This window comes from Sarcophilus harrisii, chromosome 1 (genome assembly GCF_902635505.1).
Source record: "Sarcophilus harrisii chromosome 1, mSarHar1.11, whole genome shotgun sequence".
Taxonomy (NCBI): domain Eukaryota; kingdom Metazoa; phylum Chordata; class Mammalia; order Dasyuromorphia; family Dasyuridae; genus Sarcophilus; species Sarcophilus harrisii.
This window is the reverse complement of record NC_045426.1, coordinates 418,472,999-418,545,087: the sequence shown is the minus strand read 5'-3', so window position 1 is coordinate 418,545,087 and position 72,089 is coordinate 418,472,999. Positions and strand designations below refer to the sequence as shown.

General features: G+C 32.4%; 1 non-coding gene across 1 annotated transcript; it reads left to right on the top strand.

Moving 5' to 3' along the window:
- The first annotated feature begins 70,994 nt into the window (after positions 1–70,994).
- LOC111719533 lies at positions 70,995–71,101 on the top strand. Its single transcript, XR_002769646.1, has one exon. It is a non-coding gene; the product is annotated as a U6 spliceosomal RNA (small nuclear RNA).
- The last annotated feature ends 988 nt before the right edge of the window (positions 71,102–72,089 follow it).

Genomic DNA, 72,089 nt, shown 5'->3' with positions numbered 1-72,089 from the left:
GCACTGGAAATTAGAATGTAGTCAAGAATAAATTACCCTGCTAAAATGAGCATTTTCTTTCAGGGAAGAAGATGGACATTCAATGAAACTGGTGAATTCCATTTGTTTTTGATGAAAAGAGCAGAGCTAAACAACAATTTTGACTTCCAAATATGATCTAGACATAAGAATGATACTAATAACAAATTAGAAGAACATAGGGTAATTTAGCTCTCAGATTTGTGGAGGAGGAAAGAAATTCATGGCCAAAGAAGAAGAGGGAATTAATGATAATAAGATAGATAATTTTGATTATATTTAGTTGAAAAGGTTTTGTACAAACAAAAGTAATGCAGATAAGATTAGAAGGGATTGAGAAATTGGGAAAACATTTTTACATTCAAAGGTTCTGATAAAGGTTTTATTTCTAAAATATACAGAGAATTGATCAAATTTATAAGAGTCCAAACCACTATCCAATTGATAAATGGTCTAAGGATATGAACAGGCAATTTTCAGATCAAGTAATTGAAACTATTTGTAGCCACATGAAAAGGTGCTCCCATTCACTATTGATCAGAAAAAGACAAATTAAGACAACTCTGAAATACCACTACACACCTATCAGATTATCTAAGTTCACAAGAAGAGATAATGACAAATGTTGGAAGGGATGTAGGAAAACTGGGACACTAGCACATTGTTGTTGTAACTGTGAACAGATCCAACCATTCTGGAGAGCAGTTTGGAACTATGCACCCAAAATTATCAAACTGCATATCGTTTGTTCCAGTAGAAACACTGGACTTATATCCCAAAGAGATGTTAAAAAAGGGAAAGGGACTTACATGTGCAAAAAGGTTTATGGCAGCCTTTTTGTAGTGGCAAGAAACTGGAAATGAGTGGATGCTAATCAATTGGAAAATGGCTGAATAAATTATTGCATATGAATGTTATGGGATACCATTGCTCTGTAAGAAACAAACAGCAGGATGATTTGAGAAGCTTTGAGAGACCTACATGAACTAATGCACAGTGAAATAAGCAGGACCAAGAGATCATTATACATGGCAACAATTACATGATAATCAATTCTATTTTTTTTTTAGTTTTTTTTCTTAATAGCTTTTTATTTACAAGTTATATGCATGGGTAATTTTACAGCATTGACAATTGCCAAACCTTTTGTTCCAATTTGTCCCCTCCTTCCTCCCCACCCCTCCCCTAGATGGCAAGAAAACCAATACATGTTAAATATATTAAAGTATAAATTAAATACAAAATAAGTATACATTACCAAACCATTATTTTGCTGAACAAAAAGAATCAGACTCTGAAATATTGTGCAATTAGCCTGTGAAGGAAATCCAAAATGCAGGCAGACAAAAATATAGGGATTGGGAATTCAATGTAATGGTTCTTAGTCATCTCCTAGAGTTCTTTCACTGGGTGTAGCTGGTTCAGTTCATTACTGCTCCATTGGAACTGATTTGGTTCATCTCATTGCTGAAGATGGCCAGGTCCATCAGAATTGATGTAATTATCAATTCTGGCATTCTTCAACATTGAGATGATTCAAATCAGTTCCACCTGTGAAGTAATGAAGAGAGTCATTCACACCCAGAGAAAGAAACATGGGAACAGAGGGTGGAATACAATATCGCATTCTCACTCTATTGTTATTTGCTTGAGTTTTGTTTTTCTCAGTTTTTCTTTTTCTTCCTTCTTCATCTTATTTTACTTGGGCAACATTATAACTGTATAAATTTGTATACACATATAGGACCTAACGTATTTCAACATTAAAAAAAATGAGAAGAACATAGTATAGTTTGCCTCAGATTTGTGGAGAAGGAAGGAATTTGAGACCAAAGAAGAACTAGAGATCATTACTAATGATAAAATAGATAGTTTTATATTAAGTTAATTTTTTGTACAAACAAAATTAATGTAGACAAGATGAGAAGGCAAGCAATAAACCTGGAAAACATTTTTACATCCAAAAGAGCTGACAAAGGTTTCATTTCTAAAATATATAGAGAATTGACACAAACTTATTAAAGTTCAAACCTTGTCCAACTGATATATGATCAAAGGATATGAACAGACAATTTTCAGATGAAGAAATTGAAACTATTTGTAGTTACATGAAAAGGTATCCCAAATCACTATTGATCATATTCACATATTGTATACATATGTATGCATATATTGGATCTAACATATATTTCAACATATTTATCATGTATTGGAATACCAGTCAGATAGTTGGGGAGGTGGGGAGGAGAAGAGGGAAAAATTTGCAACAGAGGGTTATACAAGGATAAATATTGGAAAAATCACCAATGCATATGCTTTGTAAATTAAAAAAAAAAACTTTAATGATTAAAAAAGGGGGAAAAAAGAAAATAGACTCATAAGCGACAGATTAAGGCTGCCCAGAATAACAAAATTGCCACAAAAGGTTCCTCAGAAGTATAATATTCCAGTTGAACTTTAATAGTGAATTAGTAAATAATAAAAATTCAGAAAACAAGTCATAAAATATTTTTTCTCTTGTCAGTCTCATTGGGGTGGAAAAGAGTGTTCAGCCCAGTTAAGATAGATATTGGGAAAATTGATTCCCAAGATTCTCATTGAGAGAATCCTAACCACAGCAAATATCTACAGTTCTGGCTCAGTAAAGAAGCAAAAAGGTGATGCAATATTCACTCCCACCTCAGGAGGCAAACTCTGGGATACCAGGCTGTTTCCCCAAAAAAGCTAACTTTTGCAAATACATGGGGAACCTGTGCTCTAAGCTAAGACTCAGAACCACACAGGATGTTTGGAACAGCGCCACCTTTAAAGCAGGAAGAGAGATTAACCATAAAATTAAAACAAAACAACAACAACAACAACAAAACCAAAACCAAAACCAACCAAACAAACAAACAAAAAACTTAGGTGAAATACCAAAAACGGGAAAGAAGATGAGCAGGAAACAAAAAGGAAACTTGACCACAGAAAACTACCATGGAGACAGGCCAGACCAAAACACAAACTCAGATGAAGATTGAATATCACCAGGAGAAATTTCAAAGAGTGCTAGGGATTAGTCTCAAGTCCTAAGAGATTCTTGGAAATGATCATAAATGACTTCAAAAGCAAATAAGAGAGTAGAAAAAAAAAATGAGAAAGGAAATGATAGGTAAGCATGTGAGAGTCAACTGTATAGAAAAGGAGGGGAAAATGTCTGAAGAAAACAATATCTTAAAAAGTAAAATTGGAGAAATGGAAAAAGACATAAAAAACTAAATGTAGAAAAATACATTAGATACTATAAAGGGTAATTGGAAGCTAATGACTCTATGAAAAAGTAAGAAGCAGTCAAAAAAAAAAACTAAAAAGAATTTAAAAAATTGGAAGAGAATGTGAAATACCTTTTTGGAAAAGCAACAAATCTGGAAAACAGATCCAGAAGAGACAATTTAAAAATTATTGGCCTACCAGAAGACCATGACCAAAAAAAGAGCCTGGATGGCATGCTTCAAGAGAACATTAAGGAAAACTACCCTAATATTCTAAAAACAAAACAGGAAATACTGATTAAAAGAATACACCAATCACCTTAGAAAAGAGATTCCACAAGGAAAATGCCATGGAACAATGTTGCTGAACTTCAGAATTACAATCTCAAGGAAAATATGCTGCTAGCTGCCAGAAAAAAAAAATAATGCATATAACAAGGATCAACAGTCAAGATTACCTAGGATCTGGTAGCTCATATAATAAAGGATCAGAGGGCCTGGAATACCATATTTTGCAAGCCAAAGGACCTCGAGTTACACCCAAGAGAGATTCAGCATCATCTTTCTCAGAGGAAATGCAGATTCAGTGAAGTAAGAGGCTTTGTCTCTTCAATTGAAAAAAAAAAAAAAAAAAGAACTAAACAGAAATTGTAATTTATAAACACAAGACTCAAGATAAATAAAAAGGTAAAGGGGGGAAAATATATATTATGTAAAGATTAAACTCCTTGCAACCCTAGATAGGAAAACCATATCTGTTAACTATTGAGAACTGGATCTGTCACTGGGACAGACAGAGGGGGGTCATCACATGTACTTAGGATGTGGTTCTGAATGAAATTTGTTGTGATGACATCAAAGAAAATGACATTAGGGGGTGGAAGAAATGTCTATGCTTGAAAAAAAAGAGGAAAAGAAGGGTATAAAGGGAAAAGCAGATCTCATGGGGAAGCACCAAAAAAAACAAAACAAAACAAAACAAAAAAAAACCTGTTACAACTGAATGAAAAAAGTAAGGGGATGAGTATTGTCTGAAGCTTGATCTTACCAGTTTCAATCTAAGAGGGAATAATGTAATCACTCATTTGGGAATAGAAAATTATTTAACCCTATAAAGAAGTAGGAGAAGAAAGAAATAAGAAAAGGGAGGGACAGGATGCAAGGGAGGAAAGAAACACTAGGGGGAGAGAAAAGGGGTAAAGGGTGAATGAAGATAAGGTAGTAGAGGGTCATTAAAACACTACTAAGAGAAGAGGGGAGGAGTAATAGGGGTCAGGTGGTGACTAGGACGAGTAAAAAAAAAAAATCTGTTAAGAGAAAGGGTGGAGTAATAAGAAATGAGCTAAGGGGTAGAGTGTGTTAAAAAAACAAAAACAGGGGGCAGAGCCAAGATGGTGGAGAAAGCACACCGACTTTCTAAGCTCCTCTCATTCGCCTCATAACCAACTATTTTATCAAGCCTCAGAAATAGCTCTTCACTACTTAAATTCATGGAGATCAGAAGCATACAATTTACCAGCTGAAGTCAATCTGGAAGATCTCCAGGAAAGGTTTGTCCTGAGGGGATAGGAACAGACTAGCACAGGCAGTGAGAGACTAGCATCCTGAGCAGAGCAGAGGCAGGGGTGATCTCTTTGGCTAGAGAAGTTATAGAGACCATTCTGCTATAGGCTAATTGCTCTGCCTTGATTACAAAGCAGTAAACTGGCAGAGAAATTAAAGCCTAAAGTAGAGGGTACTCTAAAAAGCACCAGAACCTAACAAAATCTGGCTCAAACCTGGAAGTGATGCAGGCAGATTAAAATGCAGTCCTGCAGTCAAATCCTGCAGTTCAGGGCTTTTCCCGGGCCAGTTACAAACTTGCAGGGCAGGGGGGCACAGCCTGGGCAGCCTCTAATCAGCACAGAGAGGGGTTCAGCCTGGGACAATAGAACTTCCCCAACAGGACTGTTCTTCCTGGGGCAGAGACACTTTGGGTACCTGCGAATCCATTCACTGCTCAACTGCTAATACCTATAGCCCCAGGGAGGGATTTGGCTTGGGATAGTGAAACTCTCACTGCTCAGCATCTAGCCCCAGGGCAGAAATTATCTCACACAGCAGGGGATTCTTTGCAGGGCACTTTCCTGGCTCTGCCCTGCAGGCCTGAGTTACTTCCCAGTGGGGAACTCTTTCCCAGAGCACTCCAGTACCTCACTGCTTTTTGTAGCCTGCTAGAAGGACAGCTACCTGTACATACACCTTTCACTGCTCTGCAGAGGAAGCTGGTAACCTCCTGGCCTTGAAGGCAGACCCTACAGGCTTTAACAAAATGAGTAAGAAAATCAAAAGGACAAGTGACAGTTTTTAATTCAGAAAGAGAACAGCTTTTCAACCCTGAAGAGACTAATAGCAGACAGTCTCCAGACAATTGTTGGTCCCCAATACAAAAGGCTCTCTTAGAGAGACTACTAAAAACTTTAAAAGAGAACTAGAAGAAAAATGGGGAAAGGAAAGAGAAGCTTTGAAGGAGAGTACAGAAAACACATATAACTCACTAAAAGAAAAATTTGATAAAATGGAAAAAGAAAACAACTTCCTGAAATGTGAATTGGAAAAGGTAAAAAACTCCCAAGAAGTGCAGGGAAACAGAATTTGTGAATTGGAGAAAGAAAATAACTCACTAAAAAAAATAGTGAAATGGGAAAAAATTCCATAGAGCAAAACGTCTCATTTAAAAACTCAATTGGACATATATAAAAAGAAGTAAAAAAAGCTAATGAAGAAAATAACTCACTAAAAATCAGAACTGAACAAATAGAAATGACTGATTCATTGAGACAGGAAGAATCAGTCAAGCAAAACCAAAAAAATGAAAGATTGGGAAAAAATGTCAAATATTTACTTGGAAAAACAACAGATCTAGAAAATAGATCTAGGAGAGATAACCTAACGATCATCGGACTACCTGAAAATTATAATGAAAAAAAAGAGCCTAGATACTATTTTACAAGAAATCATTAAAGAGAACTGCTCAGAAGTAATAGAAACGGAAGGTGAAATAGGCATTGAAAGAATCCAATGAACACCTTCTGAAAATGACCCTAAAATAAAGACTCCAAGGAATATTGTGACCAAACTTCAGAATTTTCAGACTAAAGAAAAAATTCTACAAGCAGCCAGAAAAAAAACAGTTCAAATACCAACATGCCACAATAAGGGTCTCACAAGATCTGGCTGCCTCAACATTAAAGGATCAAAGGGCCTGGAATTTGATATTCCAAAAGGCAAAAAAAAAAAAAAAAAAAAAAAAAAAAAAAAAAAAAAAAAAAAAAAAAAAAAAAAAAAACCTTGGAATACAGCCAAGAATAAACTACCCAGCTAAGCTGAGCATTTTTTTCCATGGAAGAAGATGAACATTTAATGAAATAATGGAATTCCATCTGTTTCTAAAGAAAAAAACCACACTTAAACAAAAAATTTGATCTCCAACAACAGGACTCAAGACAAGTAGAAAAAGGTAAAAGGAACTCTTGAAAACTGTATTTCTGTTGTGGATATACATAAAAACCAAATGTATAATTTGATTTTATTGATATAGCATAAAAAAGGGAAGTAGAAATGGAAAGGGGATAGTGTCAGAAAAAGGGAAAATGGAAGATAAAAAGAGGGAAACTACATGTGATGATGAGGCAAAGGAAACCTATCATATCTGAGGGAACTTAGAGAGGGGGAGGAACATTGTGCGAATCTTACTCTCATCAGAGTTGGCTCAAAGAGGAAATAATTGACACATTTGTTTTACAGAGAATCTTCTCTCACCTCATTAAAAAGCGGGAGAGGAAAAGGGAAAAGGAAAAAGAGTAATAAGGGAAAGGTACAAGAAAGGGGAAGGGATTCAAAGGGAGGAGGGAAGGATACTAAAGAGGGAGGGCTGGGTGACATAAGTGGGACCAATAAGTTTAATAGGAAGGAAGGGGGGAAGGAGGGCAAGAAAAAGAAAAGCATAATCTGAGGATATTAGGATGGCAGGAAATACAGAATTAGTAATTTTAACCATAAATGTGAATGGGATGAACTCCCCCATAAAGAAGAGGCAGATAGCAGACTGGATCAAAAGTCAGAACCCTACAATATGTTGTTTACAGGAAACACATTTAAAACAGGGAGATACATACAAAATAAAGATAAAAGGCTGGAGCAGAATCTATTATGTTTCAGGTGAAGTCAAAAAAGCAAGGGTAGCCATCCTTATCTCAGATCAAGCAAAAGCAAAAATTGATCTAATTAAAAGAGATAAGGAAGGAAATTATATCTTGCTAAAAGGTACTATAGACAATGAAGCAATATCAGTATTAAACATATATGCACCAAGTGATATAGCATCTAACTTCCTAAAGGAGAAGTTAAGAGAGTAAGAGAAGAAATAGACAGCAAAACTATAATAGCAGGAGATCTCATTCTTGCACTCTCAGATTTAGATAAATCAAAACACAACACAAATAAGAAAGATATTAAAGAGGTAAATAGAATATTAGAAAAATTAGGTATGACAAATCTCTGGAGAAAACTGATTGGTGACAGAAAGGAGTATAATTTCTTCTCAGCAGTTCATGGAACCTACACAAAAATTGACCATATATTAGGACATAAAGACCTCAAAATTAAATGCAGGAAGTCAGAAATAGTAAATGCTTTTTTTTCAGATCACAATGCAATAAAAACTGCATTCAACAAAAAGTTAGGTGAAAATATATCAAAAAGTTATTGGAAACTAAATAATCTCATCTTAAAGAATGATTGGGTGAAACAGCAAATTATAAACACAATTAATAACTTCACTCAAGATAATGACAACGGTGAGACATCATAACAAAATGTATGGGATGCAGCCAAAGTGGTAATAAGGGGAAACTTTATATCCTTAGAGGCTTACTTGAACAAAATAGAGAAAGAGAAGGTCAATGAATTGGGCTTGCAACTTAAAAAGCTAGAAAAAGACTAAATTAAAACCCCCCAATCAATTACTAAACTTGAAATTCTAAAATTAAAAGGACAAATTAATAATATTGAAAGTAAAAAAACTATTGAACTAATAAATAAAACTAAGAGTTAGTTTTATGAAAAAACAATAAAATTGATAAACCTTGGTAAATCTGATTAGAAAAAGGAGAGAGAAAAATCAAATTAGTAGTCTTAAAAATGAAAAGGGAGAATTTTCCACCAATGAAGAGGAAATTAAAGAAATAATAAGGTGTTTATGCCAATAACTTTACGCCAATAAATTTGATAACCTAAGAGAAATGAATGACTACCCCCAAAAATATAGGCTTCCCATGTTATGAGAGGAGGAAGTAAATTGCTTAAATACTCCCATTTCAGAAAAAGAAATAGAACAAGTTATTAATCAACTCCCTAAAAAAAATCCCCAGGACCAGATAAATTTACATGTGAATTGTACCAAACATTCAAAGAAAAATTAGTCCCAATGCTTTATAAAATATTTGAAAAAAATAGGGAATGAAGGAGTCCTACCAAATTCCTTTTATGACACATACATGGTACTGATACCTAAACAAGGTAGGTTGAAAACAGAGAAAGAAAATTATAGACCAATCTTCCTAATGAATATTGATGCTAAAATCTTAAAAAAATATATTGGCAAAAAGACTACAGAAAATCATCCCCAGGATAATATACCACGATCAAGTAGGATTTATACTAGGAATACAGGGCTGGTTTAATATTAGGAAAACTATCAGTATAATTGGCCATATTAATAACCAAATTAACAAAAACCATATGATCATCTCAATAGATGCAGAAAAAGCATTTGATAAACTCCAACATCCATTCCTATCAAAAAAACATTTGAGAGTATAGGAATAAAGGGACTTTTCCTTAAAATATTCAGTAGCATCTATTTAAAACCAGCAGTAAGCATCATATATAATGGGGACAAACTACAACCATTCCCAATAAGATCAGGAGTGAAACAAGGTTTTCCACTATCACCATTACTATTTAATATTGTATTAGAAATGCTAGCTTTGGCAATAAGACCTAAGAAAGAGATTAAAGTAATAAGAATAGGCAATGAGGAAACCAAATTATCACTCTTTGCTGATAATATGATGGTATACTTAGAGAACCCAGAGATTCTACTAAAAAAGTTATTAGAAATAATCCACAACTTTAGCAAAGTTGCAGGTTATAAAATAAACCCACATAAGTCATCAGCATTCTTATATATCACCAACAAAATCCAACAGTCAGAGTTACAAAGAGAAATTCCATTTAAAATAACTACTGATAGTATAAAATATTTAGGAATCTATCTGCCAAAGGAAAATCAGAAACTTTATGAGCAAAACTACAAAACACTTTCCACACAAATTAAGTCTGATCTAACCAATTGGAAAAATATTAAATGCTCTTGGAATGGGCGAGCAAATATAATAAAGATGACAATATTACCTAAACTAATCTATTTATTTAGCGCTATGTCAATTAGACTTTCCCAAAACTATTTTGATGACCTAGAAAAAATAACAACAAAGTTCATATGGAAAAACAAAAGGTCAAGAATTTCAAGGGAATTAATGAAAAAAAAAAATCAAATGAAGGTGGCCTAGCTGTACCAGATCTAAAATTATATTATAAAGCCGCGGTTACTAAAACCATCTGGTATTGGCTAAGAAATAGACTAGTTGATCAATGGAATAGGTTAGGTTCAAAGGACAAAATAGCCAATAACTTTAATTATCTAGTGTTTGACAAACCCAAAGACCCCGGTTTTGGGGATAAGAATGCATTATTTCTCAAAAATTTCTGGGAAAATTGGAAATTAGTATGGCAGAAACTAGGCATTGACCCACACTTAACAGCATACACCAAGATAAGGTCAAAATGGGTTCATTATCTAGGCATAAAGAATGAGATTATAAATAAATTGGAAGAGCATAGGATAGTTTACCTCTCAGACCTGTGGAAGAGGAAGGAATTTATGACCAAAGAAGAACTAGAGATCACTATTGACTACAAAATAGAAATTTTTGATTATATCAAATTGAAAAGTTTTTGTACAAACAAAACTAATGCAGGCAAGATTAGAAGGGAAACAATAAACTGGGAAAACATTTTTACAATGAAAGGTTGTGATAAAGGACTCATTTCCAAAATATATAGAGAATTGACTCTAATTTATAAGAAATCAAGCCATTCTCCAATTGAGAAATGGTCAAAGGATAGAAACAGACAATTTTCAGATGATGAAACTGAAACTATTACCACTCTTATGAAAGAGTGTTCCAAATCACTATTGATCAGAGAAATGCAAATTAAGACAACTCTGTGATACCACTACACACCTATCAGAATGACGAGAATGACAGGTAAAGATAACACAGAATGTTGGAGGGGATGTGGGAAAACAGGGACAATGATACATTGTTGGTGGAATTGTGAACACATCCAAACATTCTGGAGAGCAATTTGGAACTATGCTCAAAAAGTTATCAAACTTGCCTATCCTTTGATCCAGCAGAATTTCTACTGGGCTTATACCCCATAGAGATACTAAAGAAGGGAAAGGAACCTCTATGTTCCAAAACGTTTGTGGCAGCCCTGTTTGTAGTGGCTAGAAGCTGGAAAATGAATGTATGCCCATCAATTGGAGAATTGTTGAGTAAATTGTGGTATATGAATGTTATGGAATATTATTGTTCTGTAAGAAACGACCAGCAGGATGAATACAGAGAGGATTGGTGAGACTTACATGAACTGATGCTGAGTGAAATGAGCAGAATTAGGAGATCATTATACAACAACGATACTGTATGAGAATGTATTCTGATGTAAGTGGATTTCTTCAACAAAAGAGAAGATCTAACTTGGTTTCAATTGATCAATGATGGACAGAAGCAGCTACACGCAAAGAAAGAACATTGGGAAATGAATGTAAACTGCTTGCATTTTTGTTCTTCTTCCCGGGTTATTTATACCTTCTAAATACAATTCTCCCTGAGCAACAAGAGAACTGTTTGGTTCTGCACACATATATTGTATCCAAGATCTACTGTAACCTATTTAACATGTATAGGACTGCTTGCCATCTTGGGGAGGGGGTGGAGGGAGGGAGGGGAAAAATCGGAACAGAAATGAGTGCAAGGGATAATGTTGTAAAAAATTACCCTGGCATGGGTTCTGTCAATAAAAAGCTATTTAAAAACAAATAAATAAATACATAAAACAAAAACAGAAAGATTTCTAAGGACAATGTAGAAAGCTAGAACAAAAACATATAAGGAGAGAAAATAGGATTCAGGATAGCAATTTTGATCTCAGATAATGCAAAAATAAAAATAGATCTTATTAAAAGAGATAAGTAAGGAAATTATATTTTGATAAAGAGTAGCATAAACAATGAACTAATAATGATATTAAATGTTTATGCACCAAGTGGTAGAACAGCCAGATTCTTATAGAAGTATTTAAGTCAATTATAGGAAAAAATAGACAGTAAAATTATGTGATGATCATGTTTAGCACCCAGGGTATATTAGAATCAGTGGGAGTCAGAATAAGGGAAAATGCTTGATCTTTATTCTTTGGGGAGGTGAAGGAGAATGGCAATAAGAAGTGAGAGCAATCATGACAAGAATCAGGCCAGAGGTACCTCTGCCTCTCTCACTCCACTCACCAAATCCTCTATGCAATCTTCTATACAACACATCAAACTTGCACAGAGAGCAGGTGGGGCCATTCTTTCTCCAAGCATATATTAATAGAGTATTATCCAATTGTTTATTAGCTTCAAGTACTAAGAGGGACCTGAGTGCAATGAGAGCTTCAAGAGCTTCAGCCCATTATAAAACTGTATTAGTGGGGGAACTTGATCTTCCTATATTAAAATCAGAAACATCTAATCACAAAATAAACTAGAAAGAAACTAGGGAGGTTAATAGAATCTTAAAAAAAAAAAACAATATGATAGAGCTCTGGAGAAAACCAAATAGAGATTGAAAAGTATACAATTTTTTTCTCAGCAGTACATGGAACCTTAACAAAAAACTGACCAACTATTAGAGCATTAAAAATCTGACAATCAAATGCAGAAAGGCAGAAATAGTAAATCCTTCCTTTTCAGTCTATAATGCAATAAAAATTGTATTCAATAAAGGGATAGGAAAGGGGATATTAAAAACCAATTGGAAATTAAATAATCTAATTCTAAAACATGAGTGGGGTTAACAACATATCATGGAATCATACAAAAGAATGACAATAATGAAGCAATCTATGGGATTGTGGCCAAAGTAGTCCTTTTTTATTTCTAATTAATTACATGAATAAAATTGAAAAAGGACATCAAGGAATTAAGCATTCAACTAAAAAGCTAGAAAATCAAAAAAAAAATTAACTCCCCAATTAAATTTCAAATTAGAAATTCTGAAACTCAAAGGAGAGATTAACGAAATTGAAACAAAGATAACTTTTCAACAAATAAATAAAACTAAGAGTTGGTTTCATAAAAAACAACAACAAAATAGGCAAACTTTCATTAATTTGATTAGAAAAAGGAAAGAAAGAACCAAATCACCAACATCAAAAGTGAAAAGCGTGAACTTATAACCAATATCAAAGAAATTACATTAATAACTAGGAACTATTTTGCCCAACTGTATAGCAACTAGTATGATAATCTAACAAAAATGGAGGAAAATTTACCAAAAAAAAAAAAAAAAGGTATAAATTACCCAGAATGTTGAAAGAAATTACTTAAATAATAACATTTTAGAAAAAGAAATTGAACAAGTCATTATTGATGCAAAAATGTAAATAAAATATTAGGAAATAGATTTAGCAAGTTATCAGCAGGATAATACACTATGACTAAGGATGATTTATAGTATGAATGCCGGGTTGCTTCAAACTCAAGAAAACTATTATCAAAATAGATCTTATTAATAACAAAATCAAGAGAAATTAAATGATAATCTCAATAAATGTAGAAAAAAGTGTTTGATAAAATACAGCACCCATTCCTATTAAAAACACTGGAGAGCACAGGGATAAAGAGAGCCTTCCTTAAAATAATAAACAGTATCTATCTAAAACCTCTAAGAAGCTTTATTTTTAATGGAGAGAACTTGGACAATTTTCCAGTAATATCAGGTGCAACAAGAATGCCCATTATCACTACTACTGTTCAACATTGTACTAGAATTGATAACTTTAAAAATATGAAAAAGAAATGAAAGGAATTAAAATAGGCAATGAGGAAATAAAGCTATCACCCTTTGCAGATAATGTGATGATATACTTAGAAAACCCTAGAAAGTTATGCAAAAACCTGCTGGAAAAAATTCTCAGCTTTATCAAACTTGTAGGATATAATATAAACTCACAGAAATCATCAGCCTTTCTACACACTACTGACAAAGTCCAGCACTAAGAGCAAGAAAGAGAACTTCCATTTAAAGTTACTGTAGACAAAATAAAATATTTTGTTCTCTACCTGCCAAGATAAACCCAAGAACTATAAGCACACAATTAGAAAACATTTCTTGAAAAAATAAAATCGGATCTAAACAATTGGAAAAATAACAGTTGCTCATGGGTAAGCTGAGCTAAAATAATAAAAATGATAATTTTGGCTAATGTGTGTACTTGTTAAGTGCAATGCCGATCAAACTGCCAAAATATTATTTTATAAAGCTAGGAAAGATGATATTATTCATCTGGAAGAACAAAAATTCAAAAATATCAATGGAATCAATGGAAAAAAATTACAAAGGATGGTGGCTTAGCAATACCAAACTCCAAACTTTATTATAAAGCAGCATTCATCAAAAACATTTGGTAGTGACTAAGAAATAGACTGGTGGCATGTATACTTATTGTGTACCTAATTTATATTTTAATATATTTAACATCTACTGGCCATCCTGCCATCTGGGGGACGGGGTGGGGTGCAAGAGGTGAAAAATTGGAACAAGAGGTTTGGCAATTGTTAATGCTGTAAAGTTACCCATACATATAAGCTGTAAATAAAAGGCTATCAAATAAAAAAATAATAATAAAATTTAAAAAAAAGAAATACTCTGGTGGATCAGTGCAATAGATTAGAAACCCATAGAATTTGGAATAAGAACTTGCTATTTGCCAAAAATTTCAAGGAAAACTGGAAAATAATATATCAGAATCTTGTCAGAACTACATCACACACCTTATTAAAATAAGGTCAAAATGGCTACATGGTTCAGTCATAAAAGAGGATATCATAAAACCATTAGGGAAGCAAGGGATAGTTTACCTATCAGATCTTTGGAAAAGGAAGGAAATTATGACCAAAGAACTACAGAAGATTATGAAAAGCAAAATGGACAATTTTGACTACAATAAATTAAACATTTTTGGACAAAGAAAACCAACAGAGACAAGATTAAAAGGGAAATACAATGCTGGGAAAAAATCTTTGTAGGCAATGTTTCTGATAAAGGTCTCATATTTAAAATTTATAAAGAACTGTGTCAAATTTATACTAATACAAGTTATTCCTCAATTAAGAAATGGTCAAATGATATCTATAGAGAATTTTCAGATGATGAAATTAAAGTCATCTATAGTTATATAAAAATGCTCTAAATCACTATGGATTAGAAAAATGCCAATCAAAATAATGATGAGGTACCATGTAATATTCTGTCCAAAATGTAATATTCTCTTGTTGGGATTTTCTTGGGATCTCTGGAGGCAACTTTCCTTCCAGTTCAGTAATCACCACAAGTTCAGCCAGGGATTAAAGTCCAAATCCTTTATTGTCTCCTTCCAAGACTTGTCTCCTTTCCTGCAGCCGGGTTACCTTTCTTATATCCAGATCCTTGCTTATCTCCTTCCTGAAGCTGGGCAGCTTTCTGGAGAGCCTTTCAGTTTGGCCTTGGTTCCAAGAGCTTGAGCTCCTATTTGCCTTCTCTGGCTTCTGAATCTCCCTGACTGAAACCTGGATAAGGCATCTAGAGCTTCTAGTGCACTTGTCTTTTTTGGCCCTGATAGCTTCTTGCTTATATGCCCCACTCTGAATATACACCAACCATTATATCACTAGGAAACCATTATTTGTTGTGGGATTAAATCAATGCTAAACTAGATTTAAGCATTGTCTCCTCAATTCCACTTAATACCTTGTTTCAAGTTCTGTTTCCAGCTTTTCAATTCCATAAGCAAGCATCAGTGGTGATGCTGATTTAATATAAGATGAACATCTAATTCAAGATCTCAGTATTCTGGGTCTCTGTCCTTATATCTGATTGCTCTTGACAGGCAGATTCACAGAGACCAAGTGGGAGAGATATTTTAGAGGCAGTCAGTTAGTAATCATCTGAACTGTTACCCCTATCATCTTATTGACTGAAGGACATTGTGATTAGGAAAATTTGCTGAACTGATTATGGGGAGGAGAGTCTTTCATACTATGCATATCTGACTGGTTATGACAATTATTTGCACAAAACATATATTTATATGTGTGCATATTTTTTTTGGCAAATATATGTGTGTGTGTATGTGTGTGTGTGTGCGTGTATACACACGTATACACTTCAATGTGTTTGTGTTGTCTCTCCTAAATATAATAATAATAAATAAACTCCCTGAGGACAGGGGATTTCAATTGTGCTTTTGCATACCTGAATTTGACATAATATCTGACATAAAATGAAAATTTTATAAATGCTTGTTGATTAATTAATATAGTTAAAAGATAATTTAATTAATAAAAACACTACACTACCTTTGATCCTATGAAACTTCAGTGTTTCTAAATATATAATATATGTATATATATTTGTTTATATCACGTGGAGATAATAATATGTATTGTTGCATTTAATGGCCTACACAGAAAAATGCTTTTTGAATTTCTCTTCCATGCTAAACTAAATTATTGCTATTGAAGATGCATTCTTCTTTATTAAGTTACATCATCACCTAGAAATTCTTTCAGGTTACAAATAACTAAGTTATTTGTAAGACTCATTTCTGAGTCTTTGTGACCTCACATGGGATATTCTTGGCAAAGATAGCATTAGAGTTTGCTATTTCCTTCTCCAGATCATTTTATGTATGATGAAATGGATCCACACAAAGTTAAATGATTTTGGCATGGATTGAACACCTTGTAATTGTCTGAAACCAGATTTGAACTCAATTCTTCCTGGTTCCAATCCTGTCACTCTATTGAGTTGGTAGTACACTAATCCATTGCATTTATTTAAATTATGATTACATCATTTATCCATGATCTAATAAAACTATACACAGAACATTTAGAGAATGGGGACTTAATATTACTAAACCTGGGAAACTATTAGAAAAATTAAAATTATTGGAAGCTACTTATAGAAAGAAAGCTGTGCAGAAGGAAGAAAAGGTTGGCAGACTAATGGAGATAGCATGGGCACTGAAGATAAATATCACTTCTATAGTCAGTTCTTAGAAAACTTCAGCTAATATTGTGTCAAATACTTAAAAGTGCCAGTATCTATAATAGTGTAAAGAATAACACCTATATCTTAAAGATGTTATGAGAACAAATAATTGATATTTATGAAGCATTTTTCAATATTTAGAGTACCCTATGGAAGCTAATGGTTATTAGGACTAGTATCCTTGATAATATTATTGCAGATTTGCACTGTTATAAGACTAGCCCAGTCAATCTATGAATTGGAGTGAAAAACAACTTTCCGTTTAACTGAAAGCAAGATTATACATATATTTGTTTATGTATGTGTTTCAACTATAGATATACACCTATATAATTGATATGTACACATATATATAATAGATACACATAAATATAATAGATATATATGCAAATATATGAATATAATGAGAATAGATCTAAAAATATGCAAACATGGAGATGAATTCAGAGTGCAAAGAAATATTACAGAAATTCATTTATATTCAAACTAATCAAAAGAACACAATACACACATAGCTTAGTCTTGATATATGTTGTAAACAACAAGGTTTAGATAGAGAATTAAGGAAAAGGAAAACATTAAGGAGAAAATAATACATAAAACAAGGTCAGTTATATTGAGTTGTTATAAAGAAGGAATTAAAAGAGGAGATGCAATTAAAATTAATATAAATAATAACCTCAATAAAGTAGAAGGATATAAAAATCACAAAATCATCAACATTTTTCCCATTTTAAACACTGGGACCTACAATATGGACAAAGAAAAATAATGTCCTATCAAAATAACTATAGAATTTATAAAATATCCTAGTATCTAACTCCTAAAATAGACTCAGGACTTATGTGAAACTATAAAAAACACTTAAATTAAATAAAGATTTATGTATTTTGGGAAACAGTAATTCTTCATGGTTTGATCATGAAATTATAATTGAAATGGTAATAACTTGTTTAATTTCATAACAATCAAATTACTAAGAGGTTACTATATAAAACAACAAAATAATTAATAATTTATTTGGTGGCCAAAAGATTACAAATCCCAACATAAATAATGAATAAAATGTAAAAATTATAGTCTATAAGAACATCATAATAAATTATGGTATAAAGCAACCATCATTTAAATTGTGTGTCACTAGAGTTTTGGGGGAGAGTTTTTGATTTTTTGTTTTTCAGTTACATTGTTCAGCAAACATATTGAAGGGGGGAGAGAAATTAGCATACTAGTACTGTGATCAATAAACCCATATATACTAACTACTGATAGGAGTCCTATTTGAAAATAGCAAAAAAAGGAACCTTTCATAATTTTTGTTGATATAATTGTGGAATAGGAAAGACTCTAGGAATTCCATTTTAACTCTGGAAATCAGTTTCAATCTATACCTTAGTAATCACTAATGGGTCAGTTTGCTTTGATCAAGCAGTATGAATGGAATTGGGTGTTGGGAATTGCCCCAGAGAGTGCTTACTGATTTAGTTTTGGGAGTACTAATTTTATATAATGACTTTCACTTATTTTGGTAGCTGCTAAGCTTCCATTATGTTCTTTCATTAACAATCAGCCAATAGACTTAATTAGCTCTTAGCAAGGATTCGCAAGTGGCATACAGGGAATTTGTCCCATAAAAGTGGGGCTCATTATCTTCTAAATACACACAGTACTCATAGGAAGAGCAGACTTCTAGTACACTGGTAGTAATGTGCATATAAACAGTGCATGTATGCCAAGGATGATTCACATTTCCTGGTTCTTCATGGATTGGAAAGGAATTTCCATTGTGAAACTCCTTGTGAAAATATATATGAATATTCATTATTGCCCTGAAGAAGGTTACATTCTATTGGAAGAGACAATATATATAAAGAATATATACAAAATAAATAGAAGTGAATATTATTGTTGTTTTTATTATTTAATCTTTAAGTCTCAGGAGAGTCTTCACACTTAGGTGTAATGCTTTATTGAGAAGGTTATTTCAATTGAATTCCCAGCATTTGCTTATTTCATGATTCCCTGTATGAATGGCAGGCCATATTCCTTTGGTAAATTGTCTTTTTGTGGCCCTATTATTTCCTTGCATATGTACCTCTGATGTAGACTTAAGGAATATTTTTCTTCTAATATGATCTCTTGAAAGACCTGACTTTTGATGGCACTAGGGAATAGAAGAGAAAATGTTCTACTGGATTTAAAGAGAACATATTAAATGAAAAACAAAATAATTTGAGGAAGCTAGAAATTAATTGCCTAAATATGGAATGTTTTTGTTCAACAATGTCAATCATACATTTATTTCTGTTTGTGAATTATACATCTTTATTAATATCTATAAGTCACAATTGTTTGAGTGAAATGGGAACTTGATTTCATAAGCTATGGATGTTTAAAAAATCTGGTTGCTGAGAAAATGGAGAAATAAAGTGAGAATACTTTCTTTATATTTCAGTCACTTAAACATACATAAAAGCTTTCTATTTTTCCTAGAATATGGATTAGAGAGAGATGACAGCATATAACATAATAGGACATAAAATTTGAAATTCCTAAAATCACTCTATGGTTTTTCTTTGTCCAGTTGAACTTTTCTTCCAAACTTGATACAACAAAATGAATATCATCTAAAAAGAAGTTAAATTTGTTCACATTTTATTATTTCTAAAAATCAGACAAAATACTGATTCATTTTACTCACTTTCTGAATAAATACAAGTGAGTTATAAAATGCATTTTAACAATAATGCTGTCTCTTTTGCCTGAGCAACCAAAGTATGTGTGAATATTAATCACTAGGCCATGCTGAAAAATCACATAAATAATGCTAGCAGTTAGTTTCAATCTTTTCAGTACTTTTTTTTTTTTTTTTTTTTTTTTTTTTTTGCTGAATACATTATTGTTAAAATCTGCCAAATGCATAGCAATTTGGTTAAAAAATTGGTATTATCTTTGGCTTGCTTTTGAAAGCATAAACTTTTTTTTTATTTATATTCCAGAGAAAGCAGTGATAGTATTATAAATCTGTGTTTTCTTTATGCCAGGATGGAAGGAGATTTGCAATCAACTCAAGGAAAATGAAAACAGTCCATGACCATTTTATTTAAGAAAGACTTTGTCTTAATTACAGATAAAAACAGAGTGACTTGATAATGATTTTTTGTTAAATCTTTATCTACTTTTTACAAATTGCATTTTGTGTGGGTTCTAGGAACATATTTAAGAGTTTTTCCCATGTAGATTAGAAAGCATGTTATATTTCTACTATAAAGCATCAAAGTTTCCATTTCAACAAGTCTTTGTTGAAGTCCATTAATATAAAATTGTGGTTTTTTTTTCTTCTAAAAGAATCTGTTGAAAAATTTTAGAAAACATCCAAGGAAGATTTTTACCTATTTGATAGTTCTCCAACAGTTACTGCTGCTTTGGCTAAAGGCTGGGAAATGTAAGATATAGAGCAATTCTGCAGTGGTAAAAATGGGAAAAAATGTAATTGTGGACAATCAAATGGTTTTATATACCAAATATGTATGAATATTCATTATTGCCCTGAAGAAGGTTACATTCTATTGGAAGAGACAATATGTACATGCATAGAATATGTAAATATATACAAAATAAATACAAGTGAATATTATTGTTGTTTTTATTACTTAATCTTTAAGTCATGGTAACAGTTTGTGACCCATTTGGGGTTTTCTTGTTGAAGATATTAGAGTGGTTTATCATTTTATTTACCAGCTCATTTTCCAGATGAGAAAACTGAGACAAAGAGAGTTAAGTGGCTTACCCAAAGTCACACCTTTAGTGTCTGAGATCAAATTTGAACTTAGATCTTCCTGATTCCAGATGCACTATCCACTCTGCCACCTAACTGTCTTGTGATTTTTTTTTGGAGGGGGCTGGTTGCATCAGCAGCTAAATAGAATAGGAAAAGATGAGGTTTGAAGGAAACTAGGAGAGATAAGGATGGAAAAACATGCCAGGAATAAAACATAGTCTGAGCAAAGTTGAACATACAAGAGATGGAACACCATGTATGAGCAACATTACGATTAACTGAATAGTTGGAATATGACAAAAAATGAGTAACAAAGCTCGAAATATATGTGGAAGTCAGACTGTAACTGAATTAAAAAAAAAAAAACAACAACAACAACAAACAGTAGAACCTCTGCTGAAATCTACAGAACAATGGTGTGACATATTTAGGCTTTAGGGAAATTAGTTTGGTAGCTATGTGTGAGTTGGATGGAGAAGGATGAAAATAAAGATAAGGCAAAAAAGATACTATTTCTAAGAATTCCTAAGAACTTAGAATTCATTGAAGGTCTGTGAAAAATTTAATGGATGAAAAATAATCAAATGATTGTATATGTGGAGTGAACTCTGAAATGTACTAGAGAAAGCTCAAACTAGCTTATTGTTAAATTTTCAGTGTGATTTTTTATATTTCAGAAACAAGCACACACTGATAATCAGGCTTCATTTATTATGTTGTTGGTTGTTGGTTATCTAGACTTAAGAAAGTAATTAATAAAGTGAGCAACAAAAGTATGTGTTAGCCAATGATAATGCCAATTAAATTTAATGTCATATATGATCCACCACTCCCAGAGAGCTGATTGTTAAATAGTTATATACACTCCAAAGAAGCTGAAAATAATAATTCAAGGATGAAGTCTAAGATTATGAACCTAGATAAAAAGAAGGATAATAAGGGTCTTAATGGAAATTTGAAAGCTTGGAAAAGTGGTGAATTTTAAGATATTCATTCATTGTTGAACATTTTGGCTTTGAAACAATACATGGAAATCTAATTAGAAATATCCAAAAGACAATTAGTCAAATGGTAGATAGAGTTCAAATTAAAAATTAAGATTATATGCAGATATAGTAATTTAGTCAATAAGCATGTATTAATGTACCACTATATGCCAGCAATTATAATAAATAGCATAGAAAGTAAGGTAAAAATCCTTCTACTCAAGATATTCACAATCTAATATGGGAGACAAGCAAAACTCCTATAGACAATATGCTATACAAAAGATAATAATGTAATCCACAGAGGGAGAACACTGGAATTAAAGGGGATTTATAAAAATTTCTTGTAGAAAGTAGAATTGTACTTGGGGCTTAAAGAAGCCAGGAAAGCTAGGAAGCAAAAAATAATAATAAAATGAGCAAGGAAAGCATTCTAGCTAAGAGATACATTCAGTGAAAATGTTCAGAACTGGTTGGTAGATAGAGGGTTGTATGTAAGGAATAACAGAAAGAAGTGTGGTTTTACTGGGTAGATAGTACAGGATGGTAGAGAGAAATAATATGAAAGAAGATTTGAAGAGTAATGGAGCACAAATGATGATGAACTTTAAATACCAAACGGGATATTACGTTTGATGTTGGAGTTGGGCTTTATGCGTAAGGAGTTTATTGATATGGTCAGACTTGAATTTTAGGAAGATCATTTTGATAGCTGAGAGAAGTAGGGGCTGGAATATGAGGAGACTTGTGATAAGGAAGTAACCAAGACACTATTCCAATAATGCATAAATGAGGTGAAAAAAATCATACACCCTGGTGAAGTTGGTGTGAAAGAAGTTGGAAAAGAATGACAAGTTTAGAATGACACCCAGATTGCAAGCCCGGGTAACTGATAGGATAGTGGTACTCTCAATAGCAATATGGAATTTATAGAGGGAGATGATATAGGGAGAGGAAAGAGGTAATGAGTTCACTATTGGAAAGACTGAGTTTAAGATGTCTACAGAATGTCCAAGGACATCTATCAGGAAGTAGAGATGTAAGTGTGAAATCTTAGAGCAAAAAGGTTAGAATTGAATTAAGTAGATTTGCTTGTTTATCCCATTGCAGGCACACATGCAAAAATTAATGATTGGAATTGAGTCTCTTCTTTGCTCTTGGATTCAAGGCACTACTATATTTCTGGAATTTATTCCTTTTTCTTTACAAAGGTAAAGTGACTGCTTTTGTGAGACCACAACTGCTCCTCTTCACAGTGCAACTGGGATTTGGAACTGAATAATTGTGATGGAGTCTGCTAGATGGTATGCATTATGGAATTCAGTGTTAACACAAGTATACCTAGGGTGGGTTTTTAGTTTAAGTGGTCAGTCCCTATACTATCTATCATTTAGTAGAAGATTGTTCTGTTACTAGTCTTAACACCACAGCCCACCACTGCTTACTATTGTGGTCCAGCTATTACTGCTAATTCTGTACTGTGCCTCCACTTCAATGTCAGTAGAACATACTTTCTGACTTCTGAAGTTGCACGGGAGGGAAAAAATGATTCACTGTGTCTTTATTGGCTTTCTTCATAAGAATTCAGTTTGGTGTCTTTTTCTAATTTTTGGAAAGAGTCTGTTGGGAGGCTTAAGCAATAATGCTGGCTTTTGCTCTACCATCTTGATTTTTGCCGCATTTTGATTTATTTTTCATCATTTCTTCACTGTCCTCTCTACAATGTTTGACTTACTTTGATTCTGATTATTCCTTAGATATGCTCTCTTCCCTCATAGATCTTTCTCTTCCTTGCTCATTCCCTTTTCTATTATCACTTTGAAAATAATGGAATGCATATGGGTATATATAATTGTGTTTAATTTTTCATTATATTATTCACTTGAAAATTAGTTCCATGGCATGCCTTTCTCCCATCTCTTCCTGAATAATTATATTCTTTGTCTTTTTAATGGGATAATGATTTTGCTTTTGTTTCTTATTCTTTTGCTTTCACTTCCATTTTTATCTTCTTCCAAGGCTATTAAAGAAGAAAATTAGCATAAGCCCTCTGTCATTTTATTTTCCTTTATTATCCTAAAAAGTCTTTAGGGTTCCAAGAAAACTTTTTTGTGTGTGGTCCTATTAGCATGTTAAAAATTCCCATATATTATTTTCCAATTAAATGAATAAGGGTTCCTTTCTATGTTTCTCTTGACACATGTCTTTCTATGTAAAAACATCTATTTACTTTGGTCTTTTTGACAAGAATCTTGGAAATCCTATTTTTAATTAAAAATCCATTTATCCTTCTGTAAAATTTTATTTACTTTTTCTGGAAATGTTATAATTAAGTATCTTACCTTTTGAAATTTATTCCAAGATCTCCTGTCTTTTATAGTTACTAAGCTTTAGTTGATGGTTTTTGTTGCCCCTTGGTACTTGAATTCACCATTTCCTGATGTTTTTAACAGTGTTTCTTTGACCTGAAAGTTCTGTATTTGGGTTATAATAGTCCTGGAGTCCTGGGTGTTTTGATTTGGAAGATTCCATGCAGAAGATCATCGGGATTTTTTTTTCCTATTTTCACTTTTTCCTCTAGTTTTAAAAGTTTTAAGTGACCTTCATTTACAATTTCATGAAATAAGCTAATCTTCTTATTGTGGTGATTGTGCTGGGTTTTTATTTTGGTTACGTTTTCTTTGCGTGTGTGTGAGTTTCAGATAATTCAATGACTCTTTGATTATCTCTCCTTTGCTTGTTTTTATTTGTAGTTTGTTTTAATATATTATATTTCTTATATTTTTTTAAATTCATAAATTAAATAATTTTAATATTTCTTGTTATCATTGTTTTCTGTTTCATTTTAACTTTTAGGGTCTGTTAGTCTTTCCATAATCTTTTCTAAGAATCAATTGTCCTTTACCTTCCCTTCTGCACCTAGATCTTTTGATATAAATCTTATTCCTTTCATTCTTATTACTGATTTAAATCTTGAGATTAGAATTGTTTATAATTCCCAGAAACTTTATTTAGCTTGTTGTGGAGTTGTTATTTTATTTACATTTCATTCCCTGGTCATTTCTCAAAGTATTTGTTTATTGTGTTCAGAATTTTCCTTGGACTGTTCATCTCAAAAACTTCAGTGCTTATAATAGGTACTAATTCTCTGCTCTCTGAAGAGCCTATTATAATCTGTCCACATCAAAGTTTTTTAGGGATTACTACCATCCTTCTGTGGATCCCAGGGCTGAGTCAAAGAATCTACAGGTCTCTGGGGGGTAGAGCCAAGATGGTGGAGAAGACACACAATTCATTCTGAGCTCAAGTTCTACCCTCACTACTGAGTACAAAATTCAGTCTCTGAAATATTGCTTGACTGGTAGAATCCATGAATATTGGGAATACAACAACAAATTAAAAAAACTCTTATGATCATGTCAATAGATGCAGAAAAAGCATTTGATGAAATCCAACACCCATTCCTATTAAAAACACTAGAGAGTATAGGAGTAAATGGACTTTTTAAAATAGTCAGTAGCATCTATTTAAAACCATCAGTATGCATCATATGTAATGGGGATAAACTGGAACTATTCCCAGTAAGATCAGGAGTGAATCAAGGCTGCCCACTATCACCATTACTATTCAATATTGTATTAGAAGTGCTAGCTTAGGCAACAAGAGTTGAGAAAGAGATTAAAGGAATTAGAGTAGGTAATGAAGAAACCAAATTATCATTCTTTGCAGATGACATGATGGTATGCTTAGAGAACCCAAGAGATTCTACTAAAAAGAAATTATTAGAAATAATCCACAACTTTAGCAAAGTTGCACAATACAAAATAAACCCACATAAATGATCAGCATTCTTATATATCACTAACAAAATCCAACAGCTAGAGATACAAAGAGAGATTCCATTTAAAATAACTGCTGATAGTATAAAATATGTGGAAATCTATCTGCCAATGGAGAGTCAGAAACTATATGAGCAAACAACAAAACACTTACAGATCTAATTAATTAGAAAAATATTAAGTGCTCTTGGATAGGTTAAGTGAATATAATAAGGATGACAATACTACCTAAACCAATCTATTTATTTAGTGCTATACCAATCAGACTCCCAAAAAACTATTTTAATTACCTAGAAAGAATAACAACAAAATTCATTTGGAAAGAACAAAAGCTCAATAATTTCAAGGAAACTAATGAAAAAAAATCAAATGAAGGTAGCCTAGCTGTACCAGATCTAAAATTATATTATAAAGCAGTGGTTACTAAAACCATCTGGTATTGGCTAAGAAATAGACTAGTTGATCAATGGAATAGGTTAGGTTCAAAGGACAAAACAGCCAATAACTTTAATTATCTAGTGTTTGACAAACCCAAAGACCCCAGTTTTTGGGATAAGAATGCATTATTTCTCAAAAATTGCTGGGAACATTGGAAATTAGTATGGCACAAACTAGGCATTGACCCACTTAACACTGTACACCAAGATAAGGTCAAAATGGATTCATGATCTATGCATAAAGAATGAGATTATAAGTAAATTAGAACAACATAGAATATTTTACCTCTCAGACCTGTGGAGAAGGAAGGAATTTGTGAACAAAGAAGAACTAGAGATCATTATTGATCACAAAATAGGAAATTTTGATTATATCAAATTAAAAAGATTTTGTACAAACAAAACTAATGCAGACAAGATTAGAAGGGAAGCAATAAACTGGGAAAACATTTTTATATTCAAAGAGTCTGATAAAGGCCTCATTTCCAAAATATAGAGAAAGCTGAATCTAATTTATAGAAATCAAACCATTCTCCAATTGATAAGTGGTCAACGGATATGAACAATTTTCAGATGAAAAGGTAGAAAGCATTTCTAGTCATATGAAAAGATTCTCCAAATTATTAGTGATCAGAGAAATACAAATTAAGACAACTCTGAGATACCACTATATACCTCTCAGATTGGCTAGGATGACAGGAAAAGATAATGATGAATGTTAGAGGGGATGTGGAAAAATTGGGACACTGATACATTGTTGGTGTAATTGTGAATGCATCTCACCTTTCTGGAGAGCAATTTGGAACTATGCTCAAGGAGTTATCAAACTGTGCATACCCTTTGATCCAGCAGTGTTTCTACTATGTTTATATCCCAAAGAAATCTTAAAGAAGGGAAAGGGACTATATGTGCAAAAATGTTTGTGGCAGCCCTTTTTGTAGTGGTTAGAAACCAGAAACTGAATGGATGCCCATCAAGTGGAGAATGACTGAATAAATGGTGGTATATGAATGTTATGGAATATTATTGTTCTGTAAGAAATGACCAGCAGGATGAATGCAGAAAGGCCTGGAAAGATGTACATGAACTGATGCTGAGTGAAATGAGCAAAACCAGGAGATCATTATACTCTTCAACAACAATACTATACGATGATCAATTCTGATGGACGTGGCTCTCTTCAACAATGAGATGTACCAAATCAACCCCAATTCTTCAACAATGAGGAGAACCAGCTACACCCAGTGAAAGAACACTGGGAAATGAATGTGGACCATAACATAGCATTTCCACTCCCTCTGTTTTTATCTGCTAGCATTTTTGTTTTCCTTCTCAGGTTATTTTTACCTTATTTCTAAATCTGATTTTTCTTGTGCAGCAAGATAACTGTATAAATAGGTATACATATATTTTATTTAACATATTTAACATATATTAGTCTACCTGCCATCTAGGGGAGGGGGTGGGGAAAAGAAAGAGAAAAGTTGGAACAGATAGTTTTGCAAGGGACAATGCTGAAAAATTACCCATGCATATGTCTTATAAATAAAAAGGTATAATAAAAAAGGGGAAAAAAGAAACTACAGGTCATTTCTCCTGTTTATTTTAGACTTCCTTTCCAAGCCATAAAAGATAATTTGTAAAGGATCATCCACTGCTTAATACACTTTCTTTCCACCTGCTCTTTGCACTGTTGAGAGACTTTGTCCTAAGTTTATGAACATTATATTTTGTAATTATTATCTTTGATATATGTTTTTAAGTAAATGTCTTTGTACTGAATCTACTGACTATATCTTAATTAGAAACCTAACAGGCAGAGCTCAGGAGCCATAATAAGAGCAGAGTATCTACAACTTCTAACCCTGATAGCCAAATATGCTAATCAATCCTCTTCAGAACCCTAAACTATTAAGTGTGAATTGGTGGTGAGGGGATTGTTCTATATAATCTACATTCCTACTGGACTCAATCACCAATTGAAGAATGATTTCTTTCTGTATTACTTATTAATGTATGTATGTGTGTAGGAAAAGTTGATAGTAAGAGCAGCCTAATATTGAATTTGGGGGAAAAAACATGAATTAAAACAGGATGAAGAGAAAAGGAATTTAAGGGTTAAAGTAAATTAAAAATTGACCCCTTTAACTAAAAATCACAGTTGGGAAGGGAGGATAGTAAAGATAAAACACATATGATAGCTTGAAAAGTACTGAAGAATAAAGGGATTTTTATGTGGAAATATCCAATAAATATAAGAAAAGAGAAGTATAGGAAAAAACATAATGATCCTCATAATAGAGAATGTTATTTTATTATTATCTCTGTCGATTTGCTAAGTGTGAGATAATAACTGAGTTGATTTGATTTTTTCTTTTAAAAATTTTTTGGAGAGATCTTTAAAATGATTCTTAAAAGACTGAAATTCTCAGAATAACTTTCTAAAAATGAACATATTTAACAATATCCAAATGCTCCTACTCAATGGTCTGTATTGGTAGATATCATCTCCTACTCTTCTGAAAGATATTCTGAATCAAAAGTCATAGCCTGGAGACTTACTTTTCTAAGCTCTTGAATACTCACCCTAGAACCTATGGTATACTAATTGGTAAGAATATTATATACTCACTATGTGCAGCCAGCATCAATAATACTTTATGTTTCATCTGGGCCATCTTCTTGCTCTATACCTTGACATAGAATGTATACTTAAATTTTCTTTCTAATTCACCCCATTCATGGATTGAAATTAAATAGTAATCAAATCAGTATGGCTATTCCTCCCAGAATAACCATGTTAAGTGACTCCACTCCATTCTTATTATTAGCAATTTTATTCATGTCTGACTCTTCCTAACCCCATTTCGTTTTTTTTGTCAAAGATACCAAAGAGGTTTTTTAGTTCAGCTCATTTTACAAAAAAAGAAATGGAGGTCTAAGAAGTGTCTGAGGCAGGATTTGAAATCTGGTCTTTTAAAACTCCAAATCTGGTGTTCTAACCACTCTACCATTAGTTGCCCCCATAGTTGGACTCCCCTACAGTTTTACCATTTACCATCTCTGCTAATTAAAAAAAAAAAACTTTTTTTTATTATCATTCTTTTACATATGATGATTTTTCCTATTAGGATGAAAGTTCCTTAAAGGGAATAGGGGGAATACATAGATATGCACTACATCATCAAATTTTTGTACAATGCTTAGTATGTAATAAATTCTTAATAGATGCCACAAAGAGCCATTCAGTGGTTGCTCTGTGAGATAATAAAAGTCTACAGAGATTGTATAGAAGTGATTTTTAACAGTGGGACTCTGTAAATAAAAGAGAAAAGTTAAAGTACTCAGTTATTTCCCATTGCTGCTTTCTAATGGTGACACAATGTATAATTTACTTTAAATATAAGCATTTTTAGTGATGAATAGTAAAGTGTATTCTAAACAACTGGTTACCTTCCAAATATTTTAAAAAACAAAACCAAAAAAACAAACAAACAACAAAAAAGCCAAAAACAAAACTAAAAAATAGTTTTAAAAAAGAAGTTTTCTTGTATCCCATTTCCTTTTTGAGAGGTTCAGAATCCCCTCATGTGATAATTTCTATGAGTAAAAATCAAATTGAATAAAATGAAAGGAATTCACATTATCTACACAGGGTACAGGATTAAGGGGACACTGGAATTCTTTGTGCAATACAAATTTGAAATCTCTCAGATGTGATACCTATAAAATTATGAGAAAGAGAAATGGACAGACAGGAAGAGACAGAAATAGAAATAAATAAATACACACTGTAACAGAAACTGGGAGGAGAGAGAGAGAGAAAGAGAGAGAAAGAGAGAGAGAGAGAGAGAGAGAGAGAGAAAGAGAGACAGACAGATAGACAGAGAGTAATAAAAAGAGACAGACATCAACTCTCCTGGCTACCAAAAAGAGAACAGAGAAAAATCACTTTTGTGTTCCTTTGTTCAGCATAGGGAAAGAAAGAAGGAATTATCAGAGAAAAGAAAGAATAATCACTTGTTGTGAATTAGAAATATAGAACAAAATTAATTAGGAAAATAATTCAGAAATATTATGATCTTGAACACTTGCTCCTCCTCCTCCCAATGTGTTACTCCTATAACACACACCTATTCAATAAATTGTTAAATCAACAAATATTAAACTTATTATGTACACGCTTTTGTTGTTCAGTATTTTTTTTTTTCAGTTCTGTCTTACATTTGGAGGTTTTTTGGAAAAGAAACTGAAAAGGTTTGTTTTTTTTTTCCTTTGCCAGTTCATTTTACAGATGACTCAACTGAGGCAAATTATTTTGATTGATGCTATATTACTGATAAATCCTTTACAATTCTTATTGTAGCACCAGCATATGTGAATTGCTTCTTTTTGTTTGTTTATTTCTAATAAATTTTCTCATGTATATGGGGGTTTTGAAATGTAGCAATAATGGTCCTTTGTGTTTTCTTTGTGAGATCTCTTTTTCCATTTGTTTTTTGTGGTGATGGGCAGATTTTTTTCTATTTCTGATTTCTCTTCAAAGTCTCTCTTAAAAACTTTAGAATCAATTGTATGACATGGGAGACACTGATACAGGACCACCCAGCATGACATGCCCTTATCAGAGAAGGTACTGTGCTCTATGAGCAATGCAGAATTGAATTAGACCAAATGAAACATGAGATGTGCAAAATCAAAGAAACCACCCCAAATGTCCATAGGGACTATTTGTGTCTAACCTGTTGCAAAACATTCCAAACTCAAATTGATCTAATCAGCCACAGTCAGATACATCATAATTCAACTCAAGCAAACATAATGTTGTCATTTTAGTCCTCTTCAAGTATGAAGGAGAACATCCAAGGAGGGAAACAAAGTCCAGGAACAATAGAAATAGTAATAGTCTGCCTTGCAGAATGATCAGCAAGTCTCCAAGCAAAAAGGAATCCACCAGCAAGGCTCCATGTTCTTACAAGGCAGTGCACCATTGGGTATGTAAGCAGACTATGTATTTCATCCAGGTCCATAACAGTGACCCCCACCCTCAAAACACATCAACAATGAAGCCTTTACCACATTGCTGAACAATCCTGACTTACAGAAAATCCAGACTCTCTTTCTGGGGCATATAAGCAGAATCTGGACCAGACTAGCAGCAAGGTGCTCTTTTGGGATCAGACACCTAGGATTCTTTACCCATACCAATCTAATAGCAAACTCCTACTCCAGGAACAGATCATCAGCTAAACCTAAAATGCAGGGGAAGTCAAAGGGACCTGTATGTGCAAGAATGTGTCAGCCCTCTTTGTAGAGGCCAGAAACTGGAAACTGAGTGGATGCCCATCAATTGGAGAATGGCTGAATAAATTGTGATATATGAATATTATGGAATATTATTGTTCTGTAAGAAATGACCAGCAGGATGATTTCAGAAAGACCTGGAGAGACTTAATGAACTGATGCTGAGTGAAATGAGCAGGTCCCTTTCCCTTCTTTAAAATTTCTTTGGGATCCTGCTGGATCCAAGGGTATACACAGTTTGATAAATTTTTGACCATAGTTCCAAATTGTTCTCCAGAATGTCCGGATGTATTCACAACTCCACCAACAATGTATCAGTGTCCCAGTTTTCCCACAACTCCTCCAACATTCTGTATTATCTTTCCTTGTCATTCTACCCAATCTGACAGATGTGTAGTGGTAGCTCAGTGTTGTCTTGATTTGCATTTCTCTGATTAATAATGACTTGGAGCATCTTTTCATATGGCTAGAAATAGTTTCAATTTCTTCATCTGAGAATCGTCTGTTCATATCCTTTGACCATTTATCAATTGGAGAATGGCCTAATTTCTTATAAATTAGAGACAATTATCGATGTATTTTGGAGATGAGGCTTTTATCAGAACCTTTGATTGTAAAAAATTTTTCCTAGTTTATTGTTTTTCTTCTACTCTTCTCTGCATTAGCTTTGTTTGTATAAATATTTTTTCAATTTTATATAATGAAAATTTTCTATTTTGTGATCAATAATGATCTCTAGTTTTTCTTTGGTCACAAATTCCTCCTTCCTCCACAGGTCTCAGAGGTAAAGGATCCTATGTTCTTCTAATTTATTTATAATCTCATTCTTTATGCCTATATCATGAACCCATTTTGACCTTATCATGGTGTTTGGTATTAAGTGTGGGTCAATGCCTAGTTTCTGGCATACTAATTTCCAATTTTCCCAGAAGGTTTTGTCAGTGAATTCTTATCCCAAAATCTGGGGTTTTTGGGTTTGGCAAACACTACCTTATTAAAGTTATTGACTATTTTGTGCTATGAACCTAACCTATTCCACTGATCAACTAGTCTATTTCTTAGCCAAATGGTTTTGGTAACCACTACTTTATAATATAATTTTAGATCTAGTACAGCTAAGCCCCCTTCATTTGATTTTTTTTTTATTAATTCCCTTGAAATTCTTGATTTTTTGTTTTTCCATATGAACTGAGTTGTTATTTTTTTCTAGGCCATTAAAATAGTTTTTTCGTAGTCCAGTATAGCGCCAAATAAATAGATTAGTTTAGCTAGTCATCTTTATTATATTTGCTTGCCCTATCCAAGAGCATTTAATATTTTTCCAGTTGGTTAGATCTGACTTTTTTATGTGGAAAGTGTTTTATTGTTTTGTTCATATACTTTCTGATTTTCCCTTGGCAGATAGATTCCTAAATATTTTATACTATCAGTAATTTCTTTAAATAGAACTTCTCTTTGCAACTTTAGCTTTTGGATTTTGTTAGTGATATATAAGAATGCTGATGACTTATGTGGGTTTATTTTGTATACTGCAACTTTACTAAAGGTGTGGATTATTTCTAATAGCTATTTAGTAGAATCCCTGGGGTTCTCTAAGTATACCATCATATCATCAGTGAAGAGTGATAATTTGGTTTCCTCATTACCTACTCTAATTCCTTTAATTTCTTTCTCAACAATGTTGAATAGTAATGGTGATAGTGGACAAGCTTGTTTCACTCCTGATCTTATTGGGAATGGTGGCAGTTTGTCCCCATTACATATTATGCTTACTGATGGTTTTAAATAGATGATACTGATTATTTTAAGGAAAAGTCCATTTATTCCTATACTCTCAAGTGTTTTTAATAGGAATGAATGTTGAATTTTTTGAAATGCTTTTTCTGCATCTACTGAAATGATCATATTGGTTTTGTTAATTTGGTTTTTAATATGGGCAATTATACTAATAGCTTTCCTAATATTGAACGAGCCCTGCATTCCTGGTAAAAACCCTATTTGATCATGGTGTATTATCCTGGGGATGGTTTTCTGTAATCTTTTTGCTAATATTTTATTTGAAATTTTAGCATCAATATTCATTAGGGAGATTGGTCTATAATTTTCTGTCTTTGTTTTCAACCTACCTGGTTTAGGTATCAGTACCATGTCTGTGTCATAGAAGGAATTCGGTAGGACTCCTTCATTCCCTATTTTAAAAAAATACTTTATATAGCATTGGGGCTAATTGTTCTTTAAATAGTTGGTAGAATTCACATGTAAATCCATCTGGTCTTTGAGATTTTTTCTTAGGAAGTTGATTAATAGCTCATTCTATTTCTTTTTCTGAAATTAGACTATTTAAACAATTTAGTGCCTCCTCTGTTAATCTAGGAAAAATATATTTTTTGAGATAATCATCCATTTCACTTAGATTATCAAATTTATTGGCATGAAGTTGGGCAAAGTAACTCTTTATTATTGTTCCAATTTCCTCTTCATTGGTGGAAAGTTTTCCCTTTTCATTTTTTTAAGACTAACAATTTGATTTTTTTTTCTTTCCTTTTTCTAATCAGATTTACCAAAGGTTTATCTATTTTATTGGTTTTTTCATAAAACCAACTCTTAATTTTATTTATTAATTAATAGTTTTTTTTTTTTTACTTTCATTATTATTAACTTCTCCTTTTAATTTTAGAATCTCAAGTTTAGTATTTGATTGGGGGGTTTTAATTTGGTCTTTTTCTAGCTTTTTAAGTTACAAACCCAATCCATTGATCTTCTTTTTCTCTATTTTATTCAAGTAACACTCTAAAGATATAAAATTTCCCCTTATTACTGTTTTGGCTGGATCCCACAAATTTTGGTATGACATCTCATCGTTGTCATTACCTTGAGTGAAATTATTGATTGTGTCTATAATTTTCTGTTTCACCCAATCATTCTTTAAGTTGAGATTATTTAGTTTCCAATTACTTTTTGGTCTATTTACCCCTCACTTTTTGTTGAATGTAGTATTTATTGCATTGTGATCTGAAAAGAAAGCATTTACTATTTCTGTCTTCCTGCATTTAATTTTGAGGTCTTTATGTCCTAATATATGGTCAATTTTTGTATAGGTTCCATGAACTGCTGAGAAAAAAGTATCTTCCTTTCTATCACCATTCATGTTTCTCCAAAGATCTCCAAAGATCTCATTTTTCTGATATTCTATTTACCTATTTAATTTTTTTCTCATTTGTTTTGTGGTTTGATTTATCTAATTCTGAGAGTGCAAAGTTGAGATCTCTCAGTATTATAGTTTTGCTGTCTATTTCTTCTTGCAACTCTCCTGTAGGAAGTTAGATGCTATACCACTTGTTGCATATATGTTTAATATTGATATTGCTTCATTGTCTATGCTACCCTTTAGCAAGATAGAGTTTCCTTCCTTATCTCTTTTAATTAGATCAATTTTTGCTTTTGCTTGATCTGAGATAAGAATGGCTACCCCTGCTTTTTTGACTTCACTTGCAGCATAATAGATTCTGCTCCAGCTTTTCACCTTTACTTTGTATGCATCTCCCTGCTTTAAATGTGTTTTTTGTAAGCAACATATTGTCGGGTTCTGAATTCTGATCCAGTCTGCTATCTGCCTCCATTATAGGAGAGTTCATCCCATTCACATTTATGGTTAAAAGTACTTATTCTTTATTTCCTGCCATCTTATCCCCAGATTATGCTTTTCTTTTTATCCCCCCCCCCCGCCCCTTATCTGCTTTCACTGTATTAAACTTATGGGCACCACTTCTGTCACTCAGCTCTCCCTCTTTAGGATCCCTCCCTCCCCACTTTAAATTCCGTCCCCTTTCTTGTACCCTTCCCTTATTTTTTTTTTCCTTTTCCCTTTTCCTCTCCCACTTTTTAATGAAGTGAAAGAAGGTTCTCTTTAAAACAAATATAAAGTTTCTCTATAAAAACAAATAAGTTTGAGCCAACTCTAATGAGAGCAAGATTCACATAATGTTCCTCCCTCTCTCTAAATTACCTCTGATATGATAGGTTTCTTTTGCCTCTTTGTGGGATGTGGTTTCCCTCTTTTTATCTCCCCTTTTCCTTTTTCCTGACACTATCACAAATATTACTTTCCAGAGATTTTTTTTTACTTTTTTCAATTCACAAATTTTGTTTCCCTGCACTTCCTGGGAATTTTTTATCTTTTCCAATTCACATTTCAGGAAGTTGTTGTTCTCTTGTAAAGCTTCTCTTTCCTTTTCCCATTTTTCTTCTAACTCTCTTTTGACACTTTTAATGGTCTCTTCTATGACAGCATGATGTAAAAGGGGACAGGTGACATTCCCCTTTGGAATATTGTGTGGTGCCTGTTTGCTATTAGTCTCTTCAGCTTTGCAGACCTGCTCTTTTCCTGTATAGAAGCTGTCAATTGTTCTTTTCATTTTTTTATTCATTTTTTAAAGCCTTTAGGGTATGCCTTCTAGGCAAAGGGGTTACCAGCTTCTTCTTCAGAGCAGGGAGATATGTAACCCGGCTTCCAGATCCGAGGTATGGGAATGCTCTGGGTGAAAGTTTCCCCTTCCCACAACCAGAGGTCGAGTTAGCACTGGCCAGCTATTGAAATGCCCCAATTGAGCTGTGTTGTTGCTCTAAGGCTAGAGACTAAGTGGTGAAAGTGTCACTGCCCCAGGCCAGAGCCCCTTGTGGGGCTGTGGGTATTAGCAGCTGACCAGCAGATAGCCCCGGCTCTATAGTAAGTCTCTGCCTGGAGGTCTCTGCCCAGACGCAAATCACCCTGCGAAAGCTCTATTACTGCAAGCTGAGCCCCCCACTGGCAGATTAGAGGCTGCCCTGGGCTGTGTCTCCCTTCCATGCAGGTTTGCAACTGCCCCAAGGAAAAGCCCCATACTGTGGGTTGGGACTGGGAGCTTGTGCAACGATCTGTGCTCTCACTTCCGGTTTGTGGCTATGTTCGGAGCTTTAGTTCTCTCCCTGCTTGTGCTGATCTCGCCCCCAGCCCTGAGGACAAACCTTTTCTAGCGAGACTCCAAAATATCTTCAGCTGGTGAGTTGTTATACTTCTAATCTTTATGAATTGTAGCAGTCAAGCCTATTTTTGAGGCTCGATATAATATTGATAAAGAAGGTAAGAGAAGAGTTTAGAAAGTCCTGTGTGCCTTCTCCACCATTTTGGTTCTGCCCCCTGGAAGCTTTGCAGTACCAGTCCTAAAACTGTATTACAAAGCAGGAATCATCAAATCCATTTGGTACTGCCTAAATTATAGAGTGGTGATTTAGTGAACAGCTTGGTTATATGACACAATAATCAAGCATTTAATAAACCCCCAAACTCTAGCTTGTGAATAAAACTCACTATTTGACAAAAGTTTTTTGGGAAAATTGGAAAATAATATGTCAGAAACTCAACATAGACTCCATCTCAAATCCCACAGCAAAATAAGATCAAGATGGCTTCATGATTTAGTCTTAAAGAGTGATACCATAAGAAAAGTAGGAAAATGAAGGATAATTTGCCTATCAGATCTTTGGAGAAGGGAGGACTTTTTTTTTTCCCAGAGAAATAGTGAACATTAATGAAAGGGAAAATTGACAACTTTGATTACATATAAATTAAAAGTTTTTGAATAAACAAAGCCAATAGAAACAAAATTAAAAGGAGGTATAAAGCTGGGGAAAAATTTTTATAGCTTGTAAATGACTGTGTCGAATTTATCAGAGTAGAAGTCATTCCCCAATTAATAAATGATCAAAAATTATGAACAGGTTTTGAATGATCTCAGATGAAGAAATTAAAATCATCTATAGTCATATAAAAATGCTTTAAAGTATTATTTCTTAGTGATACAAATTAAAACAACTCTGAGATACCACTTTAAACTTCTCAGATTAGCTAAAATGACAGTAAAAGATAATAATAATTGTTGAATGGGATGTAGGAAAACTGGGACACTAATGTATGGTTAGTAGAATTGTGAAATGATCCAACCATTCTGAAGAGCAATCTGGAACTATTCCCAAAGAGCTATCAAACTATGCATATCCTTTGACATGCAATCTACTTAATTGTAGTGTCTCTACTGAATCTGTGTCCCAAGGAAATTATAAAGGAGGGGAAAGGATGCACATGTGCAGAATTATTCTAACAGCTTTTTTTGTGGTAACAAAGAAATTGGAAAATGTGTTATATGAAGGTAATGGCACATTATTGTTGTATAAAAAATGATGAACAGGCTGATTTTAGAAAGGCCTGGAAAGATTTACATGAATTGTGCTGTATTAAATAAGGAGACCCATGAATACATTGTACACAATAACAGCAAGAATGTATGATGATAAACTCGGTAAGACTTGATTCATCTCAGTGGTTCAGTGACCCAAGACAATCTCAATTATCTTTGGATAGAAAATTCCATCTGCATCCAGAAAAAGAACTAAGGATATTGAATTTAAATCAACACATGTTAAGTTCACTTTTTTTTCTATTTTTTTTCCTCTCCCATGGTTTTTCCCTTTTGTTCTGATTTTTTCTCTCCTAACATGATTCATAAAGCAATGTGTCTTAAAAATTAAAAAAAGAGGGAAAAAGCCTAAAATTGTTAAAGAAGAAAAAAAGAAAGTAGGGGGAAAAAAGAACATAAAACTTTTCACAATTCTAATGTATCTGTCTGAGGAAAAAACCTGAGTGCAAAATAAGCCAAAGAAGTTCTTCATTGTAAATGCCTTACATACACACATAGAGAAATAAATACTACCCTCATAATGATGAAATCACATATCTGGATCCCAAATAACAACAATAACACAACAGCAGTAAAACAAACAAAAAAGTTGGATCTCCTGCACCTGCAGAAATAGTTGCCAGTTTTACATCTCAGCAAGATATAGAACAGATGGGATCAGAGTACAATACTATGCTGATATTGACAGAGTTTGGGAACTCATAGTCTTGGATTTTTTTTATCTGCCTATGTTGTTATTGAAGGTATTTTTATTGATTTAACTTCTTTGGCTTATCCTTCATTCAGTTTCTCATTCAGAGAGACTTTCTTGCTTCAGCAAAGCTGCCTTAAAGTCCCTATGTGTGATAGTTGGTGGGATTATCTCTTCTTTATTTAAGTTGCTCCCTGAACTATCACACAATTCTAAGAGCACCTTATTCACTCTGAATTTAGAGCTGATTTACAACAATAAGCTGCTCAACATGAAAAAAAAAATAATAATCTGCTTGGATTTCCCTTTTGCAATAGAAAGTTACAAGATATGGGATATGGATAATTACTATGGTTAGTGTTCCAAGGTGTGCTGCTCTTCTGTAAATGACATACACCCATGGATTCAAACCCAGAGTTCTCCCTCCATATTTTCAGAATATTCCATGGTATTAGTTTTCTAACTTACTATACTTAGAAATATTAATACACTTAATTTCCATAAATGTTGAGCTCTTCAAATTTATTCCTCCAACAGATTTACTGAGAAACTGCCCAAGGCATTAAAAAATTGCTACAGAACAAGGAAAGTAACAATTCAGTTCCTAATGATAAGACATAAGTGTACAGAAGAAGTGAACCCCTAAAATATACTGAAGTTTTAGGACTTCTCCTACATGGTCCACCAAATGTTACACAATGAGGGTTTCACCTAAAAAGTATATTGATCTTCTAGACTAGTGTAAGGAAGTTCTACAAAGAATTTGTGACTTAGACCATTTCTAAATCCAGAGGCAAAGATTTTATTATGCTGCTGACAGCGTGTTAATTTGCAAAGGGGTTTTTTTTACCAATTTACAAAGGGGAAGATGTCATAACAAGGGCATATAAATCATTAAGGCAGACTAAATTTGTAATGAAGTAGCCATTATGATGCTTAGTAAACAGGGTAGTTCCTAAAATGAGTTAGCAGACTAAATATAAAAGGACTTTGTGAGGGATTACACCATTGACCCATAAACTAATCCTAAAAAGAGGTGCATCCTAAAAGATTTTAGGAAAGAAGTAGGGTTCCTGTAGGTTGATTACTTCCAGGATTAACTTGTACTTCTGGATACAGTAACTATGGGGTCATGATAATTTTATCAATGCAAGGAATTCCACAAAGAATTATAAAATAATCCTGTCAATTCTTCTCCCTCCTTGCCTCTGGGAGTAATTGTGATAATTCAGCTAGGGAGGGCTCACTTCAATAAAGGCCCACTTAAATTCCATTTATATTAATAGAAGCCTTTTCTTGTTAACCCCTCCCTCCTCTCCCCCCTCCCCATGGCCCACCTAGACACTGGGTTATTAGCAGGGACATGACTTTTGGGTGGGGTCTTATTCACCACATCACTACCCTCAGTAAGCTCAATGGAGTAAGGGATATATGACTTATTTAAATAATTCCAACATTAATTCATAGAATAAGAATCAAAATAATAAAGTATAACAGAAGAGATCAGATAAAGACTTTTGTTCCTTTGCTGAAGCTTATTATACAAGATTTTAATGCTAGGTTTCCATAATATATCTGTGACTCATTCTAGCTTTTCTTTTGTTCATATCTCAGTTCACTCAATCATGCTTCCTCCTTCTTCCAAAAGCAATTGAACCTATAATCTTTCACTTATGCATGTTTTATTTGAGCTTTATCTCTAAGGGATTACAAACTAACATTTATAAAAGTTGCCTTTCAATATAGAATAAACATGACATGATTAAAAAAAAATGAAACACATATTTGGATATCAACATTTGGTAAGGAAACAGATATTCTCAATTTACTATATTATAAAGCAGCGATCACCAAAACCATTTGGTATTGGCTAAGAAATATATTAGTTCATCAGTGGAATAGGTTAGGTTCACAGGACAAAATAGCCAATAACTATAGCAATCTACTGTTTGACAAGCCCAAAGACCCCAACTTTTGGGTAAGAATTCACTATTTGACAAAAGCTGCTGGAAAATTGGAAATTAATATGGCAGAAACTAGGAATGGGCCCATACTTGACACTGTAAAGAAAGATAAGATCAAAATTGGTTCATGATCTAGGCATAAAGAATGAACTTATAAATAAATTAGAAGAACATAGGATATTTTGCCTCTCAGACTTGTGGAAGAGGAAGGAATTTGTGACCAAAGAAGAACTAGAGAACATTATTGATCACAAAATAGAAAATTTTGATTATATCAAGGTAAAAAGCTTTTGTACAAACAAAACTAATGCAGACAAGATAAGAATGGAAGCAATAAATTGGGAAAACATTTTTACCACTAAAGGTTCTGATAAAGGCCTAATTTCCAAAATATATAGAGAATTAACTCTAATTTATAAGAAATCAAGTCATTCTCCAGTTGATAAATGGTCAAAGGCTATGAACAGACTATTTTCAGATGATGGAATTGAAGCTATTTCTACTCATTGAAAGGGTGTTCTAAATCACTATTGATCAGAGAAATGCAAATTAAGACTATTCTGAGATACCACTATATACTTGATAGAATGGCTAAGATGACAGGAAAAGATAATGATGAATGTTGGAGGGGATGTGGGAAAACTGGGACACTCATGCATTGTTGGTGGAGTTGTGAATGGATCCAACCATTCTGGAGAGCAATTTGGAACTATACTCAAAATAGTGATCAAACTGTGCACGCCCTTTGATCCAACAGTGTTACTACTGGGCTTATATCCCACAAAGATCTTAAGAACAAGGGACCTGTATCTGCAAAAATATTTGTGGCAGCCCTCTTTGTAGTGGCTAGAAACTGGAAATTGAATTGATGTCCATCAATTGGAGAATGGCTGCGTAAATTGTGGCATATGAATGTTATGGAATATTATTGTTCTGTAAGAAATGACCAGCAGGATGAATCCAGAGAGGCTTGGAAAGACTTACATGAACTGATGCTGAGTGAAATGAACACAACCAGGAGATCATTATACACTTCAACAACAATACTATATGAGGATCAATTCTGATGGATGGGGCTATCTTCAGCAATTATTGATAAGTGATGGACAAAACCTGCTACATCCAGGGGAAAAACACTGTGAAATGAGTGTGGGCCACAACATAGCATTTATGCTCTGTTGTTGTTTGCTTGCACTTTTGTTTTTCTTCCCAGGTTATTTTTTACCTTTCTAAATCCGATTTTTCTTGTGCAACAAAAGAACTGTATAAATATGTACAGATATATTGTATTTAAGATATACTTTAGCATGTTTAACAGGTCTGAGACTGCCTGCCATCTAGGGGTGAGGGAGTGCAGTAAAGGAAGAGTAAAGTTGGAACAGAAGTGTTTGCAAGGGTCAATGTTGAAAAAATTACTCATGCATATATCAAGTGAATAAAAAGCTATAATAATAATAATAAAATACTCTTAGGTCTGTTTCTCAAGACTATTAGGGAAAAGGAAAAAAAGTCTATATAATCTAAAATATTTATAACATTTCTCTTTGTGGTGACAAAGAACTGGAAACTATAGAGATGCCTGTTAATTGTGTAGTGTCCATACAAGTTGCAGTACATGATTGTGATGGAATAATATTGGGCTATAAGAAATGATAATCTCGATAACTTTAGAAAATAAAACAAAACCTGGAAAACCGGCAAGAAATGATGTAGAGTAAAATTAACAGAAGCAAGGGAATGTTGTATACAATAACAATTATGTTGTTTAATAACAGCTTTGAGCAGAAGTGATGTTGCTTTTAGAAATACCCAAATTAACTACAAAGGACCTGTGTACAGTGATGGTATCTGTATCCAAAAAAAACTGATAAATATAATTATTTATTGTCTGGTCTTACACATACACACACAAGCATACACATGCACACATAGAAACACTTGTATACATATACATATTTGTGTTTAATTGTAGCAATTCCAAGGGCAGAAAAAATGTAAAACAATAAGAAAGTTGCACAATTATTATATATTTAAAGGGGAAAGCAAGTCATACATAGTAGATTTGCCCATTTATGTACAGTCTTTTTATTTCTCTTCTACTTTTTCATGGAAATTGTTGTTTTATATTAAGTTCAGAATTTATTTTTCAAGTATCTTTGTTATGTTTGCATCAGGCTGTGTTTTATTTTGAAGTAATGCCTGTGGAGATTTTGAAATCATTCACTTCTGTGTTTCTGAATTGAGCACTACTGCCTCCATTATAACTCATTTTAATGGGTTATTTTTGGGTTTTGCTTAATCATTTTTTCCTGCCTACTTCTTGACTTTGGATTTTATAAAAGAACTAGATTCTGCCACACTTCTGAAGGGAAAGTTTGGCCTTATCCTGTTGCTGTTTTGGGCTATGAAGTGTTGTAGTCTTTCAGTCTCTAAGGGAACTCTTGTGAACCTGAAGGAAATCAATGCTTCCAGAGTAATTTTTTTCTAGGGGAAGTTTTCCTCTCCCCAATTGCTCCTCCTGATTTCAACCCTCACCCTCAACTCCTTCTTTGTAAATTTCTTATGTAGAAGTATATTCTAAGAGTATACTGCTGCCAGACTGCCCCATCAGTCAGCTACAAAATCTCTGTTGGTTCAAAGTGATAGAATTTTAGGCTTTTGTTGGGTCTAGGATTCTTTTTTTTATTGTAGTTTTTTTTTTTATTATAACTTTTTATTGACAGAACATATGCCTGGGCAATTTATTACAACATTATCCCTTGCACTCACTTCTGGTCCGATTTTTTCCTTCTCTTCTTCCACCCCTCCCCTAGATGGCAAACAATCTTATACATGTTAAATATGTTATAGTATATCCCAGATACAATATATGTGTGCAGAACTGAACAGTTCTCTTGTTGCAGAGGGAGAATTGGGTTCAGAAGGTAAAAATAACCTGGGAAGAAAAATAAAAAATGCAAACAGTTTACACTCATTTCCCAGTATTCCTTCTGGGTGTAGCTGCTTATGTCCATCATTGATCAATTGGAACTGAGTTAGATCTTCTCTTTGTCGAAGATTAACACTTCCATCAGAATACATCCTCATACAGTATTGTTGCTGAAGCATATAATGATCTCCTGGTTCTGCTCATTTCACTTAGCATCAGTTCATGTAAGTCTTTCCAAGCCTCTTGGTATTCATCCTGCTGGTCATTTCTTTTCTTTTTTTTTTTTTTTTTTTTTTTTTTTTTTTTAATTATAGTAACTTTTTATTGACAGAATCCATGCCAGGGTAATTTTTTTTTATTTAATAGCCTTTTATTTACAGGTTATATGTATGAGTAACTTTACAGCATTAACAATTGCCAAACCTCTTGTTCCAATTTTTCACCTCTTACCCCCCACAGAGTAAATGTTTTACAACATTATCCCTTGTACTCACTTCTGTTCCGATTTTTCCCTTCCACCCTCCACCCCCTCCCCTAGATGGCAAGCAGTCCTATATATATTGAATATGTCCTAGTATATCCTAGATGCAATGTATGTGTGCAGATCCAAACAGTTTTCTTGTTGCACAGGGAGAATTGGATTCAGAAGGTAAAAATAACCCGGGAAGAAAAACAAAAATGCAAATAGTTTACATTTATTTCCCCTGCTGGTCATTTCTTACAGAACAATAATATTCTGTAACATTCATATTCAAAATTTACCCAACCATTCTCCAATTGATGGACATCCATTCATTTCCCAGTTTCTAGCCACTACAAAAAGGGCTGCCACAAACATTTTGGCACATAGAGGTCTCTTTCCCTTTTTTAGTATTTCTTTGGGATATAAGCCCAGTAGTAGCATTGCTGGTTCAAAGGATATGCAGAGTTTGATAACTTTTTAGGCATAATTCCAGATTGCTCTCTAGAATGGTTGTATTTGTTCACAACTCCACCAACAATGCATCCATGTCCCAGTTTTCCCGCATCCCCTCCAACATTCATCATTATTTTTTTTCCTGTCATTCCAGCCAATCTGACAAGTGTGTAGTGGTATCTCAGAGTTATCTTAATTTGCATTTCTCTGATCAATAGTGATTTGGAACACATTTATATGAGTGGAAATCATTTCAATTTTATCATCTGAGAATTGTCTGTTCATATCCTTTGTGGGACTAGGATTCTTACCTTGGTTATTCTTCTTAAGATCACATTTGAAATTGTTCTGAGTAGAATCTGAGCCACAATGCTTCTGCTTGCTTCTGAACTTCCAATTTCATACATTCATTGCCCAGGTCCTCCTTACTTGAATACTTCATTAAATAGGTTTCTTTCTCACTGTACCTTGAATCTGTGACTTGGAACTGGGTCGTAAGTGAATAACAAAAAATTTTGTTCATATCTATTCCATTTCTAGTTACATACTGTGGATCTGGTGGTGCTCCCTATCTGAGTTTGTGACCTCCTCTTTACCCTGAACCCTCTACCTGGGTGTTGGTATATTTCAGAGTCAGTATTGCTCCTCCCCCAAATCCATCCTCAAAGTCTACAAACTTTCCTGTCAACCTATGCAAGCCAAGGATGTACAGAAAATTCAATGTTCCTTTTTTATTCTTTGAATTTTCCTATTAGGATGTTTTCTGGTGAATTTTCCAAATCTCTTTAGAGGAATTTGTGGACAAGATCTTGTTTACCTGTCCACCACTATTTTTCTCTCATTGAACCTTTTATGAATTTTATTAAAGATAAAATTTTGGAATATAATGGATAGCAATTGGGGGAATAAGTATACAAATAGATCTGTGAATTTATTCATTAAAAGTTCCCTCCTTGATGAAAACTGAAACCCATGTAGATTTCTGTCACTCCAAATGCTCGCCATATTAGTGCGTCAGGGTGAAGGAAAGGTAGCTCCATCCAAACTTCTAGTGGTCTTTTTTCCCTTTTGCTAATATTTAGGGATGTTCTTTCCACTTGCTGTATACTTTCTTCCCCACGTGAGAAGTCCAACTTGTCTTCCTAATCAATAGTTCCTTGCTGATATTTTTAATTCTCTTTTCTTCCAGTTTTTTCCATTGGTATGTGAAAAAGTAAATGTAAAAAAATATGTGTTGCCACAAGAATGAAAAGCTAATTAGGCCACATTTCCAAGGAAGTATAGTGTATAAAAGAGGCTTCCCTTATAATTTGGGGTAATACCTAGAGAATTGGTCCTGGTCCCAGGTATTCTAATAATACTTGTTATTTATTGCCTAAAAAAGCAGAGGGGAGTTACTTAAACCTCATTTTCTTTAAAATGGAAATCATAAGTATTAAACCAAAGCAGATGGTTGTATGATCAAAGGAAATGATGTCCTTAAAACATTTTGCAAACCTAAAATCAGGATATTAATGTTATATTATTATTTGATACTTACTGTTAGAGATGACAATTTTATACCAGAAAGCAATAGCATCTATTACTTTTAATAATTCCAAGACTACATGATGATAGCAAAGAGTCTTACTTGCCTCAATTAATTATGCTACATATTATAGACAAATTTTATAAAATATTAAGAATGCAGTACCTTTTAGGAAAGATGATTATAATATACAACTTAGCATGCATGTGCACTAAGCTCATTTTTAGAACCAATTTATATTCTTTAACTCCTGACAGGTTCTCAATATTATTTTTTAAATTATTAAATAAGAAAGGGTGGCTAATTTCCTTACAGAAATCCTTCTAAATATGTATGGGATTAAGTATTAGAGAATTACAGGTATACCATACATTTTATGTTTGAATTGTAATTGCCTTTGATATATTGCAATTTGAAAAAAAAAAATCTCATCAAACATTTCCATTGCCTGGATCCAAAACAAATTGAATAATTGTTTATTTTTTGTTTGTTTGTTTTCTGAAATAGTTTGGTTTGTATTTTTTTATATATCCTTATTAAACTTTTCCTTTTTTGCCTTAGTTACTAAACCACATAAAAGGAGACTTTCTTAAATTTTTTTTCCTGATTTATTTTTATGTGACTACTTTAATATAAAGATGCTATGAATCCTCAATGACATGTTGGAGATAGTATTATTAAATTTAAATTCAAGATATTATGCATTAATATTTCTTTAAGGAATTATAAGTTTTCTTAATGATAAAATAAATGAGTGTATAAGACTTTGGTGTTTTCTCAGGATGACGATTTACTTTTTCTTATCGACTCTGAAATGCTAAAACCAAATATGTCAAAGAAAAAAGAAAAAAAATGATTAATAAATAAAAGTTCCTAAATGAGACCTTTAATGGAATGATTTTATAAGGCTGTTAAAGTATCATTCATTAACATTTAATTGTTTGCTCCTACTGAAAAAAGAATAGCTGAAATATCAATATTTCATATAAGAAATATAAAGTGGAAAAACATCACTACCTATTTTTTTTTTCAGAGTAGTTTATGTTGTGTCATTGCTGCCACCTTCAAATGCTTTAAAATGTATGTTTTAATTATTAACAAGCCTTAACTTTGTTTCAACATTATAAGCTCAATCAAACAGCTCACATGGTGTTAAAGCTAAACACTTTACTTTTAAAGTTCAGATATCCATAAATTGGGAATCTTTTGTGGAAATTATTAATTTTTTTCTGCATATACTCAGACATCACTGATTTGACATGTTATCTTCACAGTGAGAGGAATTACATTAGGCAGGCTGGCTCTATCATTATATTGACAAAGTAGTATGTAAGGAATTGTTATATTTGTTTGTTTGCTTTATTTTTTACAAATTCTGCCTTGACAACTACTGGTTATTTGACCCAGGGAATGTCACAAGCACTCAGTGTTCTAGGCTATTCTTTAAGATACTAATTTAGAGAACGGCTGATAAGGGTTTGTATATTGGGAGATGCTTAGTGTAATGAAAGAATTTTGGATCTAAAAAATTAGTTATAATAGAGTTTTGAATGATTTATTATAATAGTTTTATGAGAATACATATGAGTTACAGAGTTAATCTTCCAAATACTTAATTAGATAGAATTTTAAATAGAACTTCTGTTCATGATTTTATTTGAAAATGACTTTTCTTCATACTAATTGAATAATGGGAATTTCATATTTATTTATAATTGAAATAAAGGCTGCTAACAAGAATCTGGAACTGTTTTGTTCATGTAATTTCTTCCAATCCAAAACTTTGATTAGCATTAGCAAAATTAATTTTAGAATTTCAATAATTATTTTCACTTTCCTCAAAGAAAAATTCCTAATGTATAAACAAAGAAGATAGATGATAGATAGATAGATACATAGATAAAATAGATAGATAGATAACCAAAATATAAATCTCAACATGGCATAATGTATATAGATCTGGCCCTATTATCATTTCCTAGTTGTATTACATACTGATTATGTGATTCTGGGTGAGTCATTTAACCTAAGTTTCTAAGACAATTTTCTAATATAAATATGAAACATATGTATCATTGGTAGGGGAAATTCCTCACTAGGTACCCATTCAACTTGTGAATCACTTGGTTAAAAAGGAAAAGTATATGTGTGTGTGTGCTTATATGTGTGTACTTATGTATGCATACGTGTGTGTATATGTATATTTATACCTTATATATACACTTTTATAGTGTGTATATATCATAATTAAATAAAAGATATTTTAAAGTATTCATGAAGTTGGTATACTTTTCTTATAACAACAATGATTTTCACTTAAAAATATGTGTACTACTTTTGTGTAATTGAAGATACTGGTGAGCAAACCCACTGTATGTGAGAATGTTAAGTAATTCAATGAATTTCAGAGTATGAACAGATATTGTTGCCATTCTACTTAAACCACAAACTGCTTTATGATGCAATACTACAAGTGAATTGATAAGACTCTAGTTGACCAAAGAATTTTCTCTTTCTTGCTTTGTTGCTTTGATAAATATTTCTCTAAGTTTCCAGGTGGAGAAAAAGGACTTTTATTTTCCCAATTGGTCCACCAGCATGTAGCTGGTGAGGGCTTAATAGATTTGTTAGTTTCATGTACAATCATGTTTTTATTGTACTATGTTATAGAAATGCTTGTTAATTTCATAAAATTAAAAATAAAAAGGAAGTATTATGCTGGAAAGTGATCTTTTCAATTTCAAATTATTGAGAAACAAAACTTCCAGAGGTCTGGAAATGAGCACAATTTCAAGGAATGACCTGAATCATAATCAATTGATCCTCCTGCCAAGATAAAGAGGCTTTAGTATGTAAAGACATTCTAATACTCAGCACTAAATGGAATTACCATTAATATTCCATTGGGATAATGCAAATTATAGGATAGTTATACAATCTCAGGTTACATGGAAGAAGACTGGTTAAGAATATTAATAATTAAGTACTTTCTTATCTCCAGAAACTAATATCTCTTCATTTCACCTATGAATCCAGGAAAGAGAAACCATTGCTTATTTAGAACCTTTATTAATGAAGTATCAATTTTGGTTCAGTGATCAGTGCAAAGGTTTCTTCTTCACATCACAATCAGAGCAAAAATAACACATGGATAGGTACCTGATAACTGAATCAGCAGAGAATGATGCATATGCTCATAAGCACCAGACTTATTGGCTAAAACTCCCATTACCAATATGATAAACAAGAATAATTTTTAAAGTATGAAAATATCATTTGAGAACTTGGAATGTAAAAATATGAAATCTCATGCAAGTTTCCTTTCTAACTAATTTTTATCTTAAAAATTCATTCATATTTTGTTGTAGTGATTTTTAGCCTTTCACCTGTTAGTAAATTCTATTAAATCTCATTGTAATCCCCTAGAAAGAGACTATTAGTATTGCTTTTAAAAGAGCTTATTATTCCAGATATTCAAGCTTTGAAATGTCAGGATGATTTTTTTTTTAAATAGAGTAACAAAAAGTAAGAACAAAGAATATAACAATGTTATGTGCATTTTGTTTTCTTTCTCATTTTCTCCTTTTTGATTTAATTTTTCTTGTGCAGCATGATCAATGTGGAAATATTTATAGAAGAACTGCTCATGTTTAACATATATTTGTTTACTTGCCATCTGGGAGGGGTGGGAGGGAAGAGAGGGGAAAAAAAATTAGAACACAAGATTTTGCAAGGGTGAATGTTGAAAATTATCTGTGCATATGTTTTGAAAATGCAAAGCTTTTAAAAATTATAAAAAAGAATATAACTAGGAAATTGGAGGGGAAAGAGGAAAAATAAAATCAAAGGCAATACAAATAAAATAAATAAATAGAAAAAAAAAATCCACCCCAGTATTTATCAGTTCCAAACAGGCAGTACTCCTCTAGGAAATCCAATCTGTTCATTAGTAAGTGACCAAAGAGATAAAGGGAAAGCAAATGACCTGATGTGAACCACTACAAAAACCAGCTGAAATGTTATTTTCCCCCAATTTGAAATATTCATCTGCATACTTTTGATTTACTAGAAACCACCTTCTCTAAAATATAGCTAAAAAGACTTCTTCTGAAACATATTTGAGTCAGACTTAATGTTATCTTTAATGTAAGCAAGAGGCACTGACAAAACTAATAGAAGGAATTAATATATATATATATATTTTAAATCTCATAAAACCTATTCGAATTTATCTTAGAATCTTCAGAAATACCCATGCATATATTTTATACTTACACATAAACACACACATGTGTGTATATTTGTGTGTATAAACAGATATTTTATACTTACATATATTTACACATAAACACACACGTGTGTACATCTGTGTTTATACACACACATATACACACAAATACTTATCCCAAGGCATAAGAAAAAAAAACACAACTTTTAAAAAAGGAAAATATGAAAAAATAATGTTCATGCTGATTGGTAAATACTATTCCAAATTAGAATGGAAATTGAATTCACTTTGAGTTAGAATTATTTTGCTATAATTAAGAAATAAATACTATAGAAGGCCCTGAAGAAGGACACTATAGTTTAAAAGTTTTGAGAACATGTACAAGGGAGAAAAGCCAAAAGAAACCATTTTCCTACAGCTTATCCAAAACTAAATGAAGAATGATATGACTAATCTTGAACCACTTGTGAAGTTCTGGAACAGGAACAGAGGGAAGAGGATCAGTTTAGCAATCAGCATGGGTATTAATTAAACATGAGTGGCATATAATTAAGATGAGGGAAAATATATATAGGTGGAGAAAGGAGGCAGCTCTTAATAAAAGAAAGATCAATTAGATAATGGAATAACATTCTGAGGAGGTGATAGAATTGTGGACACTCTAAATACTCCAACAATTCTAGTGAGAGAAAAAAAAAAGTTTTGTGGGACTGGGAAAGAAAGAAGCAGGATAAAAATAGTTTGTAAAAACATAGGATTCTTATTGTTGAATGCCATATTGGGGAGAAGAAATTGAATGGCCTAAAATGTCAATTCTACCTCACTAAGTTATGGCTTTATGATCATTTGGAATGAAAAAGTCAACAGAAATTACTGTCTGTTAGAAATGATGGTCCATTCTATATCTCAATTTACATTTAAATCTAAAAGTGTTTCTTCATATCCCAAAAAAGTTACTTTCAATTCTAATTCCACTCCTGTCCTATTTCTGGGTTCTCTATCCTTATCAGCATAATTGCCTAACTAGTACATTTTGGCTATTAATTGCTGGTATATGCACTTGAAGAAATTAATTATATCACCTTTGTTTAAAATCACTACAGCATCAAAAATTCTTGAAGGCATTTAAAGTTTTAATGTACAAAATGTTGTACTAATTGCAACTGTGTTTAAAATCATGTTATTTTTATTCTGAAATGAAGTGATTTTTAAATTAGATAGGAAATGTATTTTGTTCTTTCATAATTAATACAATATAATTAAGCATTCGAGTAGATGATAATGATAATTGATAATAATGTGCTATCACTAGTAAATTGTTGTTATTTACAATATCTTTGTTCACAGTTTGCCTAAGGTCATATTTCCTTTGATATTATGATTGCATGCAACAAAATACAGAAGAATCATTTAGGTGAGAGTTTGTTTTAAATCTGTTGATTCCTCTTTAGTGTTATAAACTTATTCATAATTAAGTAGTTTTACAAATAAACTCTGCAGTATTTTGGTTGCTGCAATTTGACAATAGGTCATTTGAAGGTAGTCAGTGTGGCAATAAGCACTAACAACACTGACAAAATGTAGTGTTAGAAGGGAGACTAGAGGCCATTTAATCCAATTTGAACCAATTTGAATTGAATTTGACAAAGACTCCTACAATAATTTCTATACATTGTTATTCAACTTGTGCTTGAAGACTTCCAGTGAAAGCTTACACTAGAGGTTGAAGCAGTCTATCCAACTTTTGATAGCTGAAAAGTGAAATGGTGAATGTTTTTCAATATTCATTTTATCTTGACCACTTTAAAACTTTCAATCAGTGCTCTAAAATTGTCTTCAGGGATGACTGCATTTGCTCAAAGCAAAATGACAGTAAAACTTTGCTTAGCAATTCTTATTTCTAGAAGCACTTCTGCTTCTAACCCCACTTCCCCCATTTCCTCAGTATGCTCCCTTGAAGTGGGAAGAGAAATGGACTAGATATCAAAAGGAGCATCAATTATTTAATGTAAAGAGTTCTACATATAGAATTACAAAGACTGAGTTTGATTGAGGCTTGCATATTTTAAAATAATGTGAGATATCATTTAACCTCCCAGAGTCTCAGTTTTTTTCATCTATAATTATTCTTTTAGCTCTGATTTCTAATTGCCACTTTGACAAGTTGGATAATCTGTGATGACTATTATCTTTGTCTTCCTTAATTTCAACTGTAGACTAATTGAATTGAATGAAATAATCCTGAAGATGCCTTCTAAGTCTAAAGTGTGTTTCTGTGTACATATATATGTGTGCATACATATGTGCGTATATATACATGTGTGCATTATCTATCTAAAATCCAAGACACAAAGGTTCTAGATAATAAATAAATAATTTATTAAATAGATTAATAATTAATAAACTGATGATCACTAGTTTCTTTTAGAAACTGAAAAAACCTAATAGAGATAATGAATGTCTTAAATAGTTTTTTTCTGAAACAGAATGTTCCTGACAGGAAAACTCTGTTTGCTAGACATATAAATGACAAACATGGACTAAAGTTGTTGATAAGTTGGTTTAATCATGAGACTCAGCTACTTTCAGCAAACTGGACAGGGGAATCTACCTCTACCCAGATCTCCCTGGTTGGTTTTCTTCATCATCTAGTTACTCTAATATACAGATTCAAGGGCATGAGCTAATTGTTCTGGAACAGGAACTCACTTAGTTTCATTCTGTTTACACTTTAAACAAAAGTAAATTCTCCTAGATCAGGGAACTGCTCAAAATCTAGAAGCAGGTTGCCCAAGAATAGAGTAATCTGAACTATCAGCCATGTCCTTCAGAGATTGGCTTATTTACTTGTTGGATTCGAATTAATAATGGATTATTAATACAATTTTTATATATAGGTATAAATAGCTACATGCATATATTGCATATATATATATATATATATATATATATACACATATAGAGCTTATTAAATAAATTGATAAAGCTATCTCAATAAAAAGAAAATGATTGACAGCTTCAAGATCACATTTTCAAATTTTTGGTCCATATTTAAGATTATGTTATATCTTTAAATGAGATTACAGAAGTATATGTTTTGAAGTCAACTGGCTACCAGACCATGGCACTAACTTATTTTTATGAAATTACTACATTCCTATGATCATGATAAATATTAGATAGCATGGGAATCATATCCACTCAATATTCCTGTTCATTACAAAGAGAACTATAACCTTTTCTAATCTCTATACAGGTATATATTATATCACCATGCACAGGGAAACAACATATAGCAGAAAGAAAGGAAAATAACAGCAGCAGCAGCAGCAGCAACAACCTACCGATGGTTCTGGCATCAAAATACCAAGGTTAAAATCCTAGGTGTGATGCTTTACAAACTAGATGATACAGCAAGTCACTTACCTGTTCTGGCCTCAGGGTTTTTCTTTTTTAAAAATAAGCATCTTGAAATGATTAGATTATGAGGTCTGCCTCAATTCTACATTCATGAATTTTGAGATGAGACTTTTTGTCTTTATATTCTTATTTCTGGGTGAAAATGTTCATTTGGAAATTGGCATAAATTTTAACTATAATCCATTAGCTCAACTCAAATGATAAAAGTCAACTTGACTTTAAATAAAAGTGTAAATTTCCTTGATTATATGCATTCAATGATACTTTAATCTCATTTATGTATTCTTGCTCACAAAGAACTCTGCTCTTTTACTTTATTGTATTATAACATGAGCTTACATTCTTAATTTATTACAGAGAAATAAAATTATTGGAACGTTTATGTAAAGTACAGTCCTGAGACAGATTAGTTAGGTATGAAAAGAAGTTCATTACCAGAACCTTGGTCTGAAGTCATGCTTAGTTCATATCTTCATTTGTATAGAGATTAGTCACCAAGTGAAATCACAGATTTTAAAATGTTTTAACATATGCTTATCACTCTGTCAGTATATGCTAGTCAAGAAATAATTTCAACGTAGTTTTTCTAGTTGGCTGAAACACTTTTTTAACTAAGAAATCTTTTGTGAAATTAGTTTTAAAACCTTTTGCATGTCTGTATTAAGTTCAAAGAGTCAGTATTCCTGTTGATTCAAGCAAAATGATTTATCAAGTTGGTCATCTTAGATCAATACCACATGTGGTCATTTTTCCTTTATTCTATTTCCATTATTCCAAAGCTGACATTTTGACATTATAATGTCAAATGTCAAAATAATAAAAATTTTGAGTGAGAAAGTTTGTATAACTTCAAATGATTATTTTAAAAATTATATAAAGACCATGAAATATTTGTGTATATACACATAATTTAACCAGCCATTCTGATATTTAATTGAGTATTTCATCGTTGTCTAGAGGTTAAATAATGATCCATGTGATAGTGTCATTATTGGTTGTTTGCTTCATCCATTGTCCTGGGGAATTTCAAGGTGAAGCACAGTCAGGTATAACAAAATAAGTATTTATTTATTAAATTCTTTTTATGTTCAAGGCAAAACTTAACATTGAAAAAAGAAAGGAAAAAGAAAGCATTCTGTCAAAGAGTTTACACTCTTTTTAAAACTATTTTTAAAAATCATCTATACTCAGTAATATAGTCTAGCAGGCCTTTACAATTGAGTATTGGTCTGATCTTTCTTAATCAAAGAGATTTTCCAAAATCCACAATTCAAATGATTACAAACTATTGCTTATATTTCTAGTAGCAAGATAACTGCCTTAATGTAGGAGGCAATGTTCAAAAACTTCCATATAAAACCAAATTCTATATGCAATAAATTTGAAACAAAGAGTTTAGCCACTTTATGAGTTACTCTCCATAGTTATTTCCTATAGATAAAAGTTCACACTCATAGTAATTTTTTTATAATTTCAAAGTTTACTTTTCTATTTTTAAAATAGGTAATAAAGGTCTTTTGTTTTTTAAATGTCTTCATTGAATGACTTTTCTGTCTTATACTTGTATATTTCATATATAATAAATATGAATGAATGAATTCTGAAAAGTTACTTTTCTTACCTCTAACTACAGACCCCTTTCTCTGCATTATTTCAGCATTATGTTTTTGAATATAAGGTAAAGGAAGTACTTTTTTTAATTTGATTTTTCCTTTAAACTTTCCCTTTTCTTTACCAGCTTATGAACTTCATAAAAATATCAATCCTATTTTTCCTTTATATTATAGTTTAAAAAAGTGGACTTGTATACCAACTTTACTGTACTTACTCATTCTGCTTGATTCCATATTATATTTAAGGGAATATTTTTTTAGAAATCAAAAGCTTGTGGTTCTGGATACTGTAGTAGAAAAAGAAAAGCATTTGATTTTACGGAAAAAATAAGACACCTTGAGTTGTGACTTCAGGTTTTATGTGGCCTTGGCCAAGTCAGTGGTTCTCAAGTCCTTAGATTCTTCATGACTTATAGTGGGTCTATATGTCTATATGTCTACAATATCAAGTAATGAAAGGTTAGAGGAGTCTTATAAAGAAAAGACGATGCAGGATGTATATAATAACTGTCCTTACTGAAGGGGAATTATGTTCAATATCATTCAAATTAATCTTAGATGGTCTGTCTAGATGAATAGGTCAGTTCTGAAACAGTGGGTGTAAATTGTATCTGTTTCCACCTGTCTTTGCACTGCCACTACTTCATAGTAATTCATTATTACTTAGCTATACTATTGCTAATGCCTCCAATAATTCAGGATGATTTTTATCTTCTTGTTACAATATAAAGTTTATAGTGTTGTAAAACTCTATTGTTTTTGGCTCCATAGGGTAGATCTGGAACGATGAACAAGAGATATAAACAAACAAATTTAGATTCCTTTTAGGGTAAAATTTAACCAAGTGCAATACACTTGAGTAGTTTTAAGTTTCTCTTCCATTTAATGAGTTACTACTTATCAGATATGATGTAAAAGGGATTGATTCACTTTCAGATAGAAAGTTTAACTGTATGACTACTAAGGCTCTATATGCTTTTGAAACTCTAGTTTATGCTATAAGGTCAATGGGAAATTGGTGAGGACAGTTTTAAGAGAAGAGAGCAAAAGTAGCATCTTGAGTTCCTAAAGATGTAAAAATGATTTTTTTAACCTTTTCAATCTGTTCCTGGTGCCTACTACATGGTTACATACATTGAAATTATTTTCTATAAAGACTAAGTAACTGAATCTGTCAACTGCTGTGAAAAGATTAAAAAAAAAATAGTGGGCAGAGGGCCAAGATGACAGAGAAGACACATGTGACATTCTAGACTCCTCTCATGTCCTCACTACAAATTACCAAATTCAGCCTCAAAAATAGTGCTTGACTGGTAAAATTCATGTAGATTGGAAGAACAACAATTTATCAGCTGAAGATAATCTGGAAGATCTCCAGAAAAAGGTTTGTCCTGAGCAGCTGGAGCAAGCCAGAACAAGCAGAGGATAGAACAAGGAGCTAGCATATTGAGTGGACCAGGCGGGGGTAGTCTCAGTGGCTGGAAAATCTTCAAGGAGGACTCTATCACGGATTGGATGCTCTGTTTTGGTTGTAAAGCAGAAGACCAGCAGAGAAATTAAATCCAAAGGTAAAGTGTACTCCAAAAAAGACTCCAAAATCTAACAGGATCTGGCTACATCCACACAGCACCAGCAGTGACTCAGCACAGACCACACACAGCTGTGCAGCCCCATTCTGCAGCACTGGATTTTTGCTCTGGGCAGTCACAAATCTGCACAGCATGAGGGAACAACTCAGGGCAATAGAACTTTCTCAGCAAGATTGCCCTCCCCAGACACTTCTAGTGAGGTGGGGGCTATTAGCAGGGCAATTGCTAATCCCCACAGCTGGCTTCTGCCTGGGGCAATGACTTTCACTGCTCAGCCTCTAACTGAGGTCAGTCCCTAATCCACACTGCAAGGGGTTCTGAGCAGGGCACCTCTGCAACTCAGTCCATGTGACACAGGGCAGAGAGACACTTCTGGTGTGGAGCTTTTCCCAGAGCATTTCCATGGCTCGGCCGCTTTTTTCAGCCCCTTGGCAGGATAGCTACTGTCCATATACCTATGCCTGCTTTGCACAGAAAGCTGGTAACCTCTTTGCCCTGAAGGCAGACAATAAGGGCATTAAAAAACAAATGGTTAAAAAAAAAAAGAGGATCATAAACAGCTTCTACACAGAAAGAGAGCAGGACTACTGGGCTTATACCCCAAAGAAATACTAAAGAAGGGAAAGGGACCTGTACATGCCAAAGTGTTTGTGGCAGCCCTTTTTTGTAGTAGCTAGAAACTAGAAAATGAATGGATGCCCATCAATTGGAGAATGGTTGGGTAAAATGTGGTATATGAATGTTATGGAATATTATTGTTCTGTAAGAAATGACCAGCAGGATGAATACAGAGAGACTTGGAGAGACTTACATGAATTAATGTAAGTGAAATGAGCAGAACTAGGAGATCATTATATACTTCAACAATGATACTGTATGAGGATGTATTCTGATGGAAGTGGATATCTTCAACAATACAATTGCAATTGATTAATGATGGACAGAATCAGATACAGCCAGTAAAGGAACAATTGGAAATGAGTGTGAACAGTTTACATTTTTGTTTTTCTTCTCAGGTTATTTTTACCTTCTGAATCCAATTCTTCCTGTGCCACAAGAGAACTGTCTGGTTCTGTACACATATATTTTATCTAGGATACACTCTAACATATTTAACATGTATAAGGCTGCCTGCCCTCGGCGGGGGGGAAGGGAGGGAAAGGAAAAATCAGAACAGAAGTGAATGCAAGATATAATATTGTAAAAAATTATCCATACATATGTACTATCAATAAAAAGTTATAATTATTAAAAAACAATGAGAGCAGGTTTTCAAACATGAGGAGACTAATAGCAGACAGTCTCCAGACAAAACTCCAAAGGGGAAAGTGACTTGGTGCCCATCAAACAAGGCTTTCCTAGAAAAAATTATAAAAAATCTTAAAAGAGAGCTAGAAGAAAAATGGGGAAAGGAAAGAGAAGGTATGAAAGAGAGAAACAATTTCCTCAAATGTGAATTGGAAAAGGTAAAGAACTCCCAAGAAAGTAGGATTTGTGAACTGGAAAAGATAAAGAACTTCCAAGGAAGCAGGATTTGTGAAGTGAGAAAAGAAAATAACTCAGTAAAAAAAAAAAAAAAAAAAGAAGAAAATAGTGAAATTTAAAAAAATTCATAGAAAAAATAACTCATTTAAAAATTCAATTGGACATACACAAAAAGAAGTAAAAAAAAAAAGCTAATGAAGAAAATAACTCATTAAAAATTGGAATTGAACAATTAGAAATGAATGATTCATTGAGACATCAAGAGAGTCAAACAAAACGAAAAAAAGGGAAAAAAAGGAAAAAAAATGTTAAATATCTACTTGGAAAAACACCAGACCTGGAAAATAGATCTAGGATAGATAATCTGAGGATTACTGGACTTCCTGAAAATTATGAGAAAAAAAGAGCCTAGATACTATTTTATAGGAAATCTCAAAGAGAACTGCTCAGATGTAATAGAAACAGAAGGTAAAATAGGCATTGAAAGGATTCATTGAACACCTTCTGAAAAAGATCCTAAAATAAAAACTCAAAGGAATATTGTGGCTAAATTTCAGAACTATCAGACTAAGGAAAAAAAAATATTGCAAGCAGTCAGAAAAAAAATTTTTTTTTTCAAATACCAAAGAGCCACAATAAGGATCACTAAAGATTTAACTGCTTCTACATTAAAAGATCAAAGGGCCTGGAACTTGTGATTCTTAAAGGCAAAAGAACTTGGAATGTAGCCAAGAATAAACTACTCAGCTAAGCTAAGCATTTTCTTCCAGGGAAGAAGATGGGTATTTAATGAAAGAGATGAATTCTATTTGTTTCTAAGGAAATAAACAGAACTAAACAAAAAATTTGACCTCCAACCATAGGACTCAAGAGAAGCAGTAAAAGATAAAAAAAACTCTTGAGAACTGTATTTCTGTTATGGATAAACATAAAAAATACATGTATAATTTGATTTTACTGATATAATATTAAAAAAAAAAGAAGTAGAAATAGAAATGGGATAGTATCAGAAAAAGGGAAAAGGCGGGATAAAAAGAGGGAAACTACATCCCATGAAGAGGCAAAGGAAACTTATCATGCCTGAGAGAATTTCGAGACAGGGAGGAACATTGTGTGAATCTTACTCTCATCAAATTTGGCTCAAAGAGAAAATAATTGACATATTTGTTTTTCAGAAAAATTTCTCTCACCTCATTAAAAAGTGGGAGAGAAAAAGGGAAAAAGAAAAGAGTAATAAGGGAAAGGTAGAAGAAAGAGCAAGAGATTCAAAGCAGGTAGGAAAGATTCTAAAGAGGGAGAGCAGTGTGAGACAAGTGGTGCCCATATGTTTAATACTGGGCAAGGCAGGAAAGAAGGGGGCAAAAGGAGAGGGAGCAGTATAAAATGGGGATATAAATAATACTTAAATTCAAAGTTGTATATCTAACTAGATGATGTTTACAAATTTTAATGTGATATAAATGCTAGATATCATAATCATCATCATCATGATCTTCATCAAATATAATATATTTAACCTTTTTATTTCTGACACTATTGCATATTATCTGTGTGAAGATAAGTATATATGCACACATACATGTGAGTATATATACACACATTTGTACATGCATATGTATGTACATTCCTATATATAAGCATGAATATATATATATATATATATATATATATACATTTAAACATATTTATCAATATTGATGTATTTTTATATAAACATATAAACAAATCTGCCATGAGAGACATGAATGTTTTTTTCAAGTATGAACTGCTTCTTTTGAATTTCTACTTAATTGGAAAATTAAGTATATTGTAGACCTAATAAACTGTATGTTGATGAGATACATCACTTGAAGGACAAAAGAAAAATATATATAATAAATTTCCTTAACATGTGATTTTTTTTCCTTACTGGCTCTCAGAATTTTTTTTTCAAGGAATACATCACATTTAAAAATTGTCCAGGATAACTGAGCCCAAAGGAAAGGCTGAAAGGAAATATTTTTGCATAGTTCATTTGCAAATTTCAGGTATATGCATGACACCCTCCCACATACACACACAGTCACATAAATTTTGTGTAATATTGAAACATTCTGATTAGCCAAAGAGGTCAGCTTTCATTAGAAATTGCATAAAACTCAGTCCATTAAATTATCCATTTGAGTACTGCATTAATGATTCAATTTTGATTATATTAATTAGTGCTCTTACTGTGTTTTTCAGCTAGTTGATTATATTATTTTAAATAACAACAGTAACAGTACCTTTCTTCACTCAGCTGGAACTTTGCAAAGAAAATGATGGGAAGGTACTTTGATTTTAAACTAGCAATATACTATTGTAGATCTCCATAGGATTCACAGTAAAGATACACAAAAATTAGCATATGATGAAGCATCCAGGAGACTTCTGAATAAAAATGATAAGGATGGTTATTATAGGTTTCATCTTTTAATAGTCATTGTTTTGCAATTTATGGTATAATTATAACAAGGACAATGAACCAGGGCATATCTTTGGGACTGATAGGACCACTTGCAGTGGAGGAGAAAAAGAGATTATAGGTCATTGAAGAAGTAGCTAAAATAGGTAAATGTAAGAGTGACAGTAAACAAAAAGGTAGCTTCATTCAGCTCGTTTTCCTTACATTTTTTTATCTTAAGATTCAACTACAATTCAATATAATACTTTAAAGCCTCATTCAGGCTGATGCAAGTATTCAGTAAGTATGATCACCTGAACACATAGACACATACAACTTCCCAAAAGATTTTATGGAAATATAGATTATGCTTTTGAGCCTGTGCGTGTGTGTATGTATAAGTATGTGCATGTGTATATCCATTCATCAATTCTAAAATATTTATTAGCCATATTTGTTTATGAGGGGATTACTGGGTATTGAATATTGTATTAAGTATAACTGATACAAAGTTGAGATAAGTTGAGATCTTGCCCTCCTGGAGTCAGCATTTCAGTGGTAGGTAAAATAACTGATGTTTATAAAACTTTCTAAGGTTTTCAGAGTACTTTACATGTTATCTGGAGCCTCCCGATACATATTTATACATATTTTAAAGAAAATACTATTTTTACTCTACTTTATATAAGGCAAAAGTAAGGCTCAAAGAGGTCAAAGTATATTTGAAAAAAATTTTGAAAAATACTTGTAATTATAATCTGAAACAAATTTACTCAAAAATATAGAATAAAATATATTAACATATTTATCTGTAACCACTATCCACAACAGATTATTATTTCATCTATTCAAAATGCCTAAAAACTAATTTTATTAGTAATTTTAAAGTTCCATGGCAAAGTAAATTTCATTTGTTTGCATAAAAAAGCCAATAATGATAAATTAGGAAAGGAGGGGACAAAGGCAGTTCATACAATTGCCACAGAGCAATACAATAACAACTGAGGGATCAAGAAAGACCTGTGTAATAGATAACATATGAAGAGAATGCTGAAGAAAAATAAGTTTTCTAGGAACAGGAAGTAAGAAGTTCTTTAAGTCCATATAGGGAAGCTGAATAAGAATGCAGCTTATACAAAGGAACAGGTATGAAAGATGCAGAGTAGACATTAAATACCAAGCATAGGAGGTTTTTGTTTTGTTTTGTTTTTTTTTTTCCTGAGAGGTAGTAGAGAGTCATGGAAGTTTACTGCAGAGGCATGATCGGACTTGTATTTAATAAGTTCATTTTGGCTGATGAATAAGGCTGTATTACAGAAAGAAAAAAATGTGAATAAAAGTAAACAATTAGGAAAATTATTATTATTAGAAAATTATTACAATAGCACAATTTTGGTTTGAAAAAATATTAATTAAAGCGGTTGTAATATGAGTAGGAAGAAATGAAAATAATAAATGTTATGGAAGTAATCTATTAAACTTGATGACTGGTTATATTAGATGCTGTAGAGTAAAGATGATTACAAAGTTGTGAAGCTGAGTGACTTGAAGGGTTTTTTTTTTTTCTGTAATTGTAAGAATAAAGTTAGGAATAAGGATTAGTTCATGGAACAAGATAATATGTTCTATTTAAAGATGCTTATAAAAGGCCAAAAGGAGATTTTAAATGGGCAGTTTTTGATTGGAAGTTAGGAGAGATATTATTAAAAGCTATTTAGATCTACGCCAGATGGTATAAAAAAAGAGAAAGAAGTCCAGGACACAGTCTTGAAAATAAATGCAAAATTGATGAACATAAAATTCATGAAGCTCCATGAAATGAAGCTTAGGAGACAGCCATCATAACTTTTAGAAAAAATGAAGAAAATATATATAATGACTATGTAATATAAAGGAACAGGCATCAATTAAATAAGGAATGATTCTGAATAGAAGTATTTAGGAAGAAATTAACTACTAATTTGCTAATCAATAGTGGGCAGATAACTAGGTGGTGTAGAGAGGAGAGAGCACAAGACCTAGAGTCAAGAAGACCTGAATGCAAATTTTTAGCCTCAGAAACTGACCAGCTATGTGACCTTGGACAAGCCTGATTGCCTCTGTTTCTTCATCTGTAAAATAAGTTAGAGAATTAAATGTATACCTTTCCAATATTTTTGCCAAGAAAATTCAAATGGTGTCATGAAGAGTCAGACAAGACTGAAATGGCTGAACAATTATAAGTGGGTATTAGAAAGCTAATAAAATATCATTGTCAAATTAAAAAAAAAAACACTTTAATTAGCCCTGCTTGTAACTCATAACACAATTACTTTAATGGTGATCATGTTTAATCTATCAAAACATATACTATAAAATATTTTAGGATTTTTTTATCAACCTCTGTTTTAAATGGAATAATTAACTTCTCAATGTCATCACAATTGTTCTGACTTTAATCACTGATTATTTTCAATATCTTCTCCAATTTAAATCCCTTCCAGTACTTATTAAATGAATGGATAATCTAAATTATTAAGTCTATGGCAGACCATTCATTCAAAAAAGAAAAATAAAAAGAAAATGTACTAATCATTTATTCTGTTCCAGCAATTACAATAGGCATCGGAAATACACATTTCTTTATGAATCATGTTGACAGAGAAAAATCAGAACAAAGGGGGAAAGAAAAACATGAGAGAAAGAAAAAAATAGACAAAAAGAAATGAATAGAGTATGTGATGATTTATATTCAGTTTCCTTAGTTCTCTTTCTGGATGCAGATGGAGTTATCTATCCAAAATTTGTTGAGATTGCCATGAATCTCTGAACCATTGAAAAGAACCAAGTCTTTCATAGTTGATCATTACACAATCATGTTGTTACTGCGTACAATGTATTTCTGGTTCTGTTTGTTTAGTTCAGCATCAGTTCATGTAAATCTTTCCAGATTTTTCTAAAATCAGCATGTCCATCATTTTTATAGAACAATAATATTTCATTACCTTCATGTACCACAACTTATTTAGCCATTTCCCAATTCATGGACTTGTATTAATTTTGCAATTATTTGCTACCACAAAAAGGAGCTTCTATAAACCTTTTTGCACATGTGGGTCATTCCCTCCTTTATGATTTCTTTGGAATAAAGACCAAGTAATGGCACTGCTGGGTCAAAGGTTATACACAATTTGATGGCCCTTTTGGAATAGTTCCAGATTACTTTCCAGTATTGTTGTGTCATTTCACAATTCCACCAACAATCTTTAGTATCCCAGTTTCCCTGCATCCCCTCTAACATTTATCATTATCTTTTCCTGTCACCTTAGAGAATCTGAGTTGGAGAATGACATGTTTTCTTTTTTTCCCCCAACTTTTTTTTTTTTTTTTAATTTTTATTTATTTATTTATTTTTAATTTTCAACATTAACTTACTGGTTTTGGACATCAGTACCATATATGTATTATAGAAGAAATTTGGGAGAACTTCTTTTTAACCTATTTTCCAAATAATTTAAATAGTATTGCAAATAATTGTTTCTTAAATGTTTGGTAGAATTTACTTATTAATTCATCAGGCCCTGGAAATTTTTTCTAGGAAGTTCATTGATGGCTTGTTCATTTTTTGTTTTCTAGAATGGGACTATTTAAATAATTTATTAAACAAGTTATTATTAAGACATAATAAATTATCTCTTCTGTTAATCTGGGCAATTTATACTTTTTGTATATATTAATCATATTAATTAGATTGTCAGACTTACTGGCATATATTTATGCAAAATAGCTCATAATTATTGCTTCATTTTTTCCATTAATGATAAATTCATCTTTTTCATTCTTGGTACTAGTGATTTGTTTTTTGTTTCTTTTTCTTCTCGTTTTCTAATGAAATTTATCAAAAGCTTATCAATTTTGTTTTGTTTTTTTTTCATAAAACGAACTCTTAGTTTTATTACCTACTTCAATAGTTTTCTTAGTTTCAATTTTATTATTCTTTTTAAATATTAGTATTTCTAATTTGATATTTAATTGGGGGTGTTGATTTATTCTTTTTCTAGCTTTTTTTACTTGTATGCCAAATTCACTGATTTCCTTTTTCTCTCTGTTATTCATGTAACTATTTAAAGATATAAAATTTCCCCTACGAACTGCTTTGGCTGCATCCCATAGATTTTATTGTTGTTCTCTTGGATGAAAATATGGAGTGTTTGTGTGATTTGGTTTTTGACCCATTCATTCTTTAGAGTCATTAATTTTCAATTATTTTTGGTCTTTTTTTCCTTTCCCATTTATTGAATGTCACTTTTATTGTATAGTTGTCTTAAAAGGAAGCATTTGATATTTCTGCCATTCTTCATTTGATTGTGAGGATTTTATGCACTAATACATGGCCAATTTTTATGTAGGTGCCATTACTGCTGAAAAAAAATGTGTATTCCTTTCTGTCCTTATTCAATTTTCTCCAGAGGTCTATCATATCTAGGTTTTCTAAGAATCTATTAATCTTTTTAGTTTCTTTCTTGCTTATTTTGTGGCTAGATTTGTCTGATTCTGAGAAGGAATGGTTGAGGTCTCCCACTAATATAGTTTTGCTATTATTTATTCCTGTAATTGGCTTAAAATATTCTCCAAGAATTTGTAATTTATACCCCTTGGTGCATATATATTTAGTATGGTTATTATTTCATTGTTTACAATACCCTTTAACAAGATGTGTTTTCCTTCCTTATTTCTTTTAATCAGATCTATATTTATTTTTGCTTTATCTAAGATCAAAATTGCTACTCTTGCTTATTTTTCTTCGGCTGAAGCATAATAAATTCTGCTCCAGCCTTTTACATTTACTCTGTATGTACGTTTTTGTGTCAAATGTGTTTCTTGTAAAGAAGATATTGTAGGGTTCTGTTTCTTAATTAACTGTGCTATTTGCTTCCATTTTATGGCATAGTTCATCCCATATCTGTTCACAGTTATGATTACCAGCTCTGTATTTCTTTGATCCTATTTTCTCTGATAAATATACTTTTATTTTTTTATTTTTTTTACCATTATCTCTTTTATTTTCCATTTCTTTTTTTTTAATTTTTTTTTTATTTAATTGCCTTTTATTTACAGGATATATACATGGGTAACTTTACAGCATTAACAATTGCCAAACCTCTTGTTCCAATTTTTCACCTCTTACCCCCCCACCCCCTCCCCTAGATGGCAGGATGACCAGTAGATGTTAAATATATTAAAATATAAATTAGATACACAATAATTATACATAACCAAAACATTATTTTGCTGTACAAAAAGAATCAGACTCTGGAATATTGTACAATTAGCTTGTGAAGGAAATCAAAAATGCAGGTGTGCATAAATATAGGGATTGGGAATTCAATGTAATGGTTTTTAGTCATCTCCCAGAGTTCTTTTTCTGGGCATAACTAGTTCAGTTCATTACTGCTCCATTAGAAATGATTTGGTTGATCTCGTTGCTGAGGATGGCCTGGTCCATCAGAACTGGTCATCATATAGTATTGTTGTTGAAGTATATAATGATCTCCTGGTCCTGCTCATTTCACTCAGCATCAGTTCGTGTAAGTCTCTCCAGGCCTTTCTGAAATTATCCTGTTGGTCATTTCTTACAGAACAGTAATATTCCATAATATTCATATACCACAATTTATTCAGCCATTCTCCAACTGATGGACATCCATTCAGTTTCCAGTTTTTAGCCACTACAAAAAGGGCTGCCACAAACATTCGTGCACATACAGGTCCCTTTCCCTTCTTTATAATCTCTTTGGGATATAATCCCAGTAGTAACACTGCTGGATCAAAGGGTATGTACAGTTTGATAACTTTTTGAGCATAGTTCCAAACTACTCTCCAAAATGGTTGGATTCGTTCACAACTCCACCAACAATGCATCAATGTCCCAGTTTTCCCGCATCCCCTCCAACAATCATCATTAATTTTTCCTGTCATCTTAGCCAGTCTGACAGGTGTGTAGTGGTATCTTAAAGTTGTCTTAATTTGCATTTCTCTGATTAATAATGACTTGGAGCATCTTTTCATATAACTAGACATAGTTTCAATTTCTTCATCTGAGAATTGTCTGTTCATATCCTTTGACCATTTTTCAATTGGAGAATGGCTTGATTTTTTATAAATTAGAGTTAATTCTCTATATATTTTGGAAATGAGGCCTTTATCAGAACCTTTGACTGTAAAAATATTTTCCCAGTTTATTGCTTCCCTTCTAATCTTGTCTGCATTAGTTTTGTTTGTACAAAAACTTTTCAGTTTGGTATAATCAAAATTTTCTATTTTGTGATCAGTAATGATCTCTAGTTCTGCTTTGGTCATAGATAAATATACTTTTATTCTCTCTTTATACCCTGTATTTCCTCCTTAGTAATATTTTGTTTTTAACCCACCCAATCCACTACATGCCCTATCTTCCCCTTCTCTTACCCCTTTCACTTAGTGTTCTGCCCTTTCTTCTATTCAGCCCCTCTCTTTTCTTTCCTCCTTTCTCCTCCTATTTCTTTATACAGTAACACAAATCTCTACATACAGCTGAATTATTAAGGTATTCCATCTTTGAGGCAAAACTGATGAGATCAAGCTTCAGACAATACTCATCCTCCTCCCACCTTTCCTCCTATTATAATAGGTGTTTCATGCCTCTTTATGAGGTTGAATTTGTCCCATCATTCCTGCTCTTTTTTTCTTCTCCCAGTACAATACTTTTTCTACCCTTTGCTATCATTTTCTTTGATATTATCACATCAGATCCCATTCAAAATCACCTCCTCTGTCCATGTGATGTCCTGTTCTGTCTATCCCAATAACCAATATAGTTCTCAAGGGTACATATCTCATTTTCTAATGTAGGGATATAAACCTTTAACCTTTACATTATCTATATTTTTTTATGTTTGCCTTTCTACGCTTCCCTTGAATCCTATGTTTGCAGATCAAATTTTCTGGTTCTCTTTTGCTTTGTTTTGTTTTAATAGAAATGATGGAAATCTTTTATTTTATTAAAGATCAATCTCCTTCCCTGAAAAATGATGCTCACCTGGTACTTAAATCTTAAGTGTAAACCCAGGTCCGTTGTTTTCTGGAATATATATTTCAGGCCCTTCAATCCTTTATTGTATACAATGCCAGATCCTGGGTAATCTTGCTTGTTGCTTTTTAATACTTGAGTTGCTTTTGCCTGGCATCTTGCAGTATTTTTACTTTGAAATTATACTTCTGGAGTTTTGCATAATTTTCCTGGAGGTTTTCCTTATGGGATCTCTTTTCAGAAATGATCATTGGATTTTTTCGATGACTATTTCCCCATCTGTTACATCAGAGTAGTTTTCCATGATCTCTTGAAGAATGCTATCCAAGCATTTTTTTTTTTTTGGTCATGGCCATTATATAGACCAATATTTTTTAAATTGTCTCTCCTGGATCTATTTTCCTGGTCAACTGTTATTCAAATGAGTTATTTTACATTTTCTTCAGTTTTTTCATTCTTTTTAATTTGTTTGACTCATTCTTAATGTCTCACAGAATCATTAGTTTCCATTTGTCCTGGTCTAGTTTTTAATGTTTTATTGTGTTAATTTAATTTTAATGTTTTAATTTTGATTGTCATCAGTTTTTGTATCTTTTTTCATTTTATTAATCATACTTTCCAGTTGTTTTCTTCATTGCATTTTTATTTTATTATTGTTTTTTTTTTTTGTATTTGGCAAATTGTATTTTTTAAGGTATTGCCTTCCTTTTCCAAGCTGTTGACTCTCTTTTCTATACTTCTTTCTTTTTTCATTTTCTTCTTCTACCTCTCTTATTTGTCTATTGAAGTATTTTATAAAAACTCACAAGAAGCCTCTTTGGGCTTGAGACCAATTCATAGTACTCCTTGAGATTTCCCCTGTGGACATCTTGTTGTTGTCTGAGTTGATGTTTTTGTTTTCCTTTTCATCAAAGTAACTGTCTATAGTAAATGTTCTTTTGTGTTTCTTGCTCCTTTTCTTTCCTTTTCTTTTTGCATTTCTTCTTTTTTAAATTTTTATCATTTAGCTCTGTTCCTGAGATAAAGGGAGTATTGTCCTAAATTTCCTATGCAGCTCTGAACCTTGATTTTGAACACAAGGCCTCTTGTGTTTGCAAGGGGTAATGTTATCTACTCTTTTCAGGAAATAGTCTGGTCTCTATTTGCTATCAGAGCTTGGACTAGAGGCTGTCTTACTGGTCTCCTCCTCTACTGAGCCAGGAAATGGGTCTTAATTTCTGTGAGTAAGACCCTCTCACCAGTTTTCCCAGACATTTTCTGATATGCTATGAGCACCTCTTTTCACCCCAGTGAGACTGACTGTCTTGAAGTTTGTCTAATCTATCTTGAGCTTGAGAGTGGTTTCATTTTATCAGAGTCTTGATTTCATTTGGTTTTCAAGGAAAATTGGGAGAGCTCAAGGAGCTTCTTGGCTTTATTCTTCCATCTTGGCTGTACCTCCAGAAGACTTAATAAATTCTTGTTGATAAATTGAATTGTCATTTTGTAGCTTTTTACATCCTCTTTTTCATTGCTTAAGGTTTAGTTCATTCATGTTTATTAAGCTGAATCTTTATATATATTTGATATGAATTAGATAGTCATTAAAACAAAATCAACAAAAATAGTTAATGGATATATTAATCAACTTTTTATGCTTTACATCCATTAGAAAATAAAAAGATAGAACTTTATTTAAAGGAATCCTACATAAAATTAGCAGATATTTAAAATATAATTGCTATGTTACCTAAGTCTAGTTTCTTAACTCTTCTAAGACAGTTACAGATTTGAACAAGGCACATTAGAATGAGGAACATTTTAAATGAATAAAATAAAAGATCTAGATTAAAAGATTTAAAAAAATGAAAATCCAATAAACAGAAAGAGTAATGTACCTTTGTCTTCTACCAATTATATTACTAGAGGTCAGTGCTCTTAAACTACTAGATGTAACTAGTAAGACAGCCTAATTAAATAAACTTCACATGATTTTGTCATGCAGAAATACGTTTATTTGTTTTAGAATATTTTCATTGCTAAATGACACTATTTAAGCATGTTTTTAAATATACTAGTATAGTAACACTTCTATACATTGATACATGATCATTCTTACTTGACATTTAAGCTTTCTTAGTTTCTGTTTTGCACAGCACCTTTTTAGCCATAACATTTCTTAAAAGAAAACTTTTATTTTAAGTTAAATTTCATTTTCATTTTTAGTATTTAATAATAAATCAACATTAATTGAAAATTTTATTAAAATGAAGCTATTGTTCCTTTGAAATACTCTAAAAAACAGAACTCAATAAATGGAAAATGCATGTCCTAAAATTTAATTTTTAATCAGATCAACTGAAATGGACTTTGAGGTGTGAAAATTATTTGAATTCTAGTATCTCGATAATATAGTAGATAAAAGGGCAAAAAAAAGAACAATTTTCTTCAACCTCTTCAATAATGATTATGGTATTCAAGGCTTCCTAACCTCTCTATGACTCACCAAATATGATCCCATGATCATTCTGGAAGTTTAGTCATGCATAAACACTGAAATGACTACCCCAGCAGGAACAAGCACTTTTAAAACAATGGGCACAGCAGGATCACCAATACAAACTTAGGAGCAGATTCAGTTGCTATTGAAGTCCCTTTAATGTCTCTGTATGGCAATTTTTACTCCACATTGCCAATTGGAGCTTTGAATGTCACAGAATTTTTTTAGTAAAATGTTCATAAAGTAACTCTGGCATGATAATGAATATCCCAGGGAGATTGGCTATTCACAGCAGTAGAAGCAGCTTACTAATGAATTTGAAGCTCATTTGAATAAAATGTTTTTTGTTGTGTTTTGTTTTGTTTTTTAGAGGAAGCATTAGTCACTTTAGTGTATTTCCTTATTTCATTACTATTCTATGAAAAAGAACTAAAATTTCAGGTAATATTGGTCAGCCTCATTACTGTCTAGTCTCCTAAGTGACATCTTAAATGAATAATCAATATAATGTGTAGGCATATACTCACGTGCACACACACACACACACACACACACATATATATATATATATATGCATTAATTATGTATATGTGCATAAGTATATGTGGGAAAATATGTATACTAAAAAAGTAACTATATATTATAAATGTATTTGTAAACAAATTTATATGTAAATGTCTATAGATAGCTATTTATATTTACATGTTATGTATAAATTTATATATATATATATATATATATATATATATCTGTGTAAGTCTATTGTTCCCGGATTACCCCTGAAGAATTAAAAATTATATGAATAGATTATGTGTGTTTAGTAAAGCAGCTAATGACTCCTTGAATAGAGTACCAGGCTATAAAGTCAAGAAGACTCATTTTCACGCAATCACCTCTAGTCTCAGACACTTACTAGCTCTGTGACCTCTAGGCATGTCATTTGACCCTGAATATCATAGTCTGCTCAATTGTAGAATATACTGGAGATGCAAATGGCCAAGCACTTTAGTTTTTGTTAAGGAAACTCCAAAAGATATCACAAAAAATTGGACATGATAGAACAACACAAATATATGGGCAGTACAGAAAATCTATGCACATTTGCTCTTAAATGACAGGTATAAGTGGGATCCTTCATGAGGATAGCTGACATGATGGCAATCAGTTGTGTCAGAATCTCAAGCTTGTATCCAAAAGATGCTTTTTCAAGAATATTTTCATTTCAACAATTTGAAACAGAAGAGAATTTTACTATATGGGTTTGAAGAAATTTTCAAGAACTAACTTTTGACCTTTATCACTTGAATTGAAGTTTCAGTGATCATGAAAAATAAAAATATGAGACTAAGGAAAAAAAAATGTTGATGCTCACTTCAATAACACATATCATAAAACTGGAATGATACAAAGAAGATTAGTATGACTCCTGAGCAAGGATTACACTCAAATTTGTGAAGCATTCCATTTTTTTTAAAACAAAGTTCTATTTTCAAAAAAAAAATATATATAGAAGAAACTCAAATTAGGTAGTGGTGAAATAATTTGAAATTTAACATGCACATTCCCCCATCCCCCAGCATTATATTCTTTTTCTGGTTTTATGAGCTCACAAAAATATTCTGTACTGAAATCTTAAAAATATTTGATAATGGGAAAATTAATAAAGGAATTTTCTTGAAACAGATTCTTTTTATTCTATTTCTATACAGACAGAAAGAAAAAAATTGGGAATGACTAAGGAGAAGAATAAATGGTTTATAATTCTAAAAATGAACATACACTTTTTATGACAATAGTGATTCTTTAAAAATATTTATACTATTAAAATTCACATTATTGACAAAATAAAAATGATTCAAAGATGCACTAACTTAAATATTCATTGATTTTTTTTTCTGTAACAGAGCAATTCCTAAAATATCTGGTTTGCATTAAATTTTTTGAATTGGACACAATGTGGTCACAAACCACAAACAATACAGCCAAGCGCACTATTGGAGAAATCTTAACTTAATTAGCTTGATTGGCGGTGATGTTAAAATGATGTTTTATTTAAATCTCTTTAAAATAGAAACCCATTGACATGCTATTTGAAGTAGCCACTACATGTTTAAGTACTACTAAATTACAATAAATATTTGGAATGCATAATATTAGTGAATAATAACAGTTTTGAAGGGTGATAGGAAAGTGATTAGATGATTTACTTTGAAGTCTTGAAGACCTAATTTCAGGCATTGCCTTTGACACATGCTATGTGATGGATGAGTTACTTAATCACTCAATACCTCAACTTTCTTTAAGTTACATTTGAACTTTTCACAATAAACTTTTCAAGACCCTCAAAGTATCATACAATTCTGTCATACTGACCAAATTGATATTCCTTGCACAAAAATACTTCATATCCTGACTTGGCTTTCTCCGAAACTAGAATGTTCTTTCTTCCAACCTCAATC